This window comes from Hermetia illucens, chromosome 6, assembly GCF_905115235.1.
Source record: "Hermetia illucens chromosome 6, iHerIll2.2.curated.20191125, whole genome shotgun sequence".
Lineage (NCBI taxonomy): Eukaryota > Metazoa > Arthropoda > Insecta > Diptera > Stratiomyidae > Hermetia > Hermetia illucens.
In genome coordinates this window covers 54,253,596-54,325,684 of record NC_051854.1, presented here as the reverse complement: position 1 = coordinate 54,325,684, position 72,089 = coordinate 54,253,596, and positions in this window count along the sequence as shown.

The following is a 72,089-nucleotide window of genomic DNA, read 5'->3' as shown; positions in this document are numbered from 1 at the left end:
CTAAAAACGGCTTATAAACTGAAAGGAAGGCATTCATACCCTCCAGAAGGCACGAAAATTTTCCCAATAAATTCGCTAAAACTGGAATCCTTCAATGGTAACTTTCTAAAATGTTATTTCTAGAACAATCTGGATTGTCACGTTATATCTTGTGCGTATCATGTCATCCCCAAGCTTCAGAATGTAAATTCGGGATATCCCCATTGAAACCGAAAACATATTTAGCCGCAATATTTGGTAGTCAGTTCTCGATCTGCTTCACACTATCCCAGAATTACTAATGCGTCCCAGGATATTCTTGACTCCGCCAGGATATAGGTCTATTTCGGCTCCGTAAAAAGGTAATATGATTGGAAATCAAGAATTTCCTTTGGGTTCTCATTTCCACAATGTTTTACATCCAACACGCGTCCCATGCATTGTCCTGGGAGTAATTATAGAAGCTCGCATTCCCGTTTTATGTGATACTTAGATTTCGCCAGCTAAGTGCAGTCCATTATGACAACAGTGATATCTCCTATTCGTGTACCAGCACCTTCGAGCAAGTCCATAAACTGCTGGTAGTAATTTGTTGTTGTCACAGAATCCATAAAGTTTTGTTGTTTTTTTATGTTTGTACGTTCAGAGCATCTCAATGAAGAAAAATCTTGGATCATTATTGGGTTAGACAGAGGAAAAGGAATTGGGGAAATTCGGAATTTGGACAAATCCCGGCAACCCAAATGAAGGGATGTAGCATTACTGATACGCTCAGAAATATTCAAAGCAGAGTTTAATAAATATGGATACACTTCCTAGAAAAGGATTAATTTCTGAAGTTGAAATCGTTCCGCAAACCCTTTTTAACGGGAGAACATAGAATAATGTTAGTCATGCTGCCTTTTCGCCTATCACATAATATCCTCATTCCTTCCATATAAATATAAACAATTTGCGTGGGAGATCCTTTCTTGGAATATCTAAATTTACGACGACATTCGCTATTCACAACTGATACAATTCAAGGAGTCCAGGTCCAGGTCCTTCAGGTCGTGATTTGTATTTCTTGGATGATTCTTTGGTCCGATAGAGGTTGAGTAACCCAGACGTCCTTAAGCAGTTCTTACGGTCCATAACTTACGCGAAACAAAATCCCACACTAAACTGAATCGCTTCGACAGGACATGAAATGAGGCAATCTCCGCCATGTCTTTTAACTCATTCTCGATTATAGTTTATAGCGATATGGAGGCGTTATAAATTCAATTCAAGCTAAGAAGATTTGCAACCGTCCTGAATGTTGTTGTGCATTTGGTTTTGTGGGTGATGACAAAATGAAGTCATGAACATTACGACTAGCGATATAAGAACGACAATGGACGAAATTTCTTAAATAATTATTCGGTGGTAAAAGAGTCATTGCGATCGTAAATGCAGCGTGTTGAGGTCATATTTCACCATGAGAAATCTTTGAAATATTGTCGCGTATTAGTGAGGTCGTAACGAAGACATGTTATTATTGCAGACAGAGGGGTAGGCGACTGGCGACCCAATACAAATTTTATGAGCTTTTCTCAGCTCCAATGCAACACGTTTCGTGCTCATTACAATGTAACGATATTTCCTGTCTGATGCAAGGAGAATGCAGACATATTAGTGCCGCCTATTTTTCAGATACATTTACATCTATGTGTAGCTTGCGTTTATCTGTATATTTTCACAGAAAAAATGGTTGCGGCTACTGAGAAAATGCTTCACTATTTTCCACTGCGAAAACCTTGACCGTTTACAGCAGTTTCCGGGAGGTATCGGAATCGTTGAATTTTCAACTTCATTTCTGGAGGAGTTGAGGAGTTTATGTTTTCCCTCTTTAACCTCAATAATAGCTCGTGGTAGACACCCTTCGTTATGGCTACTCAAAGTAGAGGAATTTCATCTCATAACGCTAGGGTTTAACGTTGACCTTCATCCCGGCAGGGTAAAAGTAGAATATATAGGAAGGAGCAGAAGGTCCTTTTTCTTCAAATGTCGGATTTCTTGATAACTGCATTACCAAGTATCATCGCATTACCTAGTATCATCACATTACCAAGCATCATCCCATTACCTAGCATCATTGTATTACAGAAGTGATATTGTAATATAACATCACCTAATATTAACGCTCTTCATAATACAATACGGCGGCAGTTATCGATGCCGACGCTGAGTATTGAGCTGGCTTTGGATTTGCTTTAATTTGGCTCCGGTGTGGGGTCGGACGGAATTTTGAACTGTTTTCGGGTTAGCGTGTGGCTTGCTTTAGGTTGGCTTCCGCATGGGTCTGAACTGTTTTCGGTTTGAGTTTGGGTTTTCTTTGAGTTGACTTCGGGCTGGCTTTGGGCTGGCTTCGGGCTAGGTTATAGACTAGCTTTGGACTAGCTTTAGGTTAGAAAATGCTTTCGGGTGCATGTGCATATGAGGATACAGATTCTTGGTTTGACGTAGTAATATTTGGTACTGTGGACTGCCGAACGTTAATATTTAATGTTGATCATATGTACAGTTAAGGTAATGAAAGGTAATGTTTGTCATACTACTTTGTTATATAACTTTTTTCAAAAAGTAATATGATAAAACATTACCAACTAAGGCACTGGTTTGCGCAGCCCCGTTGCACGTTGCGGACATGCATTCCCTAACAATAATATCATTAAGCATGCAAAAATAGCCTTTTTGAAAGCGACTTAACTTTTTGAGGGATAGTGACCGCCGCGATTTTGCAGCCCGATTGGAGGAGTCGAAAACCACTTCCACAATCCGTTGTGATATGTGAACCATGCCCATAAGATAGTTTGCAGTCGGGAATAACTGACTGTATTCGAACAGAGCCTCACTAACACCTGATTGCCTCAGAGGGTATGGTTGACTTACCCTGCTGCGGGGGGCCAAACACCCGCACTCGTATGAAGCATACGAGTAATATGATAAAACAAACCAACAAATCAAACAACAAATAGGCGAGACTTTGTGCCGTACGCAAACTCGCCCGTCAGGCGCCTGAAAGCTATGTGACCACACTCAAGAAGGGAGAAGTTGAAAGGTCAGGAACCGGATCCGTTGGCTTAGGGCGAAGGCCACAAACAACAAAGGTCGTCAAAAAATAGGAACGAGGAAATGTATGTCTAAAGATCAGACGTCGGGAATGGGACAGGCTTCGGTGGCGCAGGTGCTAAATGGGATCTGTGTTATCTGAAAGAAGACCTGAAAGCAGAGGCGGCCCTTAATAAGGTTCAGAAGCGTTCAGCATCAGAGAAGAAGAAAGCGGGGGGCACCAAGCCCAAGAGACGGGAAATGTCAGCCAGGAGATCCCCAAATCTACAGAGTAACAGCTCTGCCCTGATGACTGTCTCATTCCATACTGCGTTCCTCATCTCAGCAATAATGCGGATTGATATCTTAGCAGATGAGATAACGAACGTATATAGCATCCGGTCTATCCCCTTTATCGCAGGCGAAGAAAACCGAAATGGGAAGTTCTATAAATAGATGGCAAGTGCATCGAGTGCGTTCGAGAAAAAGTCAGGTGTACTGACAGGAGTGGTTGGAGAGATGGCACGGTGAGATTGATTATAATCTTACCCAATTTTACATGGGGCATATATATAAAAGTCGGGAAACCGGAAACTAGTCGCTTTAGGTATCAAAGGTTTTGTGTACTTCTTTTAAAAAGAGATTTGAGTGTGCATTCGTCCCGTTAGTACGTAGCACATCATATATGCATACATTATGCGAAAGCATCCACTTTGAAGTGATATTGACATTCAAAGTCTTGAATTTGTACCGAAGCCACAGCTTTGACCAATTATAACTTTGTTAAAAAATAATGCGATTTTCACCAAATTTGGTAGAGTCATGCTCTATGCTGTAACCTACATTGATGCAAAATTTCTAGGATGAACTTTAGGGGGGTTTTCCTTCCAATTACTAAAAATTATAGTATAGTACTATTATTAACTTTATTTGAACAGATATCGGTATGGAGGGTATTTGGGAGCGTAGGCACCATATAGTTGCAGATTCTTGATTGTTTTCAGATTTTTCGGTTGGATATTTTCTGAGAATGGGTCCGTTGAAGAAATGATTACTTTCAACCCCCCAAATGTCGAAACTAAGACCGGCTTCGGGAAGTACTAACCGAGACTTTTGGTTTGATACCCCACATGACTATATTTGATGAAAAAAAATTTACCCTCTCATTTTGAATGTACCACCTCTTAGATTCGACGTAAAAGGATGTAACTCAGTGTATGCGTGAGCGCCCCCTTTCGGCACACCTTTTCGCCAAATTCGGTATTAATCGCTATAACCGTCTCCCAAAAAAAATGCGTGTGACGGACAGACGGATAGACAGTCTAAAACGATTTTAAAAGGTTTTGTTTTACACAAAACCAGTGCCGCGGAGGAATGGATGAAAAAGGAGGTAGTTTTTGTGGGTAATAGTGACGCACGACTGTATGGCAGTTGGTTTTGAACTTTTCCAGAAAAAAAGACTGACGAGCAAATAGGTAGAGAGATAATAAACCGCTTAGTTTTTCACCACACTTAAAAAGGGAACCAACTGGTAAGCACTTCTTATGAAGCATTCAGCAAAATTTGATATTTTTATGGTGAGCCAATTTACAACAAGTTTGCCATTTGCGGTGATACAGGTTTTAAAGAAAAGTATAATGTTGAATTCTATCTTTAATTTGCAGATCTGTAAAACTTGACTTCCTAAGAAAACTAGTCTAGCTCATTGAATCGAGGATGATGATGATCGTCATCAATGGCGCAACAACCGGTATCCGGTCTAAGCCTGCCTTAATAAGGAACTCCAAGCATCCCGGTTTTGCGCCGAGGTCCACCAATTCGACATCCCTAAAAGCTGTTTGCCGTCTCCCAGCTCTTTTTCTACCATAGATATTGCCCTTATAGACTTTCCGGGTGGGATCCTCCTCCTCCATACGGATTAAGTGACCCGCCCACCGTAACCTATTGAGTCGGATTTTATCCACAACCAGACGTTCATGGTATCGCTCATAGATTTCGTCGTTATGTAGGCTACGGAATCGTTTATCCTCAAGTAGTCACCCAAAAATTCTCCGGAGGATTCTCCTCTCGAACGCAACCAAGAGTTCGCAATTTTTCTTGCTAAGTATCCGAGGAATACATGAGGACTGGTAAGATCATTGTCTTGCACAGTAAGAGTTTTGACCATATGGTGAGACGTTTCGAGCGGAACAGTTTTTATAAGCTGAAATAGGCTCTCCTGGCTGACAACAACCGGGCGCGGATTTTTTCATCGTAGCTGTTATCGGTTATGATTTTCGGTCCTAGATAGGAGAAATTATCAACGGTCTTAAAGTTGTATTCTCCTATCTTTATTCTTCCTGTTTGACCAGTGCGATTTGATGTTGTTCGTTGGTTGGTTTTCGATGTTGTCTTTGCCACCATATACTTTGTCTTGCCTCCATATGCAGCCTAAGATCTCGTGTCTATCACCGCCTGCCCGATCTGGATGAAGACAGTTTGTATGTCTCGACTGGTTCTTCCCATGATGTCGATATCGTCAGCATAGGCCAGTAGTTGGGTGGACTTGAAGAGGATCGTACCTCTTCCATTTACGTCAGCATCACGGATCACTTTCTCGAGGGCCAGGTTAAAGAGGACGCATGATAGGGCGACCGTTGTTGATATCGAATGGTCTTGAGAGTGATTCTGCTGCTTTTATCTGGCCTCGCACATTGGTCAGGGTCAGTTTGGTCAGTCTTATCACTTTCGTCGGGATACCAAATTCGCTCATGACCGTGTACAGCTTTACCCTGGCTATCATAGGCGGCTTCGAAGTCGATGAATAGATGGTGCAACTGTTGTCCATATTTCATCAGTTTTTCCATCGCTTGCCGTAGAGAGAAAATCTGATCTGTTGCTGATTTGCCTGGAGTGTATCCTCTTTGGTAAGGCCAATGATATTGTGAGTGTATGGGGCTATCCGGTCTAGCAAGCTAGTGCTGTAATTCCATCGGCTCCTGGCGATTTATGATTTTTAAGGCGATGAATTGCACGGCTTGTTTCTGCTATACTTGGTGGTGGCAGTATTTATTCGTCGTCTTCAGTAGGCGGTACCTCCAACTCGCCGATGTTCTGGTTGTTCAGTAGCTCATCAAAGTTCTCAACCCACCGCTCCAATATGCCCATCCTGCCGGAAATCAGATTTCGCTCTTTGTCTCGGTAAGATGAGCATCGAGGTGTACAAGGCTTCATCCTGCTGACTTGTTGGTGAAACTTGGGCGCCTGATCTGGTTGCCCCCTGTACTTTGCGAGTTCACAGACTTGTTGGTTCTCCCAGGCTTCGTTTTTCCGTCTGTCAAGTCGCTTCTCCACTCGACGGAGTTCGTGATAAGACTCCGCGCGTGCCCGCATTCTTTGAACATGCAACATTACTCGGTATGCGGCATTCTTCCGTTCCGTTGCTAGCTTACATTCATCGTCAAACCAGCCGTTCCGACTCCTTTTACGGCTGGGGCCAAGTATGTTTGTGGCCGTATCAATGATAACGTTCTTCAGGTGGTTATGAAGATCATTGGTTGATGCTTCATCTCCAGGTCCTCTGTTAACTGCGGTTATTGCGGCATCCATTTCACCCTTGTAGGTGTCGCGGAGGGCTGTATTGTATATAGCTTCAGTGTTCACTCTCACCTGATTGTCAGAAGGGATTCTAGGTGGTGTTGTTATTCGAGCTCGGAGCACCATGCCAACGAGATAGTGGTCCGAGTCTATATTGGCCCCCCTATATGTTCTGACATTCATCAAGGTTGAGAGGTGGCGGCGTATCCTTCGTCGACTCTGCAGTCTCCTATGTAGGGGCATGAATGTTGATGAGGCTTATATTTCTAAACTTGCCTCGCAAAAGTAGAGTGCATAGACGTTGGCTTATATTTTCGAAGCCGATAACAGCAGGTTTCATTTTTTGACTGACTAAGAAACCTACTCTGAGCACATGGTTTACTGGATGGCCGCTATAATATATGGTGTAGCGGCTTTTCTCCGGTACACCGGTCCTTGTCCATCGCATCTCTTGTGACGCTGTTACATCAGGCCTATATTGGACAGGGTTTCGGCTAGCTGCTCAGGAGCATTCGGTCTGTACAGGGAGGTCTCCAGTTCCATGAGAAAATGCGCAAATCGTTAATCCGTTGTCGTTGCCGGGTTCGTCGTTGTAAGTTCCATCCTGTCCGAAGCTCCTTTCTTGGCTTCGGAACATCGGTTTTCCGTGTTGGGTTGTCAGCCCTACCCAACCCCCCAGGAGGACCAGTTGGTACATTTTGTCCCGTTTTTAGGCGCGGGAGACTGGCCATCATCCTTCACCGTCTGCAGTTTTTCATAAAGAAAGAACTCCCAGCGATCACCACGTGGAGGTGGAGATAGGATTTGGTAGTAGAGCTGTTGGTGTTGATTCAGTAGGCGTTTCCCAGGTTTTATGCTCCATCGTGGGTACCAATCCACGTTTTGCCCTGGGACCTAGGATGATGATGAGTGATTGAAGTGTCCTAAGATCGCCATCTCGCCAAGAATGCTTTCAATGAAATATTTCAAGTGAATTGGGTTCTGCCAGACCTAAAAGTTCAAATTTCGCAACTCTTTTAGATTTTAAGATACCCTGCCAAATCTCCTACTATTTTAGCCATCAAAAACATTAAATCAAATCTTCCAGTTGCTTTGTCCAAAAGTCTTAACTGGTCCACAATAGACAAATGTCTGTATGTATATTGACTGGGTAATGCTCTGGGATTCTTTAAGTTTTTTCACGCTGATGTCAGAGGTAGTCAGTGAACACCATATTTCAAAGAGGACTCAAAATGACGGAAACCTCTTCCTGACATGGCCGAAAACAAATATAGTTGGCGAATAAACCAATACTTCCCGGTTTTCAAATAAAATTTTAATCAAAATCCACCAATCACGGGAATCACATCAGAAGAGTATAACCTAAAAAGAAAGATTATCTAAAAAGCTGACAACAATGGATCGACCCGAGGAACAACTTCGCACTCGTGGTTATGCGAAATAACTTTATTCCACCCCAGAATTATAGCTGAGAGAAGAGCTTCGACGGAATAAGTTTCCCTCTCGGTAGAAAACCATTAGATTTCAGCGTGCCTTGTGGACATAAATTGATTTAGTTGTAAAAAGACTTCAGCACGACGAAATTAAGGTTCATGGCGGAAAAAGAAGCTGAGAAAAAAGTTGCAACGTGATTTAATGGATTTGAGAGATGTCACTTTCTAGCCCGCAGGAGGATTGATGTTGTTGTGCCACGAAAGATTATAGTCAGTAGTGGTCGTTATAAGTTTTGACGAGTTTTCTACATGGAGCACAGCCAAGCAAGCACATAGTTGTGGTCTGACTAGGGAGGGAGTATTTTATTATGCATGTATATCAAAGAAATCTTTAGATTTGGTATTAGAGATCCAAAACTGAATTTTCATTTTGTTTTTAAATCTGGAAAAAGTGGAACAGTAAGGGCCTCGCTAGATTTATAATTTAAACATAGCACGAGAGTGAAGAGAAAATTTGATTTTATCTAAAAGATTTTGTATTTAGTAAACAAGTCGGGAAACCGGAAGTTGGACGCTTCAATTATGAAAAGTTTTGTGTATTTACTTTATAAAGATATTACAGTGTACACTTGCCCCATTAGTCTCCATCTTTTAAACAACTGTCAAAACTGACACCGGTTTCGGAAAGTACTAATCGAGACCTTTCATTTGAAACGCCAAATATTTGATGAAAAAAAAATTTACAACCTCCTTTTGGATATAAGACGACGTAGAATTATGTAACTCAGTGTATGCGTGCGCGCTCACGGTTTCCACCTTTTCACCAAATTTGGTGTGAATCGCTACAATCGTCTCCGAGAAAAATGCGTGTGACGGATGAGATGAGAGACAGACAGACAGACAGATAGTAAACCAATTTTAAAAAGTACTTTTTGAGCTAAATTGCGTATCAATTTGAAAAACCTTGTTTTGAGAAAAACACGTTTAAAGTTTCGATAACGAATTATCGAGAGTTGTAAAGATTTCCAGCCATTTACATCCCATATTGTAACTCTCGAACTTCCCTGTAAAGTCCTCTATATACCTGTGCACGTGCTGTGTGCATATATATATTGGTATATATAGAATGGTATATATAGAATGGTACGAAACGAATCAAAATATGAGAGATTATAAGAAGGCCTGCACTTTCTCTCCAGTAGAGGCACGAACCTTTCAAAAGTTACAACTAAAATTTTCGGAATTTACAGAAGATTACCAACAGACCATATGGAAAAAATCTGAGCCTCCTGATCCAGTTACAGGCATCTACCCCGTTAACAATATTACCAAATATTTTAAGGTAACCGGAAAATATCTTTAACCTTCTTAGGAGTACCAAATTATGTTGTTACTTAAAGGCTGGTTTTACCCATAGTATTGGAAAGTTTTGTACAAATTCCGCTATTACTATCAAAAGTTGCAGTAGTGCCAAGTTATCAATTTCATTCGAATTTACTGCATCCTAAGGAAGGAAAAATCAGTATTCAAGTTAAAAAGTTTAAATTTTTGTATCTAAAAATGTATGTGATCTTCCTTATAATAAACCCTGAAAATTTCAAATAGATTTTGGAGTTATAGCCTTCAAAGTTTCCGTGTCCCTACTGAAGGAAAAACAATGACTTTTTCATAATCTCTTCCATTTTGTAGTTTTAGGATGAACTTTAGGGGGGGGGGCTGGGTTCAGTTTATTTCTGAAAGTTCGTAATACACTATTAGTAAGTTTATTTGAGCAGATATCGGAATGAGACATCCTCAGATTAGATTTTACATAAGTGTTTTACACAAAACCTTAAAAAGGGCTGGGGAGAAGTAAATTTCTCATAAATGCGACTCAAATATTTCACGTGAGTGTCAATTATTCTCGTTAATTATAACGTCAGCATCTTATTTGTATGGTTACAAAAGCAATAAATTCGCGCGAAATTGCTAACTTTGAACTGCTACAACTTTGACGTTCATGGCCAGATTTAAGGGGGGTTTTTCAGTAAATTTCTAAAAGTTGGAATAGGACATGTTTTGAAGCCTAGACTTCATCTAAGCGGACCATCCTGATTTTCTCTTGGTTTTATAGGTTGAGTAGTTTCCGAAAATGTCTCACTTTAAGTGCGTACATTTTGATCTCTTGCTCTTTGCAATTCACGCCAAAGTTTCGCAAAGTACTAATCGAGACTTTTCATTTTCACGACTACATCCGATGAAAAAAAGTTTTTAAAGTCCCCTTTTGCATGTATGAGGAGCCCCCTTTAAACTCCACCTAAATTTATGTCACTCACTATATGCGGGGGATTTCATAGTTCCCATCTGTTCACCAAATTTCATTCGGATCGTGCGTGTGACAGACAGACAAACAGATAGACAGACAGACAGACAGTGAATCGATTTTAATATTTTTTTATTTTACACAAATTTTTAAAAGGCATAATTTGAACAACGTTTTGCGTGCGCTTTGAGTTAAGTCATAGTAATTTAAAGTAAAAATCCTAGTTAGTAAATGAAGCTTCTCCTGTCAAGCGTGGTTAATATTCTTCAAATAATATAAACGAAGGGTAAGTACCAACTTGTCCAGTCTGAAATTCTAGATCCATAAGCAAAAACTATTATTAACCCAGATTTGATGCAAGAGCAGTAGAGAGTGTGAAGCTGTACTAATAGAGAGCTGTTACAAAACTTAAAAAGTTGACGAAATTGACGGTGTAGGTCCCTTCCACTAATATTGAAGCTTCATGGAATGTTTCGTCGACACGTGCCTCCTTGCTAGCCATGCTCGGGAATGTAGCGGTTTTCCTTTGTACACTTTGGTCACTCACATGTCATTTAACAAAAATTCACGTGACCTTATACTGAAGGGTGGGTCCGCGACGAGATGGCGAAGGCGGTTTGAGTTTGGGAACGCTCTCCCAGAGAAGGTGAAGTAATCCGTCCCTCCAAGCCTGTTCTTCATGTCGAGTACCAGGATGCCGGGGAGTCTTAGGTCCCGTACACCAAATTAGCAGGAGTAGTAGAAAACTCTTCGTGGATGGCTGTACGGAGGCCAAGCTGAACAAAAGGCAAGGCCTACGACCAGGAATCCACTCTTGACAGAGCGCCTCAGCACATGACTGTGGTAAAAAGTCCTTCAGAAGTATTGCCTCAGGCCACCGTGTAAGCTAATCAATGATCTTGACGCAATACTTGTAGCCATGTGACTCTCATAAAGGGCCTATAAAGTCAAGATGAATGATGTAGAAACGCTCTGTCGGCTTTGGGAATACACCTACTTTCTTCCTAGTATGCCTAGAAACCTTACAATTTTAGCATACGATGTACTCTCTGGCCCAACAGTTTACGTCATTTTACTTGGACGGAATATTTGCTGGAGACTAACCAGGATGTACAATATCGTATACCGAGCGAAACGCTTCCTTATGGAAAGCGGCCAGAATACAGATCACACAATAAAAAGAGGAAGTTGAGGCGAAGACGGGGTTCTCCATAAATCGACTGCAGGCTCTAAAGAACTACGTCGTTTTTCTGGGCCACAGTGATTGCCGAAAAATCATCTGCTCCCGAGATGTTGATCTCGGAGATCCGAGACAAAACGTCAGTGACTAAGCTATCTTTACCAGACGCATTTTAATATCTGATGGAACGAAATTGGCAAGAACACGCTTTGTTGGGCTCCTGCCTTAAAGCAAAAGTTAAAAACTGATGGGCAGTGAACATGGTGAACGCTCTGCCTTGAAGAAAAAACGGAAGTACATGATGCTAAGATACGCGGTTACTAACACATTATCGTAAGCACTGTAATTTCGTTAAGCGGGATTCCACGGTTTTGAAATGAAACTGCACGGTTACCAGCTTTCGTTCCCCCTATATTGAAGAGCAGCGCCTACTGGGACGACTGAGGTATCGACGAACACGACTAGGGGTACATCGTACTGAAGGAATACCAAAAGTGTAGCGTTTGCTGGCTGTTGTTTTGTTCTTTCAAAAGCTTGGACGGCTTCTAGAGACCAAGCAACCAAAGTGGCTGAATCTCTGGAAGATGTGTGCCATGGCACCGGTCAAGGATGATTAGTGTGAACTAAAAGTGTGCTAGACAAAGTATATAGTGGCAACGTCAACATCGTAAGCCAACCAACCAACAACATTAAACCGCACTGGTCAAACAGGAAGAATAAGGATAGGAGGATACGATGACAAAATCCGCGAATGGTTGTTGTCAGTCAACAGAGCCTATTTCGGCTTACAAAAACTGTTCCGCTCGAAACGTCTCACCATAGGGTCAAAGCTCTTACTGTACAAGACTATGATCTTGCCAGTCCTCATGTAATCCTCAGAGACTTGGGTTCTTAGCAAGAAGAGTTGTGAACTCTTGGCCGCGTTCGAGAGAAGAATCCTCCGAAGAATTTTTGGTCCCCTACATGATTCCGTAGCCTACATAACGACGAAATTTATGAGCGATACCATGACTGTCCGGTAGTTGATAAAATCCGACTCAACAGGTTACGGTGGGCGGGTCACTTAATCCGTATGGAAGGAGATGATCCCACCCGGAAATTCAAGGCAATATCTATGGTAGAAAAAGAAGACGAGGCAGACCCTGCCTAAGATGGAGCGATGGCGTAGGTCAGGACGCCAGATAGCTTTCAAGGATATCGAATTGGTGGACCTCTTCGCAAAACCGGGCCTAGATCGGATACCGGTTGTTGCACCGTTGATGATGATGAAAGTGTGCACTATTCGTCATTGGACTTGGGGATCAGATGGGGCTAATTTCAAATGCTGTGGGAAAACGTTGTTCGGTCTGGAGACGGGGAGGATTGAGACATGTTTATCAGATAATTACAAAGGGGGTCAGAAATTCTAAAGTGACATATTGCTGCGCTTCGGGTAGATAACAACGTGGCCGCGCATGAATGGGTTAGTACATTCAGTGGCCTGATTTGCTATCTACGATGGTATTAGCACACGTCGGATTTCGATGTGGACCACGGTGCGCGACCCCCTGAACGACCATTTCTAGAGGTGGACGTCAAACGTGTTCACGCCATTTGACAACTCAGTTCCGCCAAGTCAGCGGTTTCGCGTAACACTTCCGCGAATACGGGGTGTGCGTGCACCTCCACGATTTTGTCGTCGGTTGCGGCCGACATTTCTGCAGCAGTCGGCGGCCACAAAGACTTCCAACACCGTCCCTACCCAGCTGCTTCATCTCCCGAAGTAGTTGGTTGTAATATTTTAAATGATATAGATGAATGTTCTTCTGAGAAAAAAATAGATTTCGAGTTTCAGGCTAGTCTTGCCTTTTGTATCAAATGTACACTTATCGAGATAAGTCCATTATGGAGAAATTTGACTTATTCTGTTGCTTGCCGCTCATATCACATCATCATCAAGAGGCAAATCCAATTAGAAAAAAACCATAACCACCCCAATTTATTAACTTAGCCGGATCCCGAAATTAATGTGGATTTCATCTGACAGATGAACCGAAACAGCAGCCCATAGACCATCCTCCCTGCACTGGAAAATCAAGCCAACCCCAAGGCAAGGTGAAATAAGCATACGATGATGGGTGCGTAGTCAATGGGGAGCTTGGTCTCTAGTATGTGGACATGGTGAACATTTTTTCCGGGTTACTCCTGGGAACAAGACACGGACTCAAACTTAACAAACAAACAAGTCAGAAACGAGAAGTTCGCTTCTGTTATGAAAAGTTTTGTTGAATGTGTAAGTATATTTGATCGACAGACAGACGGATGGAAAGACAGGAAACTGGTTTTAATAAGATTTAGTTTTGAAAAAACTTTAAAATTGACGGCCACAGAGGAAGGGGAGATACGGATGGGAGGCGTATTATACGAAACAGAACTACTAGAAAACAGGAAACAGTAACCGTCGAGGGTGAAACCATTAAAAGAGGCTTCTGGGAGCCAACCGGCAGATGAATTAGCGGTGTCCAGGGTGTAAACCAGTTTCGTAGAACTGGACTTGGCGAGTACCAGTCACGTCGGTGAGCCCACTCAGAAGCAAGGAAACCGGCGAAGAAACGGGGTCTGATGGGATCCTGATCAAGAGCCAGTATCAGAAAGTCACATGCATTCTGAGCAAGATTGCAAAAAATAAACAAGCTGGTACTGTCGACGAGAGGGATAAAAAGTATCTGGCTTAATCGAAATATAATAACAAACGGTTGGGAAACCAGCAGAAGCTCCGCCTCCAAGCACAGTCAATGATATTGAATAACAAAACACGAGAAGCAGAGGATGCGACGATGAGCCTCTGACAGGTGGTGCTGGTTTAAAGCTTAAGGTTGTCCCAGACGGCGAGATTTCCGGGAGACTAGTCACTCGCATCTAGTTGTCGAAGATCAGCATGGAAAATGACGAATTCGGCCAATCCTTAAATCTCCCCCATAGATGAATGAATGGTGATCAGGGAGAAGAAACCTCTGTCAGTCAATCTTTTCTACTCTGCATCAATGGAGATTGCCTGGAGACAGTGAAAACGCGGATTAAGCAAGGTTGACGTGTTCTACCCCGCGAAACTGGATGATGACCTGGATCCAGTCGACGCCACCAACGAGCTATTGGAGGAAATGGAGATCAACAGTCCGACGGGAACTGGTGAGCTCCCTTGCAGGCAGATCATGCTGAGGGCAGTGCAGATAAATCTACAGCTCTCAAAGTACCCCTCAGCTAATTTGTTCATCTTCTTCCGAAAGGAATACATTAACGTTGCATTAATATTAGAGCTCTGGATCGGTGAAGTCCGAACCATCAAAGGAGCGATATACCAACCTTCCACTCCCTCAATTCTGGGAAAAGTGGCGATTCGAAGGAGGTTCTTGATATCACTCTACTAACTGTCAATGGGGCTTTCAGGGTGGGGAACTGGAAAGCGTTTGATCAGAGATCCGTTTTGGATAATATTTCAATACGTCCCTGTTTAAATTTCATTCTAGAAGTGTCCCACTCTTTCAGAGAGCCTAGAAGAATCAGTTACAAGAAGTGTGGTTGAGTTATCAAGGCCAAAATCTTCGGTGAATCTAATAAAATCATTAGTATGTCTTATGAACGGGAACCGAAGCCCGGGGCTCTGGAGAAGGCATTTGAAATCGGCTTTAGAGTCTTGTACCGGGGAAAATACAACAAGGAGAGAATGCCACCGTGGTGAAACGAAAAGCACTCCAATTTCAGGAATCTGACCAAGGAAGTCTTCAACATCTGTTGCCGGGACAAATACTAGCAGCCATGCCTGGAAAGGTGCAAGGAAGGCATCAGGACTACCAGAAAGCAACCTTGGCTGGATTACCATCAGAATATCGAAGACATCAGCGATTGTGCGAAATTTTGTAAGATTCTGACCTTTTCAAAAACCTTTCGGTAAGACTATGGAGCGTTACCCCCTCGTTAGTGGCGAAAATTGCAAGTCAGAACCTCGGTTGGTGTTTATGTGAGATTACTAAATAGACAATCACCCTTCTATAAATCGACGTATTGTAACTTGAAAGACAAATCGACGGTTATAAGGTAAATATCACGGTTGAGTGGTCAGCCTACACTAAAAGTAACATGTAACGTAGCTGCCTTCGTGGATAGAAAAAGAATTTAAAAATAGCGTCAACGCCCTAAAAGAGACTTTAGCCTAAATATGGAATAAGGCCGGAGTGTATTTCGCAACGGACATTATCTATGCGAAGTGACATAATTATCCAATTTTATCTGCGAGGTAGTCGCTTGGCCAGCGCTGTAAACGGAGGGTGACCGTGATTTATGAAATTCTACAGATGCTAGAGGGGAACGGACATATCGCCCCCCCCCCGCCATAACTCGGTGATGTTGGTACCAGAGGTTTTCTACTCCGACAGTAGTGAAATTGTAGAGAGCGCACTGAAGAAGGCGTTCCTGTGGACTACAATGTATGGTACCTGGAGTAATTGGCGCTAAACATGCACGAAGGAATTAAGTCTCCATTGAACGATGGTTTTTCGATCTATGCAGCCATGGTTGGTCTCATCTTAATGTACGATTCGATTGTGTGGGGACCAACCCTCATACCTCACCAAAATTATAAAGATCCAAACAACCTCATGCGTAGGAGCTACAGGGGCTCTGCTGTCGCTAGATGACCCCAATGTACTATGCCGCAATAGCATCCCAGGTTAAGTATCTCCAGGATTCTGGCATTCCTCTCGTAATAAGCCTGTGAGCTCTACAATGTATAGAACATGTCCTACAATTCGGGCTGTCGAAATTGCAAAGAGGAAGAAGATTTCTTCAGACATTACCTTGCCCAACCCTAGTTAGAGCCAAGCTGTATTCACTAGGTAAGCAATAGCTCAAATAGATATCTGCTTTTAAACTGCGGAGGGATACTACGAGTAATTTTTAAAGATCTATGCCGGCCATATTCTCCTCGTTTTGGCCTTCCTGCAGCTGTCATAATCTTAGGAGTTTGTGGGGCAAAACATCGCTAATTGTACTTCTCGGAGCGCCCAGTGATACCTCCCCATCTGATGTGATCCCAGACTCAACGCATGTCAATAAACAAACTGACCTCAGCCGGGATTAACCGAAAGTTTATATTTTTTTCATTTCGTTTTCTTAGAGATTGGATTCGAACCAAGGGAAAACTAACTTTTTCATCACACTGTATATCAGTCGATCAGTCATAGAATGCTCGCTTATCTGTCTCAATAGGAATTCTACGAAGAATACATGCCCTTGGTTCCTATATTGCGATTGCTTCGGGTATATGGTACCTACATAATCAGTGGCATTTTAATAAGGTTTGGTCCAAGCTTACTAACCCTTCGACTCTTTTGTTTTCTATAAAAGAACTTTAGCGGATTTATTTATTAAACCTCCTGAACACCTATTCAAGGAAGACCTATTATCACCTTATCAAAATATATCCTATGCGGATATGAAAATTATGTAATTCACTCATATTCTTACGTTGACTCCCTGCAAATGTCCTAAAATTTCGTGTCAAAATCGTGTAAGTCATTAAATTCCCATAACTCAGTTTTGCAAGTAGCCAATTAAACAATCTTTCACTGGATCATTTGTATCGGAAACCGATAGACATTATCTGAAATGGAAATCATTCTCCCCATGATATTTCCTCATTTAAATGGCCACGAAACACGAAACACCTGTCTCGTCGCGGTAACCGATGTCAATAGTGAGCTTAATTATTCTGTTCTGCTGCGATAAATATTCATGAAAGCTTCCGTTCATTTTCATAAAATGTACAATATCCTGGCGAGCCGCTATCTTCTTATTAAATTACATATTTCAGGTATGAATCCTTAGCGCAATCTGGAGGACAAGCCACGGTAAGAATAATCAATTCGCTGCTTACCGCATCCCTAATTGCAGCCCCTTGGCTAAGATTATTGTTTATTTTCTTGCGAGAAGGCATCCTGTCGGGAGCACTTCTTGAATGGAATCTCATCTAGGATCGATTGGAAGTATGAGAATCGACGTCGCTGTTCAAGATGAGCTCGTTGAATAATGACCATAAGCAAGCTTGACGTAACTAACGAACTAGGACAAAAAGGGGCAACAGCAACAATGGGACCAGACTTGCTGACAGACGTTCACTAAGGGTGGAAGCGAATTCAGTCAAATAAATCAATTACCGGCCAGTTTGCCAAGAGAAAGTTTCTTCCTGTTTCGGAACAGGCGAAAAGCGAGAAGTGGAAGAAGAAAATTTAAAAGAAAATCCCATTCAACTTGAATTGAAATAAGGAAGACCGGGCTGTAGAACGTCAGCAACATCAGCCCCGCCATCAGTGTCAGCATCATAGCCGGCATGAATATTGACATAGTGAAATACTTTTTGAAATTGCCTTTTCACATCCTACCTCATCCTGCTGATTTTGCTTAGAAAAAATGTGACCCTGTGCTGCATACCACCAGGACATGAAGTGCTCTTGACGGCTGCTGAGGACACAAGGCAGTTCCTTCTTAAGAATTAGTTCGATTTGGCAGTGAGTGTCATCCCCTAAGTCTTTTAAGCGCTCCCTTAAAATGCCTTTCCTCCTATTTTTGTGTAAGGACATAAAGAATATATTAAAGTCGGGCAATATTATTGTGAAGCAGCCTCCTGAGTTTAATTTCGTAGCAAATAGCAGGAAACCTTTCTCGACACATGCGAACCTCAAACGCTATGTTGTTGCGGACTTTAAATATGAAATGTGTGTTTTGTATACAACGCTCTATTCATGCGTTTTCGTTTCGTTATGGAGAAAGTTCGAATGGGATTCGATGATATTTGAGATGTGTTCCATTCATATAGACTTCCATGAAATGATGGAGGCTTTGATGGTATTGAAAAATTGATTGAAGGAAAGCCTTACACAATATTTTCAAGATGTAGGAGTCTCGATTGTCCATAGTTGGATTGAAAGGCCATATCCTTTAGCAGATACTTTATTTCAATCAATTGTACGCATATGGATTCCTCAAACAAACAAAACAAACCTACTTTGCTATCAAAACATCCAAACGGAGTAAAGCCGTCGGGCCTTGATGGTTTCCCTGTGGAACTTTTGTTTTGTTGTTGCTTAGACTCATCTGTAAACACTAAAAATCTGATAATATCCCCAATGAGCAGAAGAGAAGGCATGACAGTTAAACGAAAAAGAACACCCGCCTTGAGTGTGACAAGTTTAAGGATATGTTTTCCCTTCCTGGTGTCAGGAAGATATTAGCTAAAATAATAATTGATCGACAGAGAGTGGTGCCCGCTTTGGATCCTCCTGTACCGACTGAATAGACACTTTTTTGCACATTTTGGAACAGTGTGCGGATATTAGACAACTGCTGCACCTGAATTTCACTGATTTCAGGCAACCTTTAGAAGCGCGCGGTGAACTACATTAATGGACAAAACATCAAATGCGTTGATCAATTTGTATGAGTTGGACACATTTTTTTCTGGCAAAGTTGAACTTGATATGTATCGAACCATTAACAGTGCTAAATCGGCCTTCCTTGTTTTATCGACTCGGAATATATGATAACTCGGCTAAGGTACTTCTTAAGAAATGGAACCATCCATTTTTTACCTACACAACTGGCCACGTCAACCCAGACAATATAGTCCCCCGTCGATTAGATTTCACTTACTCGTCTGAGGAGATCCAGGACGAACTTCATCGTCTATCAGTTACTCAAGCAACCAATGTCCAGCCGTACGAGATGAATACATACGGTCGAAACATCAAGCCCCTCCACCTGTTTCTTGTCCCTTTTAGGCAAAGTTCCAACAATCCTCATTTTCCAACGTCAGAGCTACGTTTCACTGTATGGTGAAGTTCAAAGCGATGCAACTCTTCGAAATAACATAGTACCGCAATTGCCAACGAATTGGGTATGCTGCTTTCGACTGCAACCTGCCTTATCGTTGTATTAAGTGTAATACCCCATATGGCTTACGCTAGTGCCCAAGAGGCAAAAGCAACAAATCGGTTCGCGCTCGCCAAACTCAATCCACTTTTTTTCCAACAACAACCACCATTCCTCTCAACAAACCAACCCCACAGCCCAAGTCCACTCATTCTGCTCCGAACCCCAAGTCACACCGTCTATCCTAACCATCTATCGCAAGAAACTTCTCTCCTTTTTCAACCTAAACTTCATCTTTAAACTAAACCTTCCAACTAACCGCCCAACTCAATTTCTTTCTCCCCACATACAATACCTTATCCTCTCCAATGGTGAAGTGGCTAGCCCTTCTGTTCTTCTTCTGTCAGGTTTCCCCTACCAATGCTAAAGTTGTACCGGTGAAAGTTTATTCAGTAGTTAGTAGACAGCAAAGAAATGAGTTAATTAACTTCCTATCCACGCACCAAACCAACTTCCTCCTATTTGACGAAACGAAAGTATAACCCAGATTTACACTCCGCATCCCCGACTATTCCACATTCCACTCCAATCGAATAGCTGACGAAGGCGGAGGTACTGCCATTTTGATAGCAAGTCCCCTTCAATCCCAGTAAATTTTTAATCTCGCCACAATGCCCCAATAACACACAACAATCGTTCCTCGCTCGTAGTAAGTGGCGACCAAAACACCAGACATAGTTATTATACAATACCACCATCAACTCAAACGCCAATAGGTTGACCAGCTGGTACACCCGGAACTCCCTCTTCATCCAACTATCCCTCCTTTCCACAATCGGGTCTACTGTATAAAAGTGGACATACCATTACTTCAAGATCACTCAACCATTAAAGGATAATCATCCTTCTTCCCCAAATCCTTAACCTCATTAAGAATAGAGCCATCCTGCGTCGCCAACTTCACCGCCACATATACTCCACGCAGTTTAGCCACTTTAAATCCTGCGTATATATACCTCCTTACCCAACGCATTCGATCCGAAATCCAATCCCTAAAGGTTAAGTACTTCAATGTCCAAAAAGCAGGCATATCCTTCAGGCAGCGTACCTGCTGCCAACTACGGCGCGCATATCTTCGCCTAGCCAAACCTTAATGAGCCAGCTTGCTCCCGTACAACACCTCTCCCAAGGATTATGCGGATAGTACTGCCGAAACCTTTCTCACGGCCCATCACACCAATATTATACCACCTTTCCAATTTGCAAACAAACGACCGCCTCCTACGCCCTCCTCATCCTTAATACCGATATATGTATACACTAACCTGAACAAAAACATACCTACCGCTGCGTGCTTCCTTGATATACAGACGGCCTTCAACTTCATCTGACGCGAGGCCTAATCTTGAAATTATGCAATTCTTTCAAATCTTACCCCCACCTTAGCAGATTAACCCAATGCTACTTTTTCAACCAACGGAGAATTCCGAACATGAACAATTAAACGCAGTTCAAGCCAGGCTTCCTAAAAGTGACATTTTGATGTTGATTGGTGATCTGAATGCCAAGGTGGGATCTGACAACACCTTGTTTGGACATGTGATAGGGAAACACGGTCTTGACGACCGCAACGGTAATGATGGAAGGTTCGCGGTAAGGCTTCAACTGACCGATACCGTACCAGTAATCAGATCGACCACGTCGCGATCAGCAGTAGATTTAGGAGCTGTCTTTTGGATGTGCGTAACGTTCCCTTGCGTGTTGCGTCCGCCACTTCTCGCAGGGTTGGAGCGCTACGATCTCCCAAGCTCCTCATCGGCAGCTTGTATGAACCAGCTGCCGTTCGACAGTGGAAAAGCTATCTTGCTGATCAGACGGAAGATATTCTGAGTAGCCCCCCTGACAATATCGATGAGCATTGGACCGCCATCAAAAATCTTTTTTTCTCGGCTGCTATACAGGTCGTCGGCAACGTGCCCAAGAGGCGTCATAACGTCAGGCTGATTGCGAAATCGTCGAAGTGGATCAGTGAACGAAAGAGGTTGAAGGTTCTACTAACCGTTATGAGTGATGGCGGACGTGACGCGCCCCCGATCCAATACCGAGCGAAATCCCCAAAAGTTCAGCAGCTGACCAGGGAAGCGGAAGATGCCGTGTGTGCGACCATGCAAAAATGAGTTGCAACATTCCCGATTGTCGCAACCAGTAACTTGGTAGTTTTCAACTAGAAAGACATATAGACTTTAAATCGCAAAACTGTGCGAATTTAGAGTTGACCCGACTAGGCTAGATTGTTACCGGTCAGGTAACTTTAGACTACAGCACAAGCTGCACGGATGGTTGCTTTTTGAATCTCCATAGTCTGCTCCTTTCATCCAGGGTCTTTAGCACTTTATGTAAATTCTGCGGGACTAAGCCCATTGCTGAAATGGCTTGGTATCGTCGGCCGAGGTCCCATAGTTCCTTGCTGTTGTTCGATGGTATTCCGATCCAAAGGTGCAGCTATATTGATTATGAAGCACCGTGGTTCTTCTTTGAACAGGGGAGCTATATTGGATCTATTGAGATTAGCACTGGGGTTGGTGAAAGTATGTACTATTTATAAATTTTTATTGGGAGTGAAACATCCTGAAGTGAGGAATGCTCCAGTCTCGTAAAATAGTACACCATTAACCAATTGGTGACATTGGTGAAGGCTTCGATGTCAATGCTTTACACATGTTGATCTTCTTTTGGACTGAAGTTACATTGGACATGGGGTGCGATTCCCCGCTTTTCAAGCTCGAAATAGACAATTCATTGTCGGCCATGACATTTCTGCGGGTATTTCGAATATAAAATTTTCCTCTACTTGCACCTTCTTATCTATACTGCACTCTAAATTTCATCTCAATAGGCCTTGACCGAACGAATTCGGAGGTTTTTTGATACCCGTGGACATGTTGAACAGAAGGTGGAAATGGCAGTGTGGTTAGACATTAAGAAATGGCGCCAGGGTTATGCCATGAGGTTCATTCTCCAACATGATCGACGAGTGAGTCACCTAAGAATTAGGTAGCGCAAAACAGGAGAGGAACAGTGCAAGCTTCCCGAAAAATTGCAGGGGTAGCTCAAATGTATTACCAAAAGCCGACAACGATTTTTGCTATTTTCAGGCCTAACCTTTTGACTTCTTTTTCTTATTTTCGGTCGGTGAACGCTTAACGCAAAAAGTGTGCATTACCCTGTGGCGACACATCGGAGGCACGAGCCACGAGCGCATCGCCGAGGTGAATTCGCCTCTGCTGTATTAAGTATCTTATAAACTTATAGACTAATCCGGATGGCTGAGTGATAAGAGCACTGGCGGCAGTGCAAATTGAATCGTAATTTGACGTCGGATACCAGTCGACTTAGCTGTGAACGAGTACCTGAGTTAAATCAGGGTAATCTCTGGCGAGCGCAATGCTGACCACATTGTCTCCTATAGGGTACTGTAATCCTGCACCGTTACGGTCTTGAATGAAGTACTCTAACTCACTTGAAGGCCCTGCTCAAATCACATTGTTGCGCCAACAATTATTATTATTACTAACTTATAAACTAATTAAAAATAATAAAAGGTTCTAAGTGAAAGCATCAGAACAATAGTCACGGTTCGCACCTGCTCCCGTCAGCATTTGACGAGACAGTGAGTGAGAAATTAGCGTAAAAGAACCTGCAAAAAAGGCGCCCGCCCACGAATCATCAGGACGCCCCAGTTGTTGCGATTAGCGATTTTTAGAGAGTCCTGCAACCATCTTCGAAGCTACAATGGCTGATAAACATTCGGTAGGACTTGTATCATCACAAAGCAGAGACCTTCTTCTCTTAAACTAATGCCAGTGGCCACCAAGTATTCGCGAATATGTAAGATGCCGGCAGTGCTCTTGCCTAGACCAGCAATAAAACGGTAATTTTAATAGAAAGCTACGAGGGCCGACACCGAACCGTAAGCAACTGTCCTATTTCTCGTTTCGGTTTGAATTGTCATTTGTTTCACTCGGACGTGGTATTGCCCTTGAGCAGTTTGGAGCTTGAGAGAGGAGAGAGTTTGAGAATACGGAAGCATCGTACAAAATCCCACCGAAGTATACGAGCTGCATGGCAAACCCTTGGCCTCTGCTCCGCTCTCTCTCTCTCTCTAAGTAAATAATCATGTCCGAGAAGAGAAAACTCCCCTGTAGCAGCAGCTTCGTTCAGGGTGCCCCCCGTTTGGCGGCGCAATCCGGCAGCGGCATTCCGCTATTTGGTTGCTTCGAGACATGAAGCAGCTGGGTGGAGATTTGCTGTTACTGGTGCTCAAACGACTAAATGTACCATCGGATGCACTTTTAATGCCACAAAAAAACTAGGCTCACTGGGTACCACTTCGCCTTATAATTTTCGACCGCTGCTACCTGGTCGATACGAGCGCTGCTGAGATGTCGGTCCTTCCTGTACCCCGTCCAAACACGTCGATACCGCAAACTTGCGACTGCCTGCCGCGAACTCCTCTCCCATCAACACCAATGGCTATATGACGCTTCCTGGAGGCCGTTCCAACCACCATACGAGAGTCCGTTTGAGTTCTGCAGCGAGGTGAGCACCCTTCAAGCTCGACTAGCTAGGCGAGCTTTAGTGGGTCCCCTTATCGAAATTGAAACCGTTGGATGGGCGGCGGACGTTTCAAAAAAGCACCCGCGAAGCCCATTGGCGGGATCACGTGGTGGGGTTGCTCCGCTGAACCCACACGGTTTCGCATGATCAATACGCCGTGTAAAACCAAACGAGCTGAGGATAGAAATTGAAATAAATGTGCCTCCTAACAAAGCTCCTGACTATGAACTTATTGCATGGAGAATATCAAAAAAATTGCCTGTAAGGGCTCTTGTCAAATTATTACAAATTATTAATGCAGCTTTTAGATTAAAATATGTCCCTCGACGATGGAAAGTAGTGAAAGTTATAATCGTCCCCAAACTCTTTACAGATAAGATATTTGTGAATCGAAATCTAATACAACCTAACCAATTCGGTTTCCGCGAAAAGCATTCCACAATCCTACAGGTACACAGGATCACGAATTTAATAGGAAAAAACGCGTGTTTCGAGCCATTTTTCTCGATGTCGTCCAAGCGTTTAATAAGGTATGGCATGAAGGTCAGTGTATGAATTGCATAGAGACCTCCCAGAAGAATTTTTTGATATTTTAAAATCATATGTATTAGAGCACATATTCAAAGTGAAATACGAAGGGACCTACCCTGAATTGAAAAAAATTGCAGCTGGTATACCGCAAGGCAGTGTCTTGGACCGAACATTGTTTCTTCTGTATACTAATGATAGACCCTTACTGTGATGAAACCAAAATAGCGACATTTTCGAACGATACTGCCATCCTTACAACGGGTAAAACTACGTAAGAAGCAAAAACAAACGGTTATTGACAATATTATAGAATGGACCAGGCAATGGAAAATAAAGTTGAACGAAAGCAAGTCATGGTACATTAGCTTCACAAACAAAAAAGAGAATCCAGCTAAAGTCATCATAAATGGACAAGATGTGCAACAGGCGAATAACATGATGCTAAGTTTAGCTTGAAAAGACACATCTTGAGAAAGAACGGTCGAGCTAAATACCAGATACAGAGAGATGTACTGGCTTAAAATTAATAGACCAGTAGCTTACTCCAAACTACAATTTTTATTTTACAGTGTAGATATATATTTCGGGAGCAATTTACCCCCTTCATCAGTACGAAGCTTCCTGATGAAGGGGGTAAGTTGCTCCCGAAATGGTTCATTCGTCATGAGGACCTGACAGTACAGTTGGCTAATGAAGTCATCAAAGACCAAGCAATTAAACATAGTCACCGATCACATGAGAATAACGAAGTCCGAAAATTGATTGATATCGCTGATATAATGAGAAGACTCAAAAGAATAAAGCCAAACAACTTCATCATCATCATCATCATCAACGGCGCAACAACCGGTATCCGGTCTAGGCCTGCCTTAATAAGGAACCCCAGACATCCCGGTTTTGTGCCGAGGTCCACAAATTCGATATCCCTAAAAGCTGTCTGGCGTCCTGGCTTACGCCATCGCTCCATCTTAGGCAAGGTCTGCCTCGTCTTCTTTTCCTATCATAGATATTGCTCTTATAAACTTTCCGGGCTGGATCATCCTCATCCTACGGATTAAGTGACCCGCCCACTGTGACCTATTGACCCGGATTTTATCCACAACCGGGCGGTCATGGTATCGCTCATAGATTTGGTCATTGTGGAGGCTACGGAATCGTCCATCCTCATGTAGGGGGCCAAAAATTCTTCGGAGGATTCTTCTCTCAAACCCGGCCAAGAGTTCGCAATTCTTCTTGATAAGAACCCAAGTCTCCGAGGAATACATGAGGACTGGCAAGATCATTGTCTTTACAGTAAGAGCTTTTACCGTTTGGTGAGACGTTTCGAGCAACATGAACAGTTTTTGTAAGCTGAAATAGGCTCTGTTGGCTGACAACAACCATGCGTGGATTTCATCATCGTAGCTGTCATCGGTTATGATTTTCGACCCTAGATAGGAGAAATTATCAACGGTCTTAAAGTTGTCATCTCCTATCTTTCTTCTTCCCGTTTCGCCAGTGCGGTTTGATGTTGTTGGTTGGTTAGGTTTCGGTGCTGACGTTGCCACCATATATTTTGCCTTGCCTTTATTGATGTGCAGTCCAAGGTCTCGCGCCAATCACCGCCTGCTCGATCTGGATGAAGACAGTTTGTACGTGTCGGGTGGTTCTTCCCATGATGTCGATATAGTCAGCATAGGCCAGTAGTTGGGTGGACTTAAAGAGGATTGTACCCCTTGCATTTACCTCAGCATCATGGGTCACTTTCTCGAGGGCCAGGTTAAACAGGACGCATGATAGGGCATCCCCTTGTCGTAGACCGTTGTTGATGTCGAATGGTCTTGAGAAAGATCCTGCTGCTTTTATCTGGCCTCGTACATCAGTCAGGGTTAGCCTAGTCAGCCTTATCAATTTGGTCGGGATACCGAATTCTCTCATCGCCGTGTACAGTTTTACCCTCGCTATGCTATCATAGGCGGGTTTAAACTCGATAAATAGATGGTGCAACTGTTGCCCATATTCGAACAGTTTTTCCATCGTTTGCCGCAGAGAGAAAATCTGATCTGTTGCTGATTTGCCTGGAGTGAAGCCTCTTTGGTATGGGCCAATTACGGAGAATATCTTATAGATGGTAGTCAGTAACGTGATACCTCTATAATTGCTGCACTGTGTGTATCTCCCTTTTTATGTATGAGACAGATAATGCCTCGTTACCAATCGTCAGGCATTGATTCGCTGTCCCATACCTTGAGCACAAGCTGATGAACCACTTAGTGTAACTGGTCGCCTCCATATTTAACCAATTCGGCTGTAATTCCATCGGCTCCTCGCGACTTATGAGCTTTTGGTGGTGGCAGTATTTGTATGTCGCCTTCAGTTGGCGAGCCCTCCAACTCGACGATGTTCTGGTTGTTCAGTAGCTCATCAAAGTACTCAACCCATCGCTCTAATATGCCCATTCTGTTGGAAATCAGATTTCTCACTTTGTCTCGGCAGGATGAGCATCGAGGTTTATAAGGCTTGATCCTGCTGACTTGTTGACAAAACTTGCGCGCCTGGTGCGGTTGCTCCGTGTACTTTTCTAGTTCACGGACTTGTTGGTTCTCCCATGCTTCCTTTTTCCGTCTGTCAAGTCGCTTCTCCGCTCGACGAAGTTCATGATAAGTCTCTGCGCGCCGAAGCCAAACAACTTGTTAAATTATAAGTTACTGAAAAACAGCTAGTTCCTAAGCGACGCCAGCCAAAGTGCTGGGGTTGACCACAGGGTGTTCTCCCAATAAAAACGAATCCTAATATTCAAAGAAAACTGTTGGATTGGAAAATTTCAACCGTAGCTTGGCGAGAGGTGGTTTTAGTGTGCAAAAATCTGAAACTCTATAGGATCATGAACGCTGAGGTTAGTCTTTTGAAAATGTCCACCACTAAAAAACGTTTTCTCTTCTATTTATTATTTTCCTAGAAAACACGATTAATCTTTATTATCAGCACAACTTTTACAATCGCGTATACACTTCACACATATATTTTCGAATCTTCGGAATATAACTATCTTTTCTTAACAAACTTTTCCCTTTTTCCGTTGGATGCAAGATTTTACGAATTCCTCTTAGTACCAGCTACTTTAGCTAATTTCCAAGCCAGCCAATTTCCTTTCTGATTGTAAAATTGTTTTTCGGCTGCATATGCCATAACCCTAAAGCCAACGCTCAAAATAGTTTTCTGTGATTCAAAACTGCCTTAAATTTACCACCGAAAAGATTTCGAAAGAATTCAAGTCTGGTTGCTTTGGTCCCCCGGAGGGCCATAAATGCTACCAAATACTCCTTCAACACTACAGTCGCCGGTTTTTCCTTTTTGTTATTTCGGACCTGTAATTTGCCCATGGACTTGTTTTTTATATTATTAAAATCCAGGAAGGACAAAGCGAAACAGAGAGCAAAAGCTCCCTCGGCAATAAAGCACGTCGACTACAGCGGAGTGCAGGTCAAAAGATAATACTATGTTGACTTAAACTAAGTTTAAATTCCTACTCGTTCGCTATAATAGTCCAGGAAATACAGGATCTGAATATGATACAGACTAGCATGGAGGAAAAATCCTGCACAAGGCACTGTCGAGAGGAAATCTCTCTAAATGCTGGTAAATTCATAAAGATTGCCCTACGGGGTTGTGAAAAGTTGTTGACCTAATTCCGTTGATAACATTCATACCCTCCTTGTGCGGTGGCCAAGGACCGGCAGAGTTGATGAGGAAATGAATATTGTAGGAGGATGTGCATGCAGAGCATTATAGCAATTAGCACTATTGCATCAAAGGCGTCTCTTTTTTACAGAGGGAAGAGATGCTGGTTCAACAGCAAACACAAAATTTGAAAATGGGTTTCAAGTGCTATACTGCACCATGATATTTCATTTATAAGCAGAAATTATAATCATTAGTAATACAATTCGCCTCCATTTGCACACACGAGTACCTCCTTCCAATTAATTATTTTATGATACCCCTCAAACTCATTACAAGCTGAACATAAACCTATTATATGAGCCCAAAAAAATTCTTTAACAATTTACTTTAAATAATGCATGCTATTTATCAAACAATCTATCATCCTCCCACAGCGAAATTACGTAAAACATTTTGCATCTATTCTGCAGCAAACAAACGAATAGTCGAAATGCACTACCAAATGTGCACTACTCCTATCGATGCAGACGAATGGACATAATTCGAATCTATGGGACGTTATAAAGTAACGGATAGTATCCATTTATCAATAAATCCGAATAGTTCGCATTCAGATAATTCATAGTTGCAGCGCAAACAAAAACAATGGGAACATGACTTCAAATTCTCACCCAGGCACCCCCCACAGGCAACGCAACAACAGGACTCTCTGAAACTGCATGCCAAAAAGCCAGGACGGACTTGATGAGCATTATTTGCAAGGCATCCCTATTTTGATGGATTAAATTGAGCACGACATCCTCTTGAACCTCTCCTACCACTCAGTCAGCTTCACAGGACACCGAACGAGCAACAAAAGTGAATCGATTCATGCAACATTTTGATTGACTGCCAGACTGATAGAGAGGGATGGTTCGTTTTATCTTGGGAGAATTAATTGCAGCTTCGTGTTGCTGCCGTCCAAATAAATATCGTTGAAGATATTCAGAGTATCTGAAGTTCAGACAAAGAGACCATTACAATGATTCGAGTTGGATAACTGAAAAAAGTCAGAGCAAGTGTTCTTGGAATTCACACGAATTACGAATGTGTACAAACATCCACCAGTCGAAAAAGTTTGACTACTTTTGCCCGAAGAGCCAAACAGGTTGAAAATCGGAAGCTAAACACTTCAGGTATGGAAGGTTTTATAGTTTTAAAAGTTGGCGTGGGAATGCTTCCTTGTAAATAGTTAAAAATTTAATTTCATATCATTCGCTAAGATCCATGTACAGGGAGAATACTACATTGGAAATAATCTGTAACGTTCATTTTCTTTCGTGGGTAAAAGCACTGTAAGCGAGTGTCTACCATCTAAATGCTAACCACTCCCTGGTACGCTGAACTTCGGCGATTAGACGAAATTCTCTCTTCTCGCTCACTTTAACAGTTAGTTGGTTTGTTCAAGATAATTAAAAAATTATTATGAACGGAGTCTCTTTTTTCTTATTAAGCCTTTTTGGAAGCGGGGTCGGCTCTTTTTTAATGGTTGGACGAATTTGATCTGTCAAAAGCCTAATCTGGATGCACTTGCGGAGCTTTCAAATCTCCATCCAGCGTATCAAGCCATCGTTATTTCGACTGGCCTTTTGGTCGCTTCTCATCGACTTCGATGTTCAGATCAATATTGATAAATGAATTTTTAGCAAAAATTTCGAGACCATACCATCGAAGACGCCTGTCTCGTGTGAAAAAATCCATAATCAATGCAGTTCGATATCGATCGCTTATATCCTCATTTCAGATGTGATCATGGTATACTACGCCATTGGTCCAACGCAGCAGCTTTGTCTTCAATATCGCGACGTGCTACTCATTGTCTTTTATACTTGCCCAATACTCAAAACGAGAGAGGGCGACAAGATGATCGACAACACGGTAAATTTTGGGCTTGATAACAAAAGACGTCAATTGTGGAAAGCAACATCATCCCGGTTGCGCTAATGCACGGACCAATTTACACTTGGCTGATAGCATTAATCTGGGATGTTCAAATCGCTCAGTTCTGGGCAGGTTACTGACCGTGATAGTGCCTGCTTCAGTTGGATCGCTCGTCAAAAATTCAGTTTTATTCAGATTCAATCTGAGACCGTGTAGCATGAGACGATTATTCCATTTTTGGACAAGTTGCTCAAGATTATCTTTGCTATTAGACGCTAAGAAAACATCGTTCGTAGGGTGCTAGACGTCAGAAGTCCCTTGTGATAGTGTCCATAATAAGAACAAAGAGGAAACCCTTGACATCCGGTCCTTCCGCCGGTTGAGCTCAATCTTCTTCGCTACAAGAAGAGCCTGAATATAATGCACAACATGACTCCATTTGCTAGGATTCTTCAGCATCTCTCTGAATATGTTGTTTGAAGTGGCGAAAGACGTCCCACCTTTCACTAGAGAAAAAGGTTTTTTCGGCGTTGTCCACCACTCTATTGTAGAATACACAATCCGGAGGTCGTACCAATCTTATGGAAGTAAAACTGAAAACATCCATGCCCTCTTGGGTGTTGGGTAAAGAAATAATCAATCTCACCGCGAATCGCCATGGATCTAAATTGTCGATAAGCCACGCAATCCGTCTGCCTCTTCGCACATTTTGTTCATCAGCCTATACCTCCGCGCCATAGAGCAGAACGGACTGCGTTGCCTCCTTAAGAAGACGTCTTGTGGCAGATATAGTGCCCTCAACATTCGCTATTAGCCGACTCAAGGCCAAAACCCCAGCTACAGCCCTGTCCGCTGCTCCTTTGGTTTGCTCGAAGAAGCTTATCCTCAAGTCAAGCATTAAACCAAGGTATTTAACCACAAGTTTTGACTCTATAATCAAGTCACTGATCGTAGGACGGGGATCCTCTCTCTGGTCAAGATGACTACTTCGGTTTTTTCCAGCGCAAGGCTGAAATTATGAGAAGACATGTATCCACCTACTAGTCGCATCAATATTCCAAATCTGCTTTGCGCCCGTTCGACAAGGCCTCCGGCAACAAGTGCCGCAACATCATCTGCATAACCGCCCAGGCGCGACTCTTCTGGTATGTCGAGCCTTAGCAGACTATCGTAAAAAGCGCTACAGAGGTCCGTGGACCGTGTACTACTCCCGACGTAATCCCCATCCTCCTCTAGTCGTTTAGCGTCTCATAGAACAATATCTGCAAGAAATAGCTTGGCACGTGGAATGAGTTTTCTAATGTACCTTGTATATATACCCATTTTACGGAATTAAAGGCGTTTCTAACATCAAGCGTTATAAAGAGCACTACCTGTCGAGCTCGCCGTCTCTGTCTGTCGCCTCGATGAACCTGATCCACACTTTGGAGAGAAGTCCCCGACAGCGTAAGTCGCTTCGACAGGTCTACTCCCGATGATCTTTTCGAGGACTTTCCCGACCGTTTCAAGCTTACACAGCGTTCGATATGCGGACGGCAGCTTTGGGTCTCCTCTTCTTTGGCTGATTATTGCGAGTCTTGCCATATTCCAACGCCCCAAGCAGCCAGTCTGGCCATTAGCAAAAACCAGTTTGTAAACTTCCGCCGGGATACCATCAGGATTTGGCGTCTTCTTGTTTTCCATAGTGAGAACTGCTTCTTCGAGCTTTCTTATTATGAAAAGAGGGCAATCCTCGACGTTTTTCGCACTGTTGACATCAACTCGTACGGGATGTCTGGAGAATAATGGTTGTACAATACGGTCCACCTGGTTGTTAATCAGTATTCAAGCTTTCTGGAGAGCCCCAATTTTCCAAGTGACAAATTTATAGCCAAATCCCTATGAGTCCTCATTTAGCTCGTTTACCAGGTTGTCTCCAACACAATCTTTACTTTTATTTATTGTACTGCGAAGTCTCCTTTTTGCTGATCTGTACTCTGCCTTTATAGCCTGTCATCCATCAGTGCATAGAAGACTTGTCACGGTTGCGGCTCCTCCAGGGCATGGACGCCTCACAAAGTATCGTCATCAGGTTCATCATTGAATTTACTACAGTGTCAGCTGCAACGCTGATCCCCCCCAAGCGCCCCTTAACGCAATTCTACCCGTTTCAAGAGCATCGATAAACTTCCCGATATTGATCTTCGCGACATTCCACACGCAGGGCATCGCGGGTTGGTACACGCCGGCAAGTTACGTCAACGACTTCGAACGACATGTATTGATGATCGTTTGTCGACAAATGTTCGCGGGCTCGCCACCTGACGCAAAAGTTATATCACGGATGCTTCCTTCGCAGCCTGGACCCCGGCGTGGATCCGGTGTTTAAAACTACGAGCCCGGTTCTCGCCGTCCCGCCCGCCGTCATTTCCAAGATCCGTTTCCCTCTGAAAACTGGTTAAGGCATGCCCCATTCAAGGACGCTGGCATTAAAGTTGCCTCCAACCAGGAAGGACCGCCCCCTCCCCTCCGTGTCCGAAACGGTGCCCTCCAGAGCATCAATCCGCTGCCGAGATCGGCGTCAGGAAGACGCTAAAAAACATTATTGCTAAACACCGAATCCAGCCATTTACTTGGCCTTGGGCAAGAACACAAAGTCGAACGCCATTCCGAACTCAGGTGACAGCAGTACCCGATAAGTCGAGATGCCATGAAGCCAGGGCTCTGTTGCGGTGTTGGTCGCTGATTAGCACTAGATCAGCTTTTACTTTCGCAGCGAACTGTGGATGCGGATCATGTCAGCCGAATCCTAGCCCTTTCTAGTACGGCCCTAAGGATTGGACACCGCCCCACAACCGCAGTGTGTGCAACACGTTCACCAAACGCACCATGATCCCTGTAGATAACGCAATTTTCGCTTTAACTGCAGGTCTTTGCTTGGTGACCTATCTGACCGCATTTGCAGCATGATGTCCTCCTGTCGGGTCCTTTGCATCTTTCTGGCGTGAGTCCATAGTCCGAACATTTGTAGCACTTGGTGGAAGTTAGCCGCATTTGTACCCTACATACTACCCATCCAATTTTGATTTTCCGCTGCTAAGAAGTTTGTTCGCATATTGCTCCGGGACTTCCGCCACAGCGAGAGCCTCGAGTATTCACAAAAGTGATAACAATCGGCTCATTGGTTACCTCTGGACACCCCCACTTTAAGGGCTCATCGACTTCGAGTCAAATCACGGATTCCTAAAGAGCACATAGATTCTAGACTAGAAACGAGAGCTTTCTCCCGTAGTAGCCACTTGACCGCTTCGCAGAACGTACTCAGGCTAGTGTTTTTCAGGCCTGGTTCGACGAGGACTCCGCCACCCTTCATTTTCCGTATCGGAGAAACTTTTGCTCCATTGTCTTCGAATTTCAGCCTGTAGTGGATTTCAGTGATGATTTCCACAAACGTTTTGCCTACCGTCGACTTAATGAGCAGAGCCGACCGTTTAGTCCTTCTTAGTTTGCTTGTCTTTCTATTACTGATTTTCGGTTTGTAGCCCTCGGTCTTTTGACAGACGGGTCTCAGGCGACGTAGCATATTCTTTTCTATTGTCCTCCTTTGCCTGTTTTTTCTGAGTTTTGGAAACTGTTTGTATGAAGTAACTTTCAACCGTGTCTTCCTCTTTCAACTTTGTTTTCTAGTTCGCTTTGCGGTGGTCTATCTGCGATCCGTTTGGCGCCTACAACGTTCTCGATGGGAAGTAATTTTTATTGGGCTCTTTTCCGGAACAGGGGCATTGCAAGGTATTAGAGTTGCCGTCGTCGCACCGTCAGTAGCGTTATTTTGTAGGGGTTCCTCTTTCTTCAGTTGGATTTAAATTAAAATTTAAATTATGGGAAACAATACAGACGTTGATATTAGCTACGAAAGGGATTATCATCTGACGAACGTTTGTTTACGCTTGTGGGAAGTCCAACTTGATGTACGTCATGACGAAACGAAATTTTTTATTGCGCTGGTCAGAAGCTGCCCCAGCTAATAATGATTACAGTATCGCATCATGGAAAACTTGCAAACAGTCGCAAATCTTTTGATGGTAAAAGGGCGAAGTTAATGGCATGTTTCCGATTCTTATTTTCGATTGTATAACATTTGATAGAGTTTCAGGCTAGGTGGGGTGAGGGAAAGCCTCTGAGCACTCAGACCTTAGTAGCCCAACCTCGATTTCCCTGTCTAACGGAATATCCCGAATTCGTTTATGTATCCCAGGATTTCCGTTTGTGGATGTGATGCCACCCGCTGCAGTTGGAGCATATCACCACCAAAATTCTGATGTTTGATGCGCCCATAGGCGGGGCACTCACATAGAAAATCTTCCCCAGATTCCGCTTCCTCATTACAGGATGGGCACGTATCATCTTGGATAATTTCTATTCTGAACATATACCCAGCTAGTAAGTTATGGCCAGTCAGAATGCCCACAGAACTCCTGCAAGTCTTCCTGCTTTTCGGCAGGATAAATTTTGCAGCATGTTGCTTGGTTTTGACAGGAAAAGTTTGGTGTGTCTAGCAGCATTAAGGCTTCACCACCTGTCATTATGGGAAGCTCGTTCCCAGTTTTTGATAGCAGTACCAGCCAATGCTATTGACACCCCAGTTGTTGGTTCGGGTCCGGGTATGGGGGAAGGTGAACCCTCTTTTGCTAAGGTACCGAGATTTTATTTCCCTCCACACCACAATGATAAGGTACCCAGAGTAACCCCAACGTATTGAATCTAGAAACAGAATTCAATGGGTTTCTACATTCCTGAACGATTTTTGAAGTGATCAAAGTACTAATTAACGCCCTCAATGCAGTTTTACTATTGCTACAGATTGCGATACGCCTGCTCTGCAACCACGCGTCAATCATCCAGGTTGCCGCCCTTAGGATCGCATACACTTCAGCCTAAAAGACCGTTGTGTAGGGTCCCAAGGGAAAAACCCACTTCCTGTTTTTGAGCGATCGGTGTAGAAGACGTCAGTATATCCTGACACGCAGTCTTCTGGTTCGTTCCAATTTTCTCTTCGTTTCAAGATAACATCATATCTTCTACCAAACAGATGTATGGGAATCTGAGAATCGGAAGGCATTGCGAAAACTAGACTCAGTTCTCCCAATAACTCTTCCAATGCTTTGTGCCTCCCATGTCCATTGTTTTCCCATAGATCTAATCGAATTAGTCTATGAGCTGCTCTCGTTGCAGTGCTCCGAATAAACAAATCTAAGGGCTACAAATTGAGTAATGCATTCTCCGGATGTGGTGCTCATGGTACCGGTGATAGCCAAACACGCAGTTCTATGCAGTGTGGCTAGTTTACAGCGAAAACTCTTCTGTTTCACCTTAACCCACACTTAACCACACTCTGGATGCATAAGCGAACATCGGCCTAATGATACAAACATACAGAAGGTCCGCCTACACAACTCATAAGCTGTGACAGCTCGTTCCATCCTTATCTCTATAAGTTCGTTCCAAAGAAGCTTCTTGTCTAGAATAACTCCAAGATATTTCACTTCTTCGGAGAGTTGATGGGCTGCACTCCTCATCTCTGGAAGGCAAACCTTTCAGTTTCCTCCTTTTTGGAAATAATAACATTGTGGTTTTATTTGGATTTACTGAAAAATCGTGCCTGAGATACCAACTGTCAATCAAATCAACGGCCCATGGTGTGTTTCTACACACCATTCCGAGAAGGTTTCTTAGTCAGCTAAAAAATGAAACCTGCTGTTATCGGCTTTGAAAATATAAGCGAAAGGCTACGCACTCTGCGTTTGCGGGGCAAGTTTGGAAATATAAGCCTCATAAACGTTCACGCTCCTACAGAGGAGACTGCAGAGTCGGAGAAGGATACCTTCTGCGAGGCAGTTGAGCGGACCCTCGAAGCCTGCCCCAAGTATGATATCCAAATCATACTTGGAGATTTCAACAGTCAAGTAGGGGCGGAGCCAGTATTCAGGCGATACGTTGGCTCGCATAGCTTATATAAGGATACCAATGATAACCGATTGCGCATTATCCAGTTAGCAACATCACACGAAACGGCTGTTGGTGGTACCTGATTTGCGCGGAGAGCGGTTCACAAACATAGGTGGGCTTCTCCAGACGGGACCACTTTCAACCAAATTGACCACATGCTGATTGAACGCCGCCACTTCTCAGCCTTGATGAATGTCAGAAAATATTGAGGGGCCAATATAGACTTGGACCACTATCTCATTGGAATGGTGCTCCGAGCCCGAATTACAATACCACCTACAATCTCCTCCGACAATCAGCTGAGAATGAATAATGAAGCCATCCACAACACAGCACTCTGCGACACCTATAAGGGGGAAATGGATGCCGCAATAACCGCAGTTAACAGAGGTCCTGAAGACGAAGAATCAAGAAATGATCTTCACAAGAACATTATCATTGATACGGCCACAAAGATACTTGGCCCCAGCCGCAAAAAAAAGTCGGATCGGCTGGTTTGACGATGAATGCAAGCTAGCCACGGAACGGAAGAATGCTGCATACCGAGTAATGTTGCATTTTCAAAGAACGCGGGCACGCGCAGAGACTTATCACGAACTCCGTCGAGCGGAGAAGCGACTTCACAGATGGAAAAAGGAAGCCTGGGAGAACCAACAAGTCTGTGAACTAGAAAAGTACAGGGAGCAACCACACTAGGCGCGGAAGTTTTACCAACGAGTCAACAGGATGAAGTATTATACACCTCAATGCTCATCCTGCTGAGGCAAAAAGAGAAATCTGATTTCCGAACGTTGGGTTGAGTACTTGGATGAACTGCTGAACAACCAGAATATCGGCGAGTTGGAGGTCCCGCCAATTGAAGACGAGGGACAAATACTGCCACCACCATGTCTAAGAGAAAGTCCGTGCAATTCATCGACTTAAAAATCATAAATCGCCTGGAGCGATGGAATTACAGCCGAATTAGTTAAATATGGAGGCGACCAGTTACACCAAGTGGTTCATCAACTTGTGCTCAAGGTATGTTACGGCTCGCAAAGAGGCATTATCTGTCTCATACATAAAAAGGGAGATATCACACAGTGAAGCAATTATAGTGGTATCACGTTGCTGAGTACCATCTACAAGATATTCTCCTCTATCTTGCTAAACCGGATAGCCCCATACGCCCAGAACATCATTGGCCCATACTAAAGAGGCTTGACTCCAGGCAAATCAGCAACAGATCAGATTTTCTCTGCGCGGCAAGCGATGGAAAAATTGTTATAATATGGACACCAGGTGCATCATCTATTCATCGACATTAAACCGCCTATGATAGCATAGTCAAGGTAAAACTGTACACGACCATGAGAGAATTCGGTATCTCGACGAAATTGATAAGACTGACTTGGCTGACCCTGACCAATGTGCGAGGTCAGACAAGAGCAGCAGGATCACTCTCAAGACCAATCAATATCAACAACGGTCTGCGAGAAGGGGATGGAGTATAATGCGTCCTCTTTAACCTGGCCCTTTAGAAAGTGATCCGTGATGCTGAGGTAAATGCAAAAGGTACGATCCTCTTCAAGTCCACCCAACTACTGGCCTATCCTGACGATATCGACATCAAGGGAAGAGCGACCCGAGACGTACAGACTGCCTTCATTTAGATCGAGCTGGCGGTGATTGGCGCTAGATCTTGGGCTGCACATCAATGAAGGCAAGACAAAGCATATGGTGGCAACGTCAGCACCGAAACCTAACCAACCAACAACATCAAACCGCACTGGCGTAACGGGAAGAAGAAAGATAGGAGATGACAACTTTGAGACCGTTGATAATTTCTCCTATCTAGGGTCGAAAATCACACCCGATAACAGTTAAGACGGTTGTCGGCAGCCAACAGAGCCTATTTCAGCTTACAAAAACTGTTCCGCTCGAAATGTCTCACCATAGGATCAAAGCTCTTACTGTACAAGATAATGATTTTGCCAGTCCTCATGTATTCCTCGGAGACTTGGGTTCTTAGCAAGAAGAATTGTGAACTCTTGGCCGCGTTCGAGAGAAGAATCCTCCGCAGAACCGAAGAATTTTTCGCCCCCTACATGAGGTTAAACCATTCCGTAGCCTACATAACCACGAAATCTACGAGCGATACCATGACCTTGCGGTTGAAGATAAAATCCGGCTCAATAGGTTACGGTGGGCGGGTCACTTAATCCATATGGATGAGGATGATCTTAACCGGAAAGTCTATAATGACAATATTTATGATAGAAAAAGAAGACGAGGCAAACCCTGCCTAAGATGGAGCCATGGCGTATGTCAGCACGCCAGACAGCTTTTAGGGATATTGAATTGGTGAACCTCGGCGGGGTTCCTTATTAAGGCAGTCCTCGACCGGATACCGGTTGTTGCGACGTTGATGATGATTCCGGGACCGATAGCCAGTACGGCCCAAGCTTGAACGTGTATTTGGAGATTTTGTTGTTTGCATAGTAGTGAGTCAATCAACATATTCCACTGAAGTGGCATTAGCGCACCTCCTTGAAGACAGCTTTTCGTCGCTTCCGGTGTTAGGTAGCGATGAACACCCACTTCAGTACACCGCAATCTCTGCGTTAGCAGAGATCCACTTTATTAGAGTTCCGTCAACATCATGCTCTCTGGCGGCATCATAGAGCTTTTGGAAGGCCGCACAGTCAAAGGCGCTTTCAATGTTCACGAACACCCCCGTCGCGTACTCACCTTTTAGAATTGCGCCCTCTGTCTTTGAAACCAAAGAATGAAGAGCAGGGTCACATGGCTTTCCATATTGGCAAGCATGTTGGTTTGCATTTAGCGCCTTCTCGCGAATGTGAGGCTCAAACAGTCTTTTCAGACATTTCAGTGAAAATGATGTTAAGCTGATTTACCTGAAGTTGTTTGGATTTGAGTAGTAATCTTTCCCAGGTTTCGGTATGAAGACTACCTTCACCTTTTGCCAAGAGGAAGGGCCGTAGCCCAGAGCAAGTCATCCTTGGAAAAAATTTCTTTGAAGTTGTTTGGCTCTATACCCTCCTTGAGCATCGCTTGGTAGACGCCATCCATATCAGGTGCTTTGAAGTGTTCAAATGGTAGTATAGCAGCTCTCGCAATTTTCATTGGTAACAACCACTATCGTAATGTCCCAGTTCCGCTTGTAATACCTTCGTATTGAAGGATTTACAGGAACCGCCAATTCTCTTCTTCCCATTTCCGAGACTGGTCTCCCCTCGGGTGGTCTACTTCCGATTTTCTAAGAAAGTCCAACTTGGCCGAGTCATCCTCATTAAGGACTCTGCACAACCTGGCAGTTTCCCACAGTGTGCTTTAAATGAGTGTCGTTTCGAACGTTTTACGACCCTCTTATATTCACACTGTGTGTTTCGGAAGTTTATCTTTATTGCTTTTGCAAGCAAAATTTAGAAGTCTTCGGGTTGATTTCCTGAGTCTTTGCAGTTCTCGGTCCTACCATGGAATCGTTTTACCACGTTGGCATCAGGAAATAGGACAAGCCTCTTCAAAACACTCTAAAAGTATGCGATTCAGAGTTTTCAATTGATGTTCTATCGCCAAAGGAGCCCTTAATCACCTAGGGAGCTCAACTTTATCGTCAAGAGGTTCATTGAATATTGTCCAATCCGTTTTCCTAGGATTCCGTTTTTGTATTACAGACTGGGCGCCGGCAATAGTTAGACTAAATTCTAAGTAACGGTGATCTGAGAGTGAGACTTCATCTAGCACTGGTCATAAGGGGGAGAGCACAAATAATTATAGGGTAAGTAAGCAGAGGCAACTATGACATTTCTCCTCTTATCATCAACCTGATATAGTAAGTTAACCGCAACAAGGTCCTGGGAACAGAATCGTCTCAACATGGTTGCCTCTAACAATTTTGACATCAAAACGCAGTCCCTCGGTCTCGAGGATCTATCATCGAAAAAGATCCTAGTCCCCTTGACTGATCCAATATCACAGATTCTGTTGAAACGAATCCATGGCTCTTGAACCGAAAATATATACGGACAGTCCTTCAACTTTACTAGCCTTGCCGCCAGTAGATATTAAGAAGCTTTGACATGCTGCAAGTTAATTTGATTAACTCTTATGTTTGTAGCCATAAGTGTAGTTTAATATGAAAACCGCTAACTGAAAAGTCTGCTGCGTTCAGTGTGGACCTCCTTGGGGTTACCAGTTTATTCTCACCTTCTGCGGTAAGTTCCGCTTTCTTGGGTCCGATTTCTTTGGATATCAGCACACACTCATTCCAAGAAACTTCTCCTTGTTTCGCAGTGCCTTCCGTTGCCGTCGGTTGACAGCTGCATGCATCTGTTTTCACATACCAGCGTTAGACCAGTTGCGTCCACATTACCAGCTCTTGGTTTCTTTTTCCGGGTACAGCAGGAGGAGAAAATTCTGACAGGCAAACCTGTAGTCCCTTTTTTTTTGTGGAGGACCTGTCTCTGCCGAGCTTTCCTCTCGCGTATTTTAAAAAAATTAGGCAACAATGTCACTGACAGGCCGGCCATAGTCAGGTTTCCAGTTCCTCTCATTAAGGGAGTTGCTGGAGTATCCTTGTGTGGTCAAAGGGTAGCATAGGTCCCAGGGCGAAACGTGGATTGGTACCCACGATGGAGCATAAAACCTGGGAAATGCCTGCTGAACCAACACTAACAGCTCTACTACCAAACCCAATCTCAACCTCCACGTGGTGACCGCCGGGAGCTTTTTCGTAACGAAAAGCTGCAGACGGAGAAGGATGAAGGCGAGTCTCCCGCGCCTAAAAACGGGACAAACTGTACCAAGTGGTCCTACAGGTTGGGGGTTGGGTAGGGCTGACAACTCTACACGGAAAACCGATGTTACGGAGCCATAAAAGGAGCCTCGGATAGGTTGGACTTTATAACGACGAACCCGGCAACGACAAGGGATTAACAATTTGCGCATTATCTCATGGAACATGCGCTCTCTGTACAGAGATAAAGCTGATGAGCAACTAGCCGATACCCTGTCCCAATATAGGGCTGATATAACAGCGTTACAAGAGATGCGTTGCCCAGGGACCGGTTTCGTAGAGAAGAGCCGCTACACCATATATTATAGCGGTCATCCAGTAAGCCATGTACTCGGAGTAGGTTTCTTAGTCAGCCAAAAAATTAAACCTGCTGTTATCCGCTTTGAAAATATAAGCGAACGGCTATGCACTCTGCGCTTGCGAGGAAAGTTTAGAAATGCAGGGTGCGGCAGCATATTTTCCTTTTTTAAAATGCGCGCCACTCAGTTAGTTGATGTCATAGCGTAGCGCTAGTGGTCTCGTTCAAGAGGGGATACTGTAAAGTTTTGTCCCGACACGGTTCAGTCGCCATCATGCGTTGGAATAGTGAGGAGTGTGCCTTTGCCGTCGAGGTTTACTTTTCAAGCAGATGTTCAGTTATTGCAACACAGCGTGCATTTCGGAATCGCTTTAATTTAGCCCCGTTGGCTCCCGTCCCAGGCCGCAAATCAATGGTTACATGGATCAATACATTCACACAAACTGCAAGTGCGACAAAAGGAAGAACTGGAGTCCCTCGGCCCGTTAGATCACCTGAGAACATTGAAGCAGTGAGAGCGTCAATGTTGCGATCGCCAGGGCGTTCTGCGCGCAAACACGCATCTGCCCTTGGACTATCCGATCGTTCTGTGAGAAGAATTCTTCGTGATGATCTTCATTTTCATCCCTATAAGATGGCGATAGTGCAGGAACTTTCAGAATGTGACTTCAATTCTTGGATGAACGCGTGTGAGCTTCTTCTTGATGTCGTTCCCGAGGGTGCTATTGTTTTTTTTAGCGATGAAGCCCATTTTCATTTGTGTGGGTCGGTTAACAAACAAAACATGCGCTACTGGGCTCACACCAACCCTCGAGAATTGCATCAAAAGCCTTTGCATTCACCCAAAGTCACAGTATCATCCCTGGTTTTTTGAGGAAAATGAGGTTACAGTGACAGTGAATTCGGACCGGTATGTAAACAGGCTACAGAATTTTTTTTTCCCACGACTAGAAAATTTGGACTTGGGGGACACTTGGTTCCAACAAGGCGGTGCAACAGCACACACTTCAAGAGCATCGATGGCTGTTTTGAGGGAACACTTTCCAGAGCGCCTTATCTCAATTAGAGGCGATTTGGAATGGCCGGCACACTCTCCCGATCTGTCCCCTTGTGATTTTTTTCTATGGGGTTTTTTGAAATCCCGTGTTTATGTGAACCGTCCAAGAACTCTGCAAGATTTGAAGACCAATATCCAAGAAGAAATTGCCAACATAACACCTGCTATGCTAACAAGAGTCATGACAAACGCCAGAAATCGGTTTACGCAATGTATGGAGAATGGGGGACATCACCTAACAGATTTGATCTTCAAAACAATGTAAATAAAAACTGTACCTACATTATAAAAAACAAATAAATATTTTCCGATGCATACAATAGTTTTTATTGAGTTTTGAAAAAAAGAAGTTATGCTGCCGCACCCTGTATAAGCGTCATTGACGTTCACGCCCCCTACAGAGGAGACTGCAGAGTCGGAGAAGGATAACTTCTACGAGGCAGTAGAACGAACCCTCGAAGCCTGTCCCAGATGTGATATTAAAATCATACTTGGGGATTTTAACAGCCAAGTAGGGAAGGAGCCCGTACTAAGGCGATACGACTGCGGATTATTCAATTAGTAGGACCACACGAAATGGTTGTTGGAAGTACCTGATTTGCGTGAAAAGCGGTCCACAAACATACGTGCGACCCCGTCCCGTCTGGAGACGGGACCACTTTCAACCAAATTGACCACGTGTTGATCGAACGGCGCCACCTCTCATCCTTGATGAATGTCAGAACATATAGGGGGGCCAATATAGATTCGGATGACTATCTCGTTGGCATGGTGCTCCGAGCTCGAATAACAATACCACCTAGAATCCCCTCTGACAATCACGTGAGAGTGAACACTGAAGCCATCCACAACACAACCCTCCGCGACACCTATAAGAGGGAAATGGATACCGCAATAACCGCAGTCAACAGAGGACCTGGAGATGAAGCATCAACAAATGGTCTTCACAACCACCTGAAGAACGTTATCATTGATACGGCCACAAACATACTTGGCCCCAGCCGTAAAAGGAGTCGAAACAGCTGCTTTGACGATGAATGTAAGCTAGCAACGGAACGGAAGAATGCTGCATACCGAGTAATGTTGCATTTTCAAAGAACGCGGGCACGGCAGAGACTTCTCACGAACTCCGCGAACGGAGAAGCGACTTCACAGACGGAAAAAGGAAGCGTGGGAGGACCAATAAGTCTGTGAACTAGAAAAGTACAGGGAGCAACCGCACCAGGCGCCCAAGTTTTACTAACAAGTCAGCAGGATGAAGCCTTATACACCTCGATGCTCATCCTGCCGATACAAACAGGAAAATCTGATTTCCGACAGAATGGGCATATTAGAGCGATGGGTTGAGTACTTTGATGAGCTACTGGACAACCAGAACATCGAGGAGGTCCCGCCAACTGAAGACGACGGAAAAACTGCCACCACCAAGTTTAGGAGAAACAGTCCGTGCAATTCATCGGCTTAAAAATCATAAGTCGCCAGGAGCCGATGGAATTACAGCCGAATTAGTTAAATATGGAGGCGACCAGTTACATCAAGTGGTTCATCAACTTGTGCTCAAGGTATGGGACAGCGAATCAATGCCTGACGATTTGCAACGAGGCATTATCTGTCTCATACATAAAAAGGGAGATATCACACAGTGAAGCAATTATAGAGGTATCTCGTTGCTGAGCACCATCTATAAGATATTCCCCGCTATCTTGCTAGGCCGGATAGCCCCATACAACCAGAACATCATTGGCCCATACCAAAGAGGCTTGACTCCAGACAAATCAGCAACAGATCAGATTTTTTCTCTGCGGCAAGCGATGGAAAAACTGTTCGAATATGGACAACAGTTACACCATCTGTCCATCGACTTTAAAGCCGCCTATGATAGCATAGCCAGGGTAAAGCTGTACACGGCCATGAGAGAATTCGGTATCCCGACGTAATTAATAAGACTGACTAGGCTGACCCTGACCAATGTGCGAGGCCAGATAAAAGCAGCAGGATCACTCTCAAGACCATTCGATATCAACAACGGTCTACGACAATGGGATGCCCTATCATGCGTCCTCTTTAACCTGGCCCTCGAGAAAGTGATCCATGATGCTGAGGTAAATGCAAGAGGTACGATCCTCTTTAAGTCCACCCAACTACTGGCCTATGCTGACGATATCGACATCATGGGAAGAACCACCCGAGACGTACAAACTGCCTTCATCCAGATCGAGCAGGCGGCGCGAGATCTTGGGCTGCACATCAATGAAGGCAAGACAAAATATATGGTGGCAACGTCAGTACCGAAGACGATTCAACCAACAACATCAAACCGCGCTGGTCAAACACGAAGAAGAATAAGGATAAGAGAATACAACTTTGAGACCGTTGACAATTTTTCTTATCTGGGGTCGAAAATCACAACCGATAACTGCTACGATGATGAAATCCGCGCACGGTTGCTGCCGGCCAACAGGGCCTACTTCAACTTACAAACACTGTTCGGCTCGAATCGTCTCACCATAGGGTCAAAGCTCTTACTGTACAAGACCATGATCTTGCCAGTCCTCATGTATTCCTCGGAAACTTGGGTTCTTAGCAAGAAAAATTGCGAACTCTTGGCCGCGTTCGAGAGAAGAATCCTCCGAAGAATTTTTGGCCCCCTACATGAGGATGGACGATTCCGTAGCCTACAGAATGACGAAATCTATGAGCGATACCATGACCGTCCGGTTGTGGATAAAATCCGGCTCAATAGGTTACGGTGGGCGGGTCACTTAATCCGTATGGATGAGGATGATCCCGCCCGGAAAGTCTATAAGGGCAATATCTATGGTAGAAAAAGAAGATGAGGCAGACCCTGGCTAAGATGGAGCGATGACGTAGGTCAGGACGCCAGACAGCTTTTGGGGATATCGAATTAGTGGACCTCAGCGCAAAACCGGGATGTGTGGAGTTCCTTATTAAGGCAGGCCTAGACCGGATACTGGTTGTTGCGCCGTTGATGATGATGATGTAGTATCCTTTCTGGGTGACCGTACCGTAAATACCGTGTGCAACTTTTCCATTGAAGTGGAGAGCCTGTCTTCCACGGCTTTCTCCGTTAGGAACATGAAATTTGTGAGGTCTCTAGAATCCGTGCCTCGGACACGACCTGATTTCTCAAAATCGCGGATGGATTCGAAGTCTGTAACTTCTTACAACTTGTTTTCATCTTCGTGTGTTTTTGGACACCCTTTCTGTAGTAGTAAACTACCACAAGCTACCCCACCACGAGAAGGTGGTGTCTGAGGGAAAGAAATCAACACATACTTCAATACGAATCAAAACCCCCCTAGCCAACGTACAATGTTGCCGGTGATGAACATTCGGTAATAGTTAAACCAGGATCTCGTTTTCATTGCATTGTACGACAATTTTGAGAAATTGTTTTCTAGTATCATTTTGGCGTGATTCCCTTTATCTCCGCCTTCTCATTTGCAGGCATCTATTATACTATTCATGCGAACGGTATTAACATCCTTGCAAAGACATGAATTCCAGATCAAAGCAACTATGTATCTCAAGCCTCTACAACCTATCAATTCAATGAAAGCCGTCAACAAAAACTTAAAACTCTTTTGCAACATATGTTATTTTGATCCTTGGCCGTCCTCCTCAGGTCTCATCCATTATTTATTACTGGTAAACCATTTAGCTCTTTTTCCGGTGAATTGGAAGAGATGGTGTTCTACTCATAAATTCTGGAGTAACCTCTCCATTCACTTATAATATCGATTTTATTATTTCAGTCAACCTTTTCCACCCAGTCGGGTTTGCTGGGAGGTTTTATGTTTCCGATATTAGATTTCCGTCCACTCACTAGCCCGTTCAACGACAATTTCTTTATTTAGTTACATCCCTGGCTGGTTTGGGGTCAATATTCTTTTTGATGTTCAGCCGGATACTGGCTTTTATCGGTTTCCTATTTGTAATGTATTTTTTCTGTACGCTAAATTTACAGTGCTAATATGGTTGCCGTTTGCAACGAGACACGCTTGAAAGCTTTTATGATCCAATAAAGTTTGCTCATAATTGTATTTAAATATGGCTGGCAACCACTTCGTATCTTTCTAACGGATAATGTGTTTTTATAGCCTGCAGGGTACTAGACATGCGTTGTTTTATATAAAGGATATTCCCGGAAGTTTGATAGTCATGTGTCCATTTATTACTGTATCTTTTTCCATGGGATGTATCTTTTCCATCCCGAATATAATTAATGTAAGGTATGTGTACCTTCTGACCGATCGAACTTGAAAGTGAGCGTTGCAGTTTTTGATTTGAACATTTGCTTGAAGAGTTGGTTCATTTTTTCGAAAAAAATATCGTGTTCCGAGTCTTGTCCCGGAAAGCTTAGTGTCCAGTGATCCTTTAGATCCGATTAGTTCACTTCTAGATTCATTGATACCCAATCCATCAAACGATATAAAACTTAAGCAAGAGCCTGTACGGAAATTGACATTCATTCATCAGGATATTATCCTAGAAAGCAATGCATCTTTTTATGTCTGAACAGAAAAGAAAATGGAAAATATCTCAAAGAGCTATCGAAACACCGGTGAACATGCGGAACTAAAGGAAATTCAATGGAAAGTACCATTCATATCCATCTAATCGCATGAATGCCCACTTAATGTTGCTGGAAAATCTCTGAAACTGGATGAGGATGATAGGCAATCTTGTGTCTTTCCTTTTTTTCGATATGAGTATATCCTTAAGAAGTTTCACACTTGCCATAATAAATCACCGTAGGCCACTCAGCCATATAGTTATGGATGGAACTCTCAGACTGCGGCAGGAATTTCAGGCCATGTCGTGGAGGATACCAAGTTCCATGCTAGTGTCTTCTTTATGAGACGATACTGCCGAGACTTGAATCTAGTGGGAAAAGTGGAATGTTCGCTGGAGCCTATGTCTTATAGCAACATAAATCTTCAATAATGTCCTGGTTGGATTTAGAGGCCATTCACTTTGTACAGCATTCACAAGAGCATCCTTCTTCTGCGCCTGATGCGAATGGCCTAGCTATCAGCCGTGTTCACACTATGAATGGCTGTAATTCATTATTCATTAAGGACATGGGTACTTGATGAGATATAAGTAAAGCTACGAAAGTGAGAAATTGGATGAAATTAAGTCATTTCAGTTAAATAATTGATGAAATCGCTTAAACATGAAGAAAGAACGATTAAATAGAATAGATAAGATGAATAAATTAACTTACAAACCTCAAACCACAGGAGAAACTGTTTTGGTTTCACTCTCCACGGTCCAAATTGAGTATTGTACAGGAAAAAATTGGTACTTTTCATTGAATGATTGCTTGTTTTTTGATTTTGTTTGGCTAGAAATAGTAGGAATTGGAATATAAATGATTCAAATGATCATAGAACACCTGAGAACGGCGTTTTTTAGCGATTATCCCCGTATTGCACTCCCGGGAAAAAAAATCCCCCACTCCCAGGATTTAAAAGTAAAAAACCAAGAGTTAGAAACTATAAGGGGTTTAGGTAACCATTTTCGCGGGAAGCCATCAAGGTTCTTGGGGCGAGCAGGTCATCAAAGTTCTGAGCGGCGAGGATAAAATCGAGGGTTACTACAGTATCCACTTTCTACAACTCAAGCAAGAATGCCGACTTCAGTAGCTGGACATTTCAGAGTTAAGCGGAATGAATTGACGAAATGAAAAATAATCCTCTTCCCCCTGCCGCTCTATGTTTTATACTCTGGAAAGACTAGTGATAGGGCACGCGAAACCAGTGTTCAACTGTTGATAATGACTACCGTAAGGGACACTTTCACGACCTGGGAGTCACTCTCTGGCATGCTCTTGATTACTAAATTCTGGTTCAGTTCACAGCTGCGGTGGATCATGCACCAACGGAAATTTCCGATATAGAACTATGCCTTCTATGAAAAACTAGGCTCAGTTTGAAAGAGAGCTCCTAAAAATGGCACTATGGTGATAATGGGTAATCCGAATGCTAAGATGGGCTCTGAGAATATCTTGCTCGGCCATGTAATAGAAGAGCATCGTCTTAGTGACCGCAATAACAATGGCCAGCTTCACGATCGACAACACACGCTTCGAGCACACGGTGTACTACAAGACCAGTTTGAGCCACAAAAGGGTTGCTGACGTTTATTTCTGTCTGCCTGAAATTACTGCATTTGCTCATGGGGAGAGTTCAACATGGACCATCTTCACTATCATCCTGTCGTTCGGTAATGGGAAAACTTAGTTGCTGTGCGTGAGAGGAAGGGGGGGGGGGTGTACAGTGGGTAATGTAATTTTTTCTATAAACAACTTAATCACGCTGCTGAAATCTGGATTTTGACATCAAGTTCAGGTTGTTCGACTCAGGTGTTCTCTCTTCGCTGCTTAGTACTTGGGAACTCGAAGCTTTTATCAGCGCCGAGTCATTGAAGTATTTTGCCCTGAGACAATAACAAAAGGAAATATCGATAACTTCATCGCCAGTTATTTCATTCGATGGAATGCACACATGACTGGTTCGCCCTGTAGTGGAATGGAGAAAGAGAGAAATCTTCCTATAAAATGGTAGGAGGAGCTGGAGCATATTGCCAGGAACCAACGATTTCGCGAAAGGGTATAGTAGTTGTTGATGAAGTTAGCGAATCAGAGGTAGGTACGTTGGGCATGCCAACCAGTCGCAGTAATAATATACGTCGTGTACAACGCAACATAGCTCAGTGGTCGAATATGATTCTTAATGGATCGCTCTACCGTGGGGGTAAGAGTGGAACATTTTTTTGGAGGAGAGTGAAACTCCTTTAACCGGTACAGTCCCAGGTACACTAGCAGCCTTCAAGGCCGCAATATGCAATTCACTGCCGAAGTCGGTGGCGTGAGCCCATATTTGTTAAGCCTGTAGTTATGGTGATAGGTGTGAAGAGTCAGCAATCGAACAGGTAGAACAGCACGTCGTTCGAAAACCCTGTGCCTAATACCAACATGGATATGAGGACTAGATGGTCAGCCTTTATCTTTAAACTGATGAAGGACACGACCTCAACGATGGTCTATTGTACGGAAAATGAGGACGTTGTCATTGGATTAGGAACGACAAACAACAAGAATAGGTTCTGTGATCAGCTCAGGTCAAAGAGTAGTATAGGCCCCAGGACGAAACGTGGATTAGTACCCATGATGGAGCATAAAACCTGCGAAACGTCTGCTCAACCAACACCAACAGCTCTACTATCAAACCTTATCTCCACTTCTATGTGGTGATCGCTGGGAGTTCTTTCTTTATGAAAAACTGCAGACGGAGAAGGATGAAGGCGAGTCTCCCGCGCTCAAAATCGAGACAAAATGCACCAACTAGTCCTCCAGGTTGGAGGTTGCGTACGGTTGACAACTCTACACGGAAAACCGATATAACGAAGCCACGGAAGACCCTCGGACAGGCTGGATTTTACAACGACGAACCCGGCAACGACAACGGATTAACGATTTGCGCATTTTCTTATGGAACGTGCACTCCCTGTACAGAGATGAAGCTGATAAGCAACTAACCGATACCCTGTCCCAATATAAGGCTGATGTAATAGCGTTGCAAGAGATGCTATGGACAGGGACCGGTTTCCTGGAGAAGACTCACTACACTATATATTATAGTAGAGTAGGTTTCTTAGTCAGCCAAAAAATGAAACCTGCTGTTATCGGCTTTGAAAATCTAAGCGAAAGGCTATGCACTCTGCGTTCGCGAGGCAAGTTTAGAAATATAAGCCTCATAAACGCTCACGCCCCTACAGAGGAGACTGCAGCGTTGGAGGAGGATACCTTCTGCGAGGCAGTTGAGCGGACCCTCGAAGCCTGCCCCACATATGATATCAAAATCATACTCGGAGATTTCAACAGTGGAGTAGGGACGGTTACCAATGATAATGGACTGCGGATTATTCAGTTAGCAGTATCGCACAAAATGGTTGTTGGAAGTACCTGGTCTGCGCGGAAAGCGGTGCACAAACATACGTGGGCCTCTCCGCACGGGACCACTTTCAATCAAATTGTACTGATTGAACGCCGCCACCTCTCACCCTTGATGAATGTCAGAACATATACGGGAGCCAATACAGACTCGTACCACTATCTCCTTGGCACAGAACTCCGAGCTCGAATTACGACACCATCTACAATACCCTCTGACAATCAGGTGAGAGTGAATACTGTAGCCATCTACAACACAGCTCTCCGCAGCACCTATAATAGGGAAATGGGTGCCCCAATAAGTGCAGTCAACAGAGATCCTGGAGATGAAGCGTCAACAAATGATCTTCACAATCATCTGAAAAACGTTATCATAAATACGGCCACAGACTCTTGGCGCCAGTCACAAAATGAGCCGGTGTGGTTGATTCGACGATGAATGTAAGCTATCTACGGTCTTAAGCTCCGCATACCGAGTAATGTTGCATTCTTAAAGAACGCAGGCACCCGCAGGGACTTATCACAAACTCTGTCGAGCGGTGAAGCGACTTCACAGACGGAAAAAGGAAGCCTGGGAGAACCAAAGATCTGTGAACTAGAAAAGTACAGGGAGCAACCACGCCAGCCGCAGAAGCTCGAGCAAGAAGTCAACACCGCGATGCTCATCCTGCCGAGACAAAAAGAGAAATCGGATTTCCGGCAGAACGGGCATATTGGAGCGGTGGGATGGGTGCTTTGATGAACTACTGAACAACCAGAACATCAGCGAGTTGGAGGTCCCGACAATTGAAAACGACGGACAAATACTGCCACCACCATCGGCTTAAAAATCATAAGCCGCCAGGAGCCGATGGAATTACAGCCGAATTGGTTAAATATGGAGGCGACCAGTTACACCAAGTGGTTCATCAACTTGTGCTCAAGGTATAGGACAGCGAATCAATGCCTGACGATTGGCAACGAAGCATTATCTGTTTCATACATAAAAAGGGAGATATCAGACAGTGCCCCGAACATCATTGGCCCATACCAAAGAGGCTTGACTCCAGGCAAATCAGCACAGATCAGATTTTCTCTCTGCGGCAAGCGATGGAAAAACTGTTCGAATATGGACAACAGTTTCACCATCATTTCATCGGGTTTAAAGCTGCCTATGATAGCATAGCCAGGGTAAAACTGTACACTGCCATGAGAAAATTCGGTATCCCGACGAAATTGATAAGGCTGACTAGGCTAACCCTGACCAATGTCCGAAGTCATAAAAAGCAACAGGTTCACTCTCAAGACCATTCGACATCAACAACGGTCTACGACAAGGGGATGCCCTATCATGCGTCCTCTTTAACCTGGCCCTCGAGAAAGTGATCCGTGATGCTGATGTAAATGCAAGGCATACGATCCTCTTTAAGTCCACCCAACTACTGGCCTATGCTGACGATATCGACATCATGGGAAGAACGACAAGAGACGTACAAACTGCCTAAATCCAGATGGAGCAGGCGGCGCTAGATCTTGGGCTGCACATCAATGAAGGCAAGACAAAATATATGGTGGCAACGTCAGCACCGAAAACCAACCAACCAACAACATCAAACCGCACTGGTCAAACGGGAAGAATAAAGATAGGAGACCACAACTTTGAGACCGTTGATAATTTCGCCTATCTAGGGTCGAAAATCACAGCCGATAACAGCTACGATGATGAAATCCGCGCACGGTTGTTGTCAACCAGCAAAGCCTATTTCGGCTTACAAAAACTGTTCCGCTCGAAACGTCTCTCCATAGGGTCAAAGCTCTTACTGTACAAGATAATGATCTTGCCAGTCCTCATGTATTCCTCGGTGACTTGGGTTCTTAGCAAGAAGAATTGCTCACTCTTGGCGGCGTTCGAGGGAAGAATCCTCCGAAGAATTTTTGGCCCCTTACATGAGGAATGCCGATCCCGTAGCGTACATAACGACGAAATCTATAAGCGATATCATGAACGCCCGGTTGTGGATGAAATGCGGCTCAATAGTTTACGGTCGGCGGTTCACTTAATCCGTATGGATGAGGATGATCCCACCCGGAAAGTCTATAAGGGCAATATCTATGGTAGAAAAAGAAGACGAGGCTGGCCCTGCCTAAGACGGAGCGATGGCGTAGGTCAGGACGCCAGACAACTTTTAGGGATATCGAATTGGTGGACCTCGGCGCAAAACGGGGTTGTCTGGAGTTCCTTATTAAGGCAGGCCTAGACCGGATACCGGTTGTTGTGCCGTTGATGATGATGATGACTCAGGACGGCATGGTCACCACCCGAAGTTATAAAAAGCTCATCATAAAAAAAGGAAAAGGGAATGACCATCTTATTTTTGGCTCCACTGTAATGCCACCAGCGCAGTACTCGAACAGGCACAAGGCTGTATGTAAGGTGATTCTCCAAAACCTGGCATGCAAGTATGGGCTGATCACGCATGTATTGGGACCGGTAAGTTCTAACTGATCACCACATTCCACACAACAAGCTTGACGTGCTGTTAGTTGACGCGATGGTTTGCTCCGCCTATATTATTTATGTTGCTATTCCTGATAATGCCAACAATAAACGGAGAATAAGGTGAACTAGGAGCCACTGGCTCCGAAAATCAAAGAAGTTTGATGTCTGGAACGGGTCGTTGTAGTTTCATTACTATTGTAAGCTACAGGTATTGTACGTAAAGCTCTCACAGCTTCCCTTGATGTCCTGGAGCTCTTACACAGTCTGGTTTAAACCATGCAAAAGTACACACATTTAAGACCATGACGGTATACTACAGTGCAGAGTATTAGGCAATGTGGTCAGCATTGCCCTCGCGAGATTCATTACCCTGATTTGAATCAGGTACTCATTCATAGCTGAGTCGATTGATATCTGACATCCAGTCCCGATAACAAATCCCTCTGCCATCGATGAGATTTGAACCGGAGCCTTCCACTACGACAACCCAGCGCTCTAGCCACTTGAGCCATCTGGACACAGAATTAATATTGTTAACAAAATTATAGTTACAGGTTAAATTGTATATATTTATTTCGTATTAAGGGGGTCATCCCGTGTGAAGGCCGTCTTTTTTGCCTTATTTTGAAAAATTATTTTGGAGGACTGGATGAAGATAGAAACGTGATTTTTTGACCATATATTTACTGGTATCTCTAGTGTATGTGATAAATTCAGCTTGATGTCGTAGCTAGTTTTTGGAATACATGTCAATTTATGCGCCCATCTCCAAAAAAAAGTGTTTTTCTGCTGCCACGCTGGAGGGCGCTGTGTTCATCTGAGGAAAAAAAACTAGACGGCATTTTAATGTGGACAATATTCTACGGTCCGCAAACTAGGATAATTTTTTTTTTGGGAGTAGGGTAGGTGAATGCGTTTACGCACAGAGTGTTGGACTCCCGCAACAGCACGCTGGCGGACTACCAACTAAACACCTCCCCGTCATCAGAGAACTAGCCTGGAACCGTTTGACACATTACTTCGGGCTAGCCCTCCCGTTCTCCCGGCTTTGGGAGCCTTCAAGTCAGGGAATTCCTTTCGCCAACGGGAGGGGAGGGGAGGAAGGGAGTTGTTAGTTCAGGGAACCCCTTACCGTCCGATCCCTCTGCCGGTCGAGTTCAATCTTCTTCGTAGTAAGAAGAGCCCGAACATAATGCGCAATACGATTCCAGCTGCCAGCGCTCTTCAGCATCTCTCTGACAATGTTGTCTGGAGAGAGCTCCCCTGTGTCTGCATAAAGCTGCTGGCGGAGGCCGTCCCACCTCTCGCAAGAGAAAAAGGTGTGTTCAGCGTCATCCGCCACTCTATTGCAGAACACACAGTCAGGAGATCGCGCCTTCCCAACCCTGTGCAGGTAAGACTGAAAACCTCCATGCCCACTTAGAAGTTGGGTAAGGAAGTAATCAATCTCACCGTGCTTTCTGTTCAACCACGGGTCTAATTTGTCGATGAGCCGCGCAGTCCACTTGCCCCTTGGCTCATTTTGCCAAGAAAGTTGCCACTCGTTAAGGGTGCGTTGACGTTCTTCACGGGCAACCACTTCTCTTAAGTTTTCGCCCTTACGGCGATAGATAGCTTTGCGCTCCTTGGCAAGGAGGGCAACGGGGATCACTCCCGCAATCACCATCACAGCCGGTTCGGAGGCAGTGCGATAAGCAGACGCCACTCGCAAAGCTCCCCGCCTCTGCACTTGAGCGAGGCGTTTACGATGCACCTCCTTGTCAAGGGCATCAGCCCATACCTCCGCACCATAGAGAAGGACGGACTGCGTTGCTCCCATGAGGAGACGTCTCCTAGTTGATATAGGGCCGCCGACATTCGCCATTAGCCGACTCAAGGCCGCGACTCCTGCTGCAGCCCTGTCCGCGGCTGCTTTGATTTGCTCGAAGAAGTTCATCTTCGAGTCGAGCATTAAACCAAGGTATTTAACCGTTGGTTTTGACTCTATAGTCAACTCGCCGATCGATATGGGACGCAAGGTCGGGATTCTTCTTCTGGTCAGGATGACTACTTCGGTTTTTTCCAGCGCAAGGTTGAAACCGTGAGCAGTCATCCATCCGCTTACCCGTCGCATCAATATGCCAAGTCTGCTTTGCGCCTGTTCAACAGTGCGTCCGGCAACAAGTGCCGCAACGTCGTCTGCATAACCGACCAGGCGCGACTCTTCAGGCATATCGAGTCTCTGCAGACTATCGTAGGAAGCGTTCCAGAGGTCCGGCCCTAGGATGGATCCCTGCGCTACTCCCGACGTGATTTCCATCCTCCTCTGGCCCTCTAGCGTCTCATAGAACAGGGAGCGGTCTTTCAGATAATCCCTCAATATCCGCAAGAGATAGCTTGGCACGTGAAAGGAGTTCTCTAGTGTGCCCAGCATATCTGTCCATCTCACGGAATTGAAGGCATTTCTGACATCAAGCGTTATGAGGAGCACTATCCGTCGAGATCGGCGGCTGTGTGCCCCGGCTCGATTAAACGCATCTACGACCTCCATAACAGCATCCACTGTAGATTTCCCTGTTCTAAACCCGAACTGCCTTGCGGATAAGTCCCCGGCAGCACGGATCGCTTCAGCGAGTCTACCCCTGATGAGCTTCTCGAGCACTTTTCCGGCCGTGTCAAGCATACACAGCGGTCGGTATGCAGACGGGAGCTCCGGATCTCCTTTACCCTTACGGATCAACGCGAGTCTGGCCACTTTCCAGCGAGAAGGAAAAATGCCCTCCTTCAAGCACGCGTTGAACGCTTCGAGCAGCAATTCTGGCCGTTAGCGGAACACCAGTTTGTAAACTTCCGCCGGGATGCCATCAGGACCTGGCGCCTTCCTGTTTTTCATAGTGAGAACCGCTTCTTCGAGTTCTCCCATTGTGAAAAGGGGGCAATCCACGACGCTTTCCGCGCTGTTTACATCAAGCCGTACAGGGTGTCTGGGGAACAATGCCCGCACAATGCGGTCCATCTGGTCGGTGCTCAGTATGCAGGGCTTCCGCAGAGCCCCGATTTTCCGAGTGACAAGCTTATAGCCAAGTCCCCACGGGTCATCATTCACCTCATTAATAAGATTTTGCCAGCCGCGAGCTTTGCTTTTATTTATAACGCTGCGGAGTCTCCTTTTTGCTGATCTATATTGTGCCTTTATGGCACATGCCTCCTCGTTGGCGTACAAACGTTGTGCCAAACGGCGGAGCTTATGACACTCCTTCCGTAGGTCGGCAATTTCCGCCGTCCACCAGTACATAGAAGGCTTGTCGCGCCTGGGGCCTCTCCGGGGCATGGAAGCCTCACACGCCGTCGTTATCAGATTCATCACTGAATTTACGACGGTGTCAGCTGCGACACCACCACCCCCCGGAGTGCCCCCCAGCGTGGCCCTACCTGCTCCAAGAGCTTCGACGAACCTTCCGATGTTCACCTTCGCGACATTCCACACGCAGGGGGAACGTCGTGTTGGTGCTCGCCGGCAAGTAGCGTCAAACACTTCGAACGCAATGTACTGATGATCACTTGCCGAGAAGTCTTCTAGGACTCGCCACCCGTCCACCGATGATGCCAGAGATTCCGACGCAAAAGTTATGTCGGGAATGCTTCCTTCACAACCTGAGCGCCGAAACGTTGGCGTGGATCCGGTGTTTAAAATTACGAGCCCGGTTCTCGCCGCCATTTCCAGAATCCGTTTCCCTCTGGAGTCTGATTGAGGCATGCCCCATTCAAGAGCCCTGGCATTAAAATCACCGCCAACCAGGATTCGTCCCTCCGTGTTCGAAACGGCGTCCTCCAGAGCATCAAGCCGGCGTTGAAAGTCCGGAATCGACTCATTCGGCGTCAGGTAAACGCTAAAAAACGTTATCCCTAAACACCGGATCCAGGCAAATCCGTCCCCCGGGCCTTCGGCAAGAACACGAAGTCGAACGTCGTCCCGAACCCAGATGGTAGCGGTGCCCGATAAGTCGAGATACCATGAGAACGGGTCCTTGTTTCGATATTGCTCGCTAATCAGCACTAGATCAGCATTTACTTCCGCAGCGAACTGCGCTAGCAACTGGTGAGCGGTTGCACTCCGGTGCATGTTAATTTGCAAAATGCGGATCATGGCGTTCGCACCCTAGCCCTCTCCAATTCCGCCCTGAAGATCGGACACCGTCCCGAGCCCGCACTGTGTGCGACGCTTTCGCCAGATGCGCCACGATCCCTGCAGAGAACACAACTCTCGCTTTCCTTGCAAGTCTTCGCTTGATGACCCGCTTGGCCGCATCTCCGGCATGCTGTCTTCCTGTCCGGACCCTTGCAAGCTGCTGATGTGTGTCCATAGTCCAGACACCTGTAGCACTTGGTGGGGACTATCCGCATTCGTACCCTGCATACTACCCATCCGATTTTGATTCTCCCGCTGTTAAGGAGTTTCCTCGCATATTGCTCGGGGACATCCACCACGGCAAGTTTTTGGCCTCGAGCATTTACAGAGGTAATACCTACCCGGGCATTGGTTACCTCTTGACATTCACGCTTTAGCGCCTCCTCTACTTCGACCTTTTCTGTGAGGCAGTCAAGATCCCGTATTTCCAGAGAGCACATGGGTTCTAGGCTGGAAACAAGGGCCTTCTCCCCCAATAGCCCCTTGACCGCTTCGCAGAACGTGCTCTTGTCGGTCGTCTTTGGGCCCAGTTCAACGAGAACTCCACCACTCCTCGTTTTCCGTATCGAAGACACCTCTGCTCCGTTCTCCTCGGGTTTCATCCTGTAGCGGATTTCACTAAGGACTTCCGCAAATGTCTTGCCTTCCGTCGGCTTAATGAGCAGAGCCGACGATCTAGTCCTTCTTCGTTTCCTCGTTTTTTCCGCTACTGGCTTTGGGTTGGCAGCCTCCTTGTTTTTGGACAGACGTGTCTCTGGCGCCGGAGTCCGTTGTTTCTTTTTATCCTTTTTCGCCTTCTTTTTTTGGGCCTTGGAGACTACTTCGATAAAGTCTCCTTCAGGCACGTCGTCCTCTTTCCGCTTTTTCCCCTGTTCACTTTGCAGAGGGCTATCTGCGGTCCGTTTGACGCAAGCAGCATTCTCAGCGGGGAGTGCGACTGTTTCTGCTCTACAATCGTCTTCCGCTGCTCTCCACGTGCGTCTATAAAAGGAAATGCGGTCCAGTAGTTCCTCCAGTTCCATCAGCCCGTTTTTGACGCCTTTGCTGACGTTTCTCTGAAGGAACGTTGCCGACCGCATACGTTTCACCACTGCTGCGTACTTTCGGATGAGCCTTTCCTCTTCGGCTCTAGCGAGGACGGTCGAGTGCATTTCCACTCGATTTGTGTCCAAATCCATCTGCTCAGGACTAGCGTTTCTCACTGAGCTTACTTCCAGGACAGGGGCGCTGCAAGGTAATGGAGTTGCTATCCCCGCACGGTCAGTCGCACCACTTGATGAGGCTTCCTCTTTATTTGGGCGCCCCGGTGTCTCATCGGGTATATCAGCCCTCGTTGCCTCTTTCACTGGTCGCTGCGGTGAACGACGCATCTTTGTGCTCCGCCCAAACGCACCCAGCTCTTCCTCCTTGTCTGTTGTTTCGTCGTTTTTTTTTATAATTTTCAGAATGTTCTCCATGAAAAAGGTACCAGCGCATCGTGTGCAAGGGAGCGGGCCGCAATAGTCAAGAACGGGTATACCCTCGGGGACACAGCCCCTACCCCAGTTCCCTGAGGCCTGACCTACGCTTAGCTGATCCCGGAATTCACGGACGGATCAGCGCTCGCTCGGGGCAACGCGGTCTACTAACACCGGTTCAATGCACACTTCCCGACCAGGGTCCCGAAGGGGCTGGCTCCTGATACACGTCGCAACTACCACCTTGGCAGAGCTACGCTCACATCACCCCGTCGACGCCGACAAAGAGTTGTCGACGGCTCCGGAGACTCCCAGTGTGTCCCGATGTGTACCGGTCATTCGCGGTTCGCTCTTCACCGAGAAGCTTTCTCGAGGCTACTAGGATAATTAGAAAATATTAAAAGGTACATTTTTGGTGGGTTTTTAAACTTAATTTTTTGGATTGTGTTTTCTTACGGCCTTTCTTTTGAATAAAAAAAAACGACCCATCCGTCAATTATCCTGGTTTGCGGACCGTAGAAATAAATATATAAGAAGTCGTGAAAATTTCAAAGAATTTGGTTTGATAGATTTTGAGCTATGGTGGCAGCCGATTTTCAAGATGCAGTTTCGAGAAAAACGCATTTGAAAATTTAAATGTGATTATCAACAGTAAAATTTTCACTCACCATTAATCTGCTATACCTGGACCATAGAGAGCACCCTCCGTTTCTTCAAAAAAGTCTTGTAAGGCCAATTGTTGCTCGCTGGTTTGAATTCTATCTCTTTTAGCGAGGTCAGTCGATCGTCGTTCGGGCCGCCATATTCGCGCTTCATTATGGCGGGCGACATAAACCTGACATATGTCACCAACTTGACATCCCATTGTCACTAGGATTTTGAGAATGCCATTGAATCCTTCATTGAAAATAATTACAGCCAGAAAAGTGGCTATTTCTACGACCTTGGCCCCAGAATGAAGGTGTTTAATAGCGAAAGTCGAAATCAATACATTTAACGACTCATTGTTATTCTGGGTCTCCGCTCCTAAACATCTGTTCAAGAAATCATCTCGTGACAAATCTTTGTAGATTGGTTTGATGACTGTTTGAACTTCTTCAGTCCAAGGTACCTTCTCGTGGTGGAAACTATCCAGTTCTCCTTTAGCTTCCGCTTTGCGCCATTTGCACCAACTGTCCTCGCCTGCTGGACAATTTTGATGCTGAGGATTTTCGTCTGTAGAACATTTATGGAAGAAAGTTGCCCAAATTTCTTGCTTCTATCGAAGTTTCTTTGCTGATGTTGATGCAAAGTCCTTTTTCTTCTCTGATAAGTATCGATTCCTATGAAATACTCATTTTTTAGAGCGAGCATGATATTGAACGTTAAAGCGATCTCCCTTCGTACGATCCATTTAAAAAAATCACTGAACACAGAAATAGCACAATATTTACAACAAAATATAACTGAATATAGCTTGAAAGCCTTTCAGTGCTCACTTTAGACTGGATTATCCTTTTCATTCCAAACTGCAAATAAGTTTAGACCATTGATTGATTGATTGACCTGTGTTCGAATTTATAACGCTCAGATAAAAAACTAACAGGTAAAAAAAAATTCCATGCTCTTTCTCATCGAGTACTCTAGTCGCGGCTGAAAACTCCTTACCTGTTTAATATTGTAATTTCTGAACGACTCGGAATATCCCTTTGCCCTCATATTTTCCACTATATATATGATAGATATTCATGCAAAAAAAAATCGATTTCTCCAACCCGACACACCCCCACTAAAGTTAATATTCTGATTCAGCTAATACATGTCCATAAACTACGAGCTTTCTGTTTAAATTCCTTTCTTAAAAAGTCCACAACACCACTCATACCTGAAGCACACACCTACCATTTTCCTTCTTGTTTTAAATTATGCTCGCTAAGTCAAATTCTGGACAGCGACAGCGACGCGCAGGAAAGTGCCATGTCGGAGGAGGAGGGTGACACTCCGACAGTGGAGAAGAGCTCCAAACAATAACGGAGCCAATGGCCAGCACTAGGATAGCCCAGATAAACCTCCACCATGCGAGAGCTGCATCTGCAGTGATTGCAAGGGCAAATTCCAAGGAGAACATTGGAATAGAGCTGGCTCAGGAGCCCTGGGTGTACCGGGGGCAGATTTGCGGTCTGCAAGGAGGAGACATGCAGGTAATTTGGGACTCCTCTTGTGAAAAACCAAGAGCTTGCATAATTCTCAAACGTAATTTAAAATACATATGTCTTTCAGAGTTCTTAACCGGGGACCTTGTGGCTATCCAAGTCTCATTGGAAGCCGGGAGGAGCACTCGAGAGGCAGTTGTAGCATCGGGATACTTCCCAGGAGACGACAGCCGGGCTCCACCGGAACAAGTCGCAAAGCTGATGGAGTATTGTGAGGAGAGGGCGTTACCACTTCTTCTCGGCTGCGATGCCAACGCCCACCACGAAGTGTGGGGAAGCAGCGACACTAATCGTAGAGGTGAGTACCTTCTCGAATTTATTCTTGGCAATAAGTTAGAAATATACAACGTAGGGAACACTCCAACCAGACAGGAGGTACTCGATATAACTCTAGGAAAGACCCTAATGAACGGGATGGTCAGGAATTGGACGGTGTCGGATGAACCCTCAATGTCTAATCACAGGATAATCAGATTCGACATTGAGGGTAACTCCGAAATAAAAAGAATAATAAGGAATCCCAAGAGAACGGATTGGGAATCCTACACAACGCACCTGAGCAACAACATTGCCCACCTTCAAGGGGGCGGTGATATCAGGAGCGAATTGGAATTAGAAACGGTGGTGGAAGACCTCAACACAATCGTCATTGACGCATATGAGGCCAGCTGTCCGGCCAAGACAGGCAAGTCATCAAGGGATGTACCATGGTGGAACAGGAACCTAGCCAGAATGAGAACGGAGGTACGAAAACTCCTTAACCGGGCAAAACAAACCGGGGACTGGCGGAGGTATAAAAATGCACTGACTGCTTATAGCAACGCGATCAGGGAAGCGAAACGGAACAGCTTTAGGGAATTCTGTGAACGGATTGAACAGATCACAGAAGCAACCAGGCTGTACAAGGCTGTGGCCAAAGACGGGGGAATATCCTCTGTTTGCTTGAAAAAGTAAGATGGGACATTCACCGAGAATGAGGAGGACAGGGTACACCTGCTTCTCAGAACTCATTTCCCGGGGTCCTACCCCTCGGCGGCAGGCGACAACAATCTGCCTGACACCCCAACAACGAATAAAAGGGGAAGGAAAGAGAGCTGGAAACTAGCAAAAGAGGTATGCTCAGAAGCTAGGCTAAGATGGGCAGTGGGAACTTTTCAACCAATGAAATCTCCCGGAGTAGATGGCATTTTCCCAGCACTTATCCAGAGAGGCCTAGGAATTATCTTAGAGTCTCTTCTGAGGGTGGTAAGGGGGAGCATAGCACTGGGTTACATACCAAGGGCATGGAGACGGGCAAAAGTGGTCTTTATTCCGAAAGCGGGTAAAAAGGATCCTTTTCACCCTAAATCTTTCAGACCAATTTGCCTAACATCGTTCATACTCAAAACGGTGGAGAAGGTCATAGACAACTATATTAGAACTAACGTTCTAAAGCGTAATCCCCAATATCACTGTCAACCGGGCAGGACGGTCAACTGAAACTGCTCTGTATCAGCTGACAGAGGTACTACGGGATGCCATAGAAACAAAAGAAATTGCACTGTGCGCGTTTTTGGATATCGAAGGAGCATTCGACAACACATCGCACACAGAAATACAGGATGCCCTGAGCCGCAAAGGAGTGGAAAACACCCTGGCACTCTGGATGGGCAAAATGCTAGAAGGCAGACAAATAGAGGTACAAACAGGTACAAATTCTATTATCATGAACACCACTCAAGGCTCTCCACAGGGTGGAGTACTATCGCCGCTGATGTGGAGTATGGTAGTGGATGAACTCCTGGACGTGTTAACAAATACTGGAATACAAGTCCAGGGTTACGCGGACGACATTGTTCTAATCTGTAGGGGCAAATATGAAAATACCCTATGTGATAGAATCCAAACTGGATTAAGGGTTACTAGTGTCTGGTGCAGAAAGGTGGGACTGCGGATCAACCCAACCAAAACCACCATAGTACTATTCACTAGGAGGCGTAAGCTGGATCACCTGAAAGCCATAACATTACATGATATGGAGGTGAAACGAGAAACAGAGGTCAAATATTTGGGAATCACGCTAGACCAAAAATTACTCTGGAAGACACATGTCGGAAACACTTGTCGAAAAGCCACGAGGGCTCTGATGACTTGAAAAAAATGGGGTTGCAGCCCGAAGATACTACTTTGGATATATACTGCAATAGTAAGGCCAATGATTACCTATGGAGCGGTAATCTGGGCAGAAAGAACCCAACTCAGCACACAAGCCAGGGAATTACATAAGCTCCAAAGGCTGGCTTGCGTGTATATCAGTAGGGCAATGAGGACATGCCCAACGGCATCCCTGGAGGTCCTTCTGGGATTAACCCCTCTCCATCTCCATATACAGATGCAGGCAAGCAGATCAATATTCAGGATGGCCGGTAGCATGAGTGAGGCGGGGAGCTGCCTAAATCGAAGGAAGATTGATATCCTTTCTAGGCGGTATCCCGAATTACTGATACCGAGGGAGAACATGACAACGAGGTTTCACTTCGATAAGAAGTTTGAAACACGTTGGAGTAACAAGGCAAACTGGGAAAGCGTCATTGGTCCAAGGAAAATGTACTTTGAGCCAATGGGCAGGTACACTAGCATATTCCAGGCGGAAATTTACGCCATAGACAAATGTGCCTCCTTTAATCTGCAAAGGAACTACAGGGGGCAGAACATAGCTATTCTCACCGATAGCCAAGCAGCGATCAAGGCACTTAGGTCCAACCAGGTGAACTCTAAACTGGTATGGGAATGTCTTGAGAGACTGAATACGCTCGGCTCGTCCAACAAGGTCTAGATACTTTGGGTTCCAGGCCATGCTGGGTTGGAAGGCAATGAGGCATCGGATGAACTAGCCAAGAAGGGAGCAGGGATGCCTTTACATGGGCCAGAACCCTTCTGCGGAATCGGAAACGGTTTCATGGCTATGAATCTAAGGAACGAAGAGAAACGGTATATTGGGTATATTGGGCGGGCCTACCAGGGATGGAGCAGTCCAGGGTGCTTATTGGGGGATACGAGCCCATGCGTACAAAGGATTGCTTAAACCTCACCAAAAAGAACCTCGGAATCATAGTGGGAATTCTCACTGGTCATTGTCGGCTGAACTATCACCTAGGGAAGCTATTGATATCTACGGACACTGCCTGCAGGTTCTGTGAGGAGGAGGACGAAACCTCTATGCACGTCCTGGGACAGTGTCCGGCACTTGTGCAAAGTAGGTCGATACATCTGGGAGAACACTTAATACTAGATGCAAAGCTGAAACTTCTGGAAGTGGGGAACATACTAAAGTTCCTAACGGTTACAGGCCTGCTTGAGATACTATGATCAACAGGTACAGTATAACCAGTAAAAGGGGCACAATAGTTCTTCAAGGACGCGGTGCCACTTTCCCTTAACAGAATAATAATAAGTCAAATTCTGTCTAGTTATGGCTCATTACTTAGTATACACAGTCCTTCTTTTAACCTCACTCCATTAATTAGCTACCAACCCATTGGTCAAGTTTTCCATTTTATTTGGTAACTTAAACATTTTCTCCATGAAAATCGTCCTTAGATTTTCCGACTCCTCTCTCAACTAGTAATTACCACCATTTAAATACAATGTCCTTTTCGTTATTATATTCAAAGGATTAAAATCGCTGTAATGAGGAGAGACTTGGCTGGGGGCTAATGGCACTGTATGTACATCTAGGCATGTATGTACTCATATGCTTACTATATATAGTATTCTGCGTTCAACCACTGTCGCATGAAAATGCTATAAAGCTCACCCCATTCTTCTGCAAGAGCGAATTTTCCACTTAATTAGGGATGAGTTCTCACGGTGCGATAAACTTTATTATGTTTTCTGTATGGAATATAACAATTAGTATGCTTACGGAGAAATGAAGAATGTCAAGTTTCCCAATTAGTATTGATAGTATTGAGTTGAGGCGAGGAAGCCAGAGAGATTCAAAGAAAAGATGTAGTCCTCAATTCGCATGTAAAGATTATTCATCTACTTTTAATTCGGTAAAAATTATATTGCAAAGAAGGATCTACAACTTTTTTTCCGCTTTTCATTTTTTCAGTCCTTAAATAAACCCCAAATCAACCGATACCTCCTCCTCCCTACCGACAGGATATTGATGACATTATCCCACGCTTAATATTTTCATTATTTGAACCATTTTTTATTTGTGTCGTTCATATACTCGTACTCATCATCTAAATCTCGTTTTACACATTCCACGAGCAAACCCGATCACCTTCTACCAGAAAGGAGAGGTTTCGTGGCCAGTGGTCTGGAAAATATGGGTGAACCCAACTTGTTTAGGTCTTTCCCTTTTGAAAACGTTATTATCTCATTTATAGTCGCTCGGGAGGATGTGATGAGGCAGACAAAGCATGCAAGACAAATCTTTTACGGAAACGGATCAATGAGATAAAGGAGGTAATGGGGTGCTGGGGTGTAGCGATATATCCTGAACCAGATTGTTGAAATAGCTTTTCTAATGACTACTCAATAAGGGAATGAAGTCTTTCTATTATAAATTATTTGATATTCCGGCTTATCGCTGGAGTATCGCAAAAAGGTCCCCCCCCTCCCTCAGCGAACAACAAGTGAGTGATTTTCGGAAATTTTCAAATTGCTTCAAAATGGAGACGTATTTACCGTACCACTGAATTTATTATGGACACAGACTTTTTCCAAAATGAATGGAGCGATCCCAGAATAAACAGGACGCCAATCGATTCTGTTCCTATTGGATCTTTTTCAATTTGCATTGAATAAACATTAGGGAAATTTTATGAAAATCATTTCCCTGAAATAGTAAACGATTCGATTTTTGACAAACAGAGATTATAACAAATATTACTTTTAAATCACTTTTTAGTAACGTAGTAAGACCCTTATTTCAAAAGCACTTTTCAAACATACTTAATAGGAACGACAAAGAATTAAGTAATGGGGGTTACTTTCGATTATAAAAAAAGGAGGAAAGACCCAGCAAAACTTGCGACCTGCCCTAAGAAGAGCTGTAGTTGGGTCTGAAATCTCCACTCCAAATTGCTAAAGGTTTCGGTATGATTGCCAAGATAGTTAAGCGAAATTCTTCCGGCTGTCGGGCCCTGGTTGCGAATCCCCTTTCTAGCCTGGAACCGTTTCATATATTATTTCGGGCGGGCCCTCCCGCACTCCCACTTTAGCAAGCCGCCAGGTAAAGGAATTTGTTCCACAAGGGCCTGAAGTCGATTAGAGGCTTTTGCCTAGCTGAATATAATTTTGGTGAGTGGTCGTGATTCAAGCACCTTTCCCAAAGGGGGGTCTTCCTCAATCGTAGACCTGACCTTTGTGAGCCCTGCACTGATACGCGATATGTCCTGGCACGTTAGCGAGGGATACACCAGAAGGAGCAACAGGCCAGGTTAACAAGATACAGGCTGGTAAACTTCTAGGTGAACCATCCTCTTGATGATATAGCCTTGGTTGTACTCGCAAAGCATCTAGAGCATGGTGAGTTATATTTTTGCGAAGCAGTCAGTGCTATTAAGGCCTGGTTAGAGAGCGCTGGACTGGCACTTGCAGAAAAAAAACTGAAGCGGTCGTTATCCCAACGCGACGGAAGTGAAATTACACCCGAAATAGAATCGGCAATCACACCGTCATTTCCAAACCGATTATGAAAGACTTGGAAATTATGATAGATACGGAGTTAAGTTTTAAACAAAACATGCAGTATGATTGTGACAAGGGATCCACAACGAGTATGGGCCTGACAAGAATAATGCCGAACGTGCGTGAGCCACGGTATACTTGTATGCTACTTATTGCCAGGGTGGTGAGCTCGATCTTGCTTTATGGCATATCATTTACTGAGTGCTTTATAGGAAGACTGCCCCAAGGGTGTGTTCTGCCTTCAGAATCTTCTCAGATGAGGCTACATTAGTCACCTCCAGAAGGATGCCAATTGACATCTTGGCAGATGAGATGACGAGTATATACAATCTGAAGCCAATCTCTTCTTGGACGCAGATGAAGAACACCGAAAGGGAAAGATTTGAAAATAGATAGCAGGGAGACACACAGGCCGATCCCAGCCATCAAGGACTGGCTGGAGAGAAAACATGATGACGTTAATTCTAGTCTCACCCAGTTTCTGACGTTGAGGATATCGCCAGTGCCTCTATCGGTTCAAATTAGACAATTCGCCCAATGGCCCAAACTGCAAGGGAGTCCCCGAGGACCCAGAGCATACATTTTTCCACTGTCCGAGATTCAGTTACGAGAGGGTTTTTCCTCTAGAGGAAACTTAAAGTGAAACACTGGTACCGGAAAATGTGATGAGGAGAATGCTGACATCGCAGGAGATTTGGAATGCGATCAATTCAATGATCGCATCATTCTAGGGCAAACTGCGAAAAGTGGAAGAGATGAGGAAGGCGCTGTGACGAACGTTGCGCATAGAAGGTAGGGGAAATTGCCCGAGTGAGCTAACTCTGCCCCACAATTTAATACCTTTTGGAGATTCTATGGGGTCCTCCTTACCTGGGTGATTTTAGTGGGTAAAAATCCCACACTGTGGCGTGTCCAGGCCACAGTCTTTTAATGACTTCCACATCCTTGCAAAAACAAAAAAAAGACAGGCTGACGGAGAGACAGCTATTGAATCGATTTTAATAAGATTTTGTTTCACACAGAATAAATAAATAAAAATAAATAAAACTCCGCCGAAGCCGGTCCCAAGCCCGGTTGTGAAAGGAGGAGGGATGGATAGCTTCAGTCTGAATGCTGTACGCCACCACAGCATCTCAGGGGGTAGGTGAGGAAAGTGCAGGAACTTTGCAGTCTTGCAGATTACTCACTAAGGAAGCTATCTACACACCTGGCAGCTAGGGATAAAATGCACCACCAAAAATGAGAAGAAGGAGAAATTTAAGGTCCGGTATGGATAACCGGCGGGAGTCGTCTGACTTGGTGACTGGGTCGGGCTCTCGTAATGGACAGCACGGCGTCGAAACCGCTAGTCGTGGGGCGGTTCGACGTCTAGGCGCCACGACGACCAGGAGCACAGCTCCGCCTGCTACAGCTGTTTCGCCACAACCTGTGGTGACCACTTCAGCAGGTTCGCGAAGAAAGCGGATGAAATGGACTGAAGAAATGAACCTCTTCATCATCCGCTCCTACTACGAAATAACGGCGGGAGCGGGTACAACATCTTACCGCCCCTTGTTGCACCAGAGATTCGTCGAGTGTTTCCCGCAATTCGCGCACGTGACTATGCAGCGAGTCGCAGACCAGTACCGCTTTATTACTCACAGCGACACAATCCCGGCCACCATCAGGGAACGTGTTCGACTTGAAGTCATGGGGGAAACTGGTGACCGAGAGTCGATGGGGGCAGAGGCGGCGGCATCAACAACACCACGCCGCACTGCAGGCAACAGGTTCAGTACTCGCCGAAGCACTCTTCTCCACCGTCCAGCTGAGGTTTCCGCTGAGGTTCGGGACGAATTCCAAAGAGCGTGTATAGAATTCTCGGATATGGATCCTTTGCATAGACCAGGCATTCCCAGGCTCTATGCATCTCCAGCAACTCCGGGAATTCTATCTCAAATCAATGATGAGATTGCATCTTGACTGTGTGCTGATATGTCGCTGCTGCAACTACAATCACTTGTGTATTGTGGTGCAGTTGCGACTATCAGATTGCACGGTCAGAAGATTCGCTTTCGTGTTATTGGTTTGAGTGACAAAAGAGATCCACCATGGAAAATTCGTCTGGAACGCCGGCGGGACTCACTAAGGCAGGACATTGCTAGACTGATTCAGATCAGCACTGGTAATGCCAGCCGACGGGTGAGAAACAAAGTGCAGAGGGTTTACCGGAACTATGCCATCCCCTGTGAGACACCCGTTGTTGAAATTCTGGACACACTAAAACAGAAACTTTCTGTCATATGCAGTCGGTTACGGCGGTATGGCGAAAGTTATTCCAGACGTGTCCAGAATGCAACATACGCGAGGAACCAGCGGAGCTTTTTCAGATCTCTCAACGAATCCCAACAGAGCGCCCAGACTTTGGGGTTACCTGCCCAGCATGCTGAGCATGCTGAGTGGATCACCGCCGAACGCACCCGCCATGTCAATACACCTGGCATGAATTTCGCGGATGTTACCGAAGAGGAAGTTCGACGAGCCATAAACAGCTCGAAGAACTGAAGGGACCCAGGTCTGGATCGGGTGCAGAATTTCTGGTATAAGAAATTTACCAGCGTACACAGTCGGTTGGCACGCAGTAGAAATGAGGTCATGAGTCGGCCGGAGGAATTTCCACCTTTCCTCACTGCGGGGATTACCTACCTTATCCCTAAGAAGGACACGGTGCAGGACCCCGCAGACACAAGACCGATCACTTGCTTACCAACCCTCTACAAATTCATCACGTCCATTATTAGTGGAAGGATCAATGCGCACCTCGAGACCAACAACATTCTGTCCGAGGAGCAGCAGGGCTGCCGAGTTGGGTCAAGGGGTTGCAAAGAGCAACTCATTATCGACTCGGTAGTTGTAGGACAAGCAACTAGAGGTCAAAGAAACCTCTCCAGTTGCTATATCGATTATGCCAAGGCTTTTGATAGCGTTCCGCATACCTGGCTAATCGACATCCTACATCTGTATCGCATTGATCCGAAACTAATAAAGTTTTTGGCGACAGTCATGGAACGGTGGCATACCACCTTATCAGTCCGTACATCTGAGGGTGCTAATACCTCAGAGCCCATCCGTATACGGAGGGGCATCTTCCATGGGGATTCATTGAGTCCTCTTTGGTTTTGTATGGCACTGAACCCCCTTTCATGGCTACTGAATGATGCTAGAGGGCATGGTTTTGCAATAAAATATGGCCTACGTGCTAAGTGCGAACTGGCACACTTGATGTACCTAGATGACATCAAGCTGTATGCTGGTACTGACAACCATCTTAGAAGTCTGTTACGAATAATAGACATGTTCAGCCGTGATATTCGGATGGAGTTTGGATTAGACAAATGTCGAATCCAAGCCATCCGCAAAGGTCATCACGAGCCACATGCCGGACATAGCATTGGTGACCTCCACATCGAAGCTATGACCGAGACAGACTTCTACAAGTACCTAGGAATTCTGCAAGGAACCCATGCTCGAGTTGGTGATCTGAAGGAAGCTCTGCTGTCCGAATTCCTGCGACGTGTAAAGCTGGTGCTGAAATCGCATCTCTCGGGGAAGAATAAAATAAGCGCGTTGAATGTATTCGCTATCCTTTCACTGGCTTATGCATTCGGAATATTGCCGTGGACGAAGACCGACCTGGAAAACGTCCAGCGGCGGATACGGACAACTATGTCCAAATTTCGAGTGCATCACCCAAAGTCTGCCGTGGAGCGGATGAACCTGCCTCGTGACATCGGAGGTAGGGGCGTGGTTGACGTGGCGGCACAACATCATCGCCAAGTCGACTCGCTGCGCGCTTATTTTTACAGCAAAGAGCAGGCGAGTCCCTCGCATGTGGCTGTCTGTAAGGCAGACTGTAGACTGACTCCACTTAACTTGAAGGATCGATCTTTCAATCCTCTGAGTGGGGTGAAGTCGGACCAAGAGCGGATCTAGGAATGGAAGTCGAAGGCAATGCACGGTAAACACGTGAATTGTCTTTGGCAGCCATTTGTCGATTTACATCTGTCGAACAGATGGCTGTGTGCTGGGCAGCTCTTTGCTGAGACGGAGGGGTTCATGTGTGCCATTCAAGATGGCGTGGTCGCCACCCGAGCTTATAAAAAGCTCATCATGAAAGAACGGGTGGAGAACGGCCAATGCAGAATGTGTGGTTCGGCGTTTGAGACGTTGGACCATCTCATTTCTGGCTGTACTGTTATGACACCGGTGCAGTACATCACCAGGCATAATGCTGTATGTAAGGTTATCCATCAAAACCTTGCATACAAGCATGGACTGATCACGGGGGCATGTCCGGTTTACCGATACGAGCCGCAAGCAGTACTTGATAGTTCTGCTTACAGCATGTATTGGGACCGGCAAGTTCTGACTGATCGCCATGCCGCACACAACAAGCCTGACGTACTGTTAGTTGACAAGACGGGTCGCTCCGCGTATATTATTGATGTTGCTATCCCCCATAATAGCAACATTGAACGGAAATACGTGGAGAAGAAGGTGAACTATGAGCCATTGGCCCGGGAAATCAAAGAAATTTGGCGTCTCGAGCGGGTGGTTGTAGTTCCCATAATATTGTCAGCTACAGGTATTGTACCTAAATCCCTGACGGCTTCCCTTGATGTCCTGGGACTTTCGCACAGTCTGGTTCAAACCTTGCAGAAGTACACCATTCTGCATACGTGCTCGATGTTGCGGGGAGTACTCGACGGATTCTTCGACTGACCTACCACCGTCCACCACCACCAGTGCCCCTTTTAGTTTTTAAGTAGGTAGGATCTTCCGAGCCTAAATGCTTGGCACTTAGTGCTAGTATTAGGTAAAATCCGGGATCTGCCGAGATTGTGATAACTTGGAAATAATAAAATAAAAAAAATGCAATAGGGAAATAAAATACCAAAAAGAAATGCCCTAGCCGTTGCGAATTCTTAAGGGATGAGTGTACATGTGTCACCACAAGGTATCAACCTTAAGTAGCACTCGGACCTCATTCCACCTTGAAATTTCAATTACTGTTATATATTATAGTGCGTTTCGAGTTTGTATGGTATCTTTCATTTATCTGAAATGAAATTCAAACAGTTTCACAAATCTTTCTCTGAAATGATCCACGCAAATCCATTTTTATCATTGTCGATGTTTCATAGTATATAATGTTATTAGATGTTCTTCCAAATTGGCTTTCTGCATAAATCCCTTTCCGGGATATGATTTCAAATTGTTTGTCACAAACCTCACACCGATAGCTTTGGTTTTACCTATGACTTGGGGTTTCGCCAAACTCCTAGATTGCTCATCAAACTCTGAGCATAAATCGTCGTAGGCCTTCAGATGACTTCCATGAGCTAGTTGAACACACACCATGCGCATTGATTGATGATGGTCTTTTGAACATGTACATGTAAGACAAGCCCTCCCGGAAAAACGATACTATAATCCGTACAAGCCCAAAAATAATCATGCGGTGCTTCAATAATTCCAACTATTAAATGTTAGCCCCTTATCCATAAAAAATCCACCACCACCATCTCAAATTTGACCCCAAAAAATCCAAATACCCAATGCCGTCTTTTAGCAAACTTCGATTAGTTTGCTGACTCCCAGTCCACCTTCCTCAGCTGTCCTATTAAATTTTGTGTTTGGCTTCGATCTTGAACTTAAAATTCAACGTCGACTGAGACAGTAGCAAAAATAGCCCCAAATTTTTCATAATTTGTATGCTTCGAACCGGCCGCATTTCAAAACCAAATTTCCCATGAGTTACGCCCCAGCCAGAAG